The sequence below is a fragment of the Hoplias malabaricus genome, chromosome Y, assembly GCF_029633855.1.
Source record: "Hoplias malabaricus isolate fHopMal1 chromosome Y, fHopMal1.hap1, whole genome shotgun sequence".
NCBI classification, from domain to species: domain Eukaryota; kingdom Metazoa; phylum Chordata; class Actinopteri; order Characiformes; family Erythrinidae; genus Hoplias; species Hoplias malabaricus.
Window position 1 is genome coordinate 49,509,640 of NC_089820.1, and position 72,089 is coordinate 49,581,728.

General features: G+C 37.0%; 4 protein-coding genes and 1 long non-coding RNA gene across 5 annotated transcripts in view; 3 read left to right on the forward strand and 2 right to left on the reverse strand.

Annotated features, from left to right (window-relative positions):
• Nucleotides 1-18,925, forward strand: part of LOC136677785 (11-beta-hydroxysteroid dehydrogenase type 2-like) — a 20,452-nt gene extending 1,527 nt beyond the window's left edge. The window contains exons 2-5 of the mRNA XM_066655417.1: nucleotides 8,088-8,300; nucleotides 13,027-13,212; nucleotides 15,466-15,603; nucleotides 17,157-18,925. Coding sequence (XP_066511514.1) covers nucleotides 8,088-8,300; nucleotides 13,027-13,212; nucleotides 15,466-15,603; nucleotides 17,157-17,569 — 950 coding nt within the window. The 3' untranslated portion in view covers nucleotides 17,570-18,925. The remainder of the gene's footprint in view (nucleotides 1-8,087; nucleotides 8,301-13,026; nucleotides 13,213-15,465; nucleotides 15,604-17,156) is intronic.
• Nucleotides 18,926-31,013: 12,088 nt separating this feature from the next.
• LOC136677872 (uncharacterized) lies at nucleotides 31,014-32,341 on the forward strand. The gene is made up of 3 exons (XR_010796441.1): nucleotides 31,014-31,217; nucleotides 31,759-31,895; nucleotides 32,209-32,341. It is a non-coding gene; the product is annotated as an uncharacterized lncRNA (long non-coding RNA).
• Nucleotides 32,342-40,462: 8,121 nt separating this feature from the next.
• On the reverse strand, nucleotides 40,463-53,025 carry LOC136678747 (V-type proton ATPase subunit d 1). Its single transcript, XM_066656875.1, has 8 exons — nucleotides 52,803-53,025; nucleotides 50,714-50,885; nucleotides 47,758-47,936; nucleotides 47,006-47,085; nucleotides 46,842-46,919; nucleotides 45,259-45,435; nucleotides 43,515-43,592; nucleotides 40,463-41,927 (listed from the first exon to the last, which is right to left on the reverse strand). Exons 1-8 carry the CDS (start codon nucleotides 52,927-52,929, stop codon nucleotides 41,766-41,768), a joined length of 1,053 nt encoding a protein of 350 aa, XP_066512972.1. The 5' UTR covers nucleotides 52,930-53,025; the 3' UTR covers nucleotides 40,463-41,765.
• A 3,311-nt stretch (nucleotides 53,026-56,336) lies between these two features.
• Nucleotides 56,337-59,454, forward strand: LOC136679495 (agouti-related protein-like). The gene is made up of 4 exons (XM_066658039.1): nucleotides 56,337-56,440; nucleotides 56,921-57,089; nucleotides 58,087-58,181; nucleotides 59,165-59,454. Exons 2-4 carry the CDS (start codon nucleotides 56,954-56,956, stop codon nucleotides 59,363-59,365), a joined length of 432 nt encoding a protein of 143 aa, XP_066514136.1. The 5' UTR covers nucleotides 56,337-56,440; nucleotides 56,921-56,953; the 3' UTR covers nucleotides 59,366-59,454.
• Nucleotides 59,455-61,698: 2,244 nt separating this feature from the next.
• LOC136677728 (chymotrypsin A-like) lies at nucleotides 61,699-64,160 on the reverse strand. The gene is made up of 7 exons (XM_066655328.1): nucleotides 64,109-64,160; nucleotides 63,845-63,948; nucleotides 63,338-63,417; nucleotides 63,162-63,240; nucleotides 62,810-62,990; nucleotides 62,163-62,296; nucleotides 61,699-61,860 (listed from the first exon to the last, which is right to left on the reverse strand). The coding sequence occupies exons 1-7, from the start codon at nucleotides 64,158-64,160 to the stop codon at nucleotides 61,699-61,701; spliced, it is 792 nt and encodes a 263-aa protein (XP_066511425.1).
• Between the last annotated feature and the right edge of the window lie 7,929 nt (nucleotides 64,161-72,089).

The following is a 72,089-nucleotide window of genomic DNA, read 5'->3' on the forward strand; positions in this document are numbered from 1 at the left end:
GACACAGAACAGATTGTGCCTTACTGACACTTCCTCCCTCCCTCCCTCCCTCTTTCACTCTCCTTCCCTCCCTCCCTCTCTCCCTCTCTCTCTCTCTCTGCCCTGCTGAAATGATTTAGTACAGAGTGTGCGACACACTCTGATCCTCATTATCTGACTCAAGCAATCAAGGGAAGTGACAGTATCACTGTGTTTACAGTTAAAGGCAAGTCATGTCTGGAATGTAAACAAAACAGCAGTGGCACTAAAACCTGCCTTTAATTCTGGATGAACACATCTGATGTTAAGTATTCTTAAAAGTACACAACTTCTGCATGTTCCTCAAATCCACACGCTTCCACTGTAGCTCTCACATGTTTTGTTATATATTGTTAATTAAGTATTTCTCAGATGTTCCCAGAAAGTGTTAACTGCAACGTGGATATTTAAAATGGATGGGGGTGGGGTGCAGTGTTACATATACCTTTTCTTGGTAAGGCATGCCTCTTGGAAACACTGGGGAAGTCCTGGAGCTCCCAGATTTTGGAGAGCCTTAAATATTCTGTCCAGTCTCCAAGTTCCCCTTGGAGCTTCAGAAAGCTTGCTATCCTTGTAAAGGTTTTGGCTAGGATGGCTTCCCTCTATTCCCCACCTCTATGTTTTATGTGTGTGTGTGTGTGTGTGCGTTTGTTTGTGCATGCGCGTGTGTGTGAGTGGGTAATTTCTTCCAAACCAATCTGATGTCAGTGCAGTGAAAAAAAATCTACAATAAAGTGCTGACTTAAATGTCAGTAAAGACCAAGTGGTTGTTTTTAAACTGGAACAAGAGCAAGTCAAATTAGCATAACTTTTAATATTTATTGCTCAGTTTAGAAAAGGAAAAAAAGAGCCCACTTCCAGCTAATTGCTTGGACAAGAATCAGCTGCCAGGCTGCTTGCAGAGATAAAGCAGAACTGAAAGGTGTTTAATTCTCTGCTCTGTGGCAAGATATCATTATGCAGGTGACTGAAGTGAAAACTGTGCTCCCTAATGAAAATACATAGATTAATACATATTATTCCTCTCTCTCTCTCTCTCTCTCTCTCTCTCTCTCTCTCTCTGTCTCTCTCTCACACACACACATACACACGTTGGCTGTACTGTGTGCTTTACCTAAAGCTACAAATGATATGTTCTAGCTGTGAGTGCCCTTTAATCTCTCATATTACCCTACATTAACATTGTCAAGCAGGAGAAGAAACATTCATTATAAAAGACACCTGACAGAGAACACTTGGTTTCAGATGCCTGGCTGAAGGGCAGAGTCACCTGCAGTGCTGGGGTGTAAGGTCCATATCCCACGGTACACACCCAGGTATCAAATCTACAACCCTTTGCCTTCTAATCAGCAGAGCAAAGAGGAAATATGACCTGAGGGTAAATGTAGGTTACACTATCTGTGCCTGCATAGAACCTTGTTTGTTTTTCCCCTTTTGATGCAGTCTCACAGAAGTAAAAGTTCCTTATCTCCTCCTTACTGCCTGAAACTTACTCTCAATGAAGTACCTTATGAACTTTGTTCACTTCATTCTATAAACTCTGAAAATGAGCAAACTTTGCCAAATAGTGTTTTCACAGAGGAACTCTTTGGTTTCTTAAAGGAACTTTCAAACAAAGTGGTTTCAGTTCAGTTTCACAGAAATGTTCTTTAAGAGTGGAGTTTGATAAAAAAAAAAAAACACTTTCTGGCACTATTTTTATGAGCACTGATGAGGGTGCTACTCAAAATAGTGATTATGGGTTATTAATTACTTCTCTCTAATTGTAATGAAATTGATTTACTTAATCCTTTCTTACAAATTAATGTACTTTATATTCAAGTGTTACATTCTAAAATCCATACACATCTATACTACCTGGAGAGCATAGTAGTCTTTTCAGTACCTTACTAAACCTTACTAGTAATTGAAGTAAACATAAATTAAGTAATATCACACTGCCATGCTGTTAAACTGAATAGCAGCTGCTAAGTGAGTCCTTAAAATAATCCCAGACATGCTAATATTGAGTCACGCCATGACTTTGACTATGACTTTTTGTTTGTGTGTTAACAGTAATTCTGCAAGTGCAATTTATTAGATACCTTTAAATAAGCAACAATAAATCAGAATGTTCATTCATTCATTATCTGTAACTGCTTATCCAGTTCAGGGTCGTGGTAAATCATGATTTGTTTGTTTATATTAATTTCTTTGACTCCACCCCCAAAGAAATGGGTCTGGATTGTTACCAAACAGCACATAAACCTTATCCTGCACACTAGCCTCTACTTTGTGTAGGTCAACATTCATGCAAGCCAGCTACATTCCTAAAATATACATTTTTCATATACAATGACTTGAACCTGACTGAAGCCCAAGGCAGCTTCTCAGGCTGTAGATCATTACAGGAACTAATGGTTCTGAACTGAACACTTTAGTTATTTCCCTTTATTTACTGTTTCTTCGGAACTGTTCATTTTCAAATTTAAAGCTATTTTTCTGTCAAAGACACTAGTAAATTATATCTAAAGATATGCACAAATAATCTACAAATTGAAAATTAAAGATGGAAACGCAATGTCAATAATATTATTTAATAATATTAAAATAATTATAAATAGGAAAAAGGGGCAGAACAACACTACAATGTTCATGTATACAGTCAGTGGTCAGTGAGTATAAAACGAGGTGATAGTAATGTTATGGATGATCAGTGTATGTGAGTACCACAATATCCCAACAATAGTTCGGAGTGTTAATGAGTTACATTATTACTAGGTAAGGCTTAGAGAGAAGTTCAAAGAGTTCACACACATAAACAAACAATTTTGTTTACTCAAACTGCAGCATTATTATTGGATTATTGCTGTTCCAGGAGGAAAAGTATCAAAGTTCCTGTGCTGAGGAAATTGGCAGGTAGCTGTTAAGCTCCAGCACTGGAGTCGTTCTATTACCAAAACCAGTTTGGTCCTGGTCAGATGTTCCAAATGGAGATTATGGCCATGACTTAGGGAAAGGGGGTAAGGGGGTGGGGTTCTGAGAAAGATCTCATTTGGGTTCCTTAAATCCATAAAAAGCTGTCTACTGGCATGGCAACCAGCACAGAATCCCCAGTCACACACCTCAGGATATTTGCCCCCCCCCCCATCCCTTCTTATTTGAGGAATTTGTTGTAGTGTGTCCCAAGCCATGTAGACATGCTCCTACTCATTGTACACTCATGTGTTTATTTGGCATGGATTGAGAACACACACACACACACACACACACACACACATACACACACACACAAGCTGCCAGGAGCTGGTGCCCAGAACCCTGTCCTGGAAAGCCTAAGACTTTGCTGGATTTGGATAGTTCATTTGGCACGTCCTTGTTTATTTAGTGTTTATGACTTATTAGATGGCTCTGCAGATGTGGCCTTCATCCCTTCATTTGTCTTCTCAGGGCTCTATAGAACATAATACATCTTCACTGCTGAATACTGATTGGTTCATTCAGATTTTTTACAGTGCAAATGATAACTTGTATTTTTTAAAATATGTCACAAAATGGATAGATTTTGTTCTTGCAATACGCAAGGAATGGATTTGTCTCTACAGGCTCAGACAGGGTTTAATGCTGTTATGCTGTACACTGAAGTGGTTTAAAGAATGTGCTGTGTTTTAATTAGACATCCGTTCTTGTTAATTGTTTGGGGACATTACCCTTCGTCAGTGAAAATGAAAAAATAAGTTTAACCTCTTATAAATGCAAGTGAATGGCCATTCCACTGAGGCTAGGAGGCTGCTGAAACATCTGGACAGATTTAGTCCCAACTTGCCACACATTTTGCTTGGACACAGACTGACCACAGTCTAGCCAGTGTTCTGCACAAACTGCAGCAAATCTTCCCAACTCTCTCTCCCTCTCTCTTGCTGTCTCTATCTCTCTCACGCACACACACACACACACACACACACATTGGTGTGATTGAAGTCCTCCCTGTCCACTGCACACTACATGGCCAAAAGCAACACTGAAGCCTAAATAAATATCATCCAGTCAGTTACCTATTAGGGTCCAGTCCATGCCGGGAAACAATTATATCATCTGAATATGGATTAATGTCTAATCCTGCTCCAGATATCATCCTTCATCTCTCAGAAGTACTTGCTAAGTTCTGTTTGGCAGCACCTCTTGAGGCTATCCATCACTTCTCTCTCTCTCTCTCTCTCTCTCTCTCTCTCTCTCTCTCTCTCTTCTCTCTCTATCACTCATTCACTCTGGCAAAACTCCATGGCGACCTAAGCCATGATGAACACAAGGTTCTTGTGCCACAGAGGTGTGAATTCCCAATGCCAAACTCACACAAACACACTCACATAAACACAGAGCTTTGTTTCTCACACACTCATCTGTTGGTTCATCGCAAAACATTACATCCGTTCCATGCCACCTCACATATATTCACCCTTTAAAGCATTGCACTATTGCTGAGTTGTTCAAGAGATACAGTTTCATAAGTTGAGCATCTACTGGTGCAAGAGCAGAGATAAAGTCAGAACCTCTTGCAGAAAGTCTTACATCTAAGTATTTACATTTTGCAGAGTCAGGAAAATAAATCAGAAAATGTGATGTTTCAGTTGTCGAATATATATTACACAGTGTTTTATTTGTCCAGTCTTCACTTTAATTACATCTGTTCTTTGTTGGATGCATTTCCTGCTTCTCATGAACAGTCATTGATTTGCGGTATTGGACCTGGCCAGTCCATTGTTCTGGCAACTCCACATCCTCCCATCCTTTCTACAGTTTTTCAGAGATGAAAGCTTTTTGTACTGTTTAGCTGATGGTGGTTTACTTGGTGGTTAAGACTCTCAAATTCTGTATATCTTTCAATAACTTTGGTTTTTATATTTTATGTTCCCTTGATTTTGCCCTTTTTATGGAGGTAGACCACCTAAGGACAGATCTTTTCAAAACATTTTAAATTTAAAATTTTGACTGAAACTCTGATTTTTACACTGTGCATATGTGACAGGAAAACTGAGCCCTAAAAATAAGGGTCTGTAATTGTGTTTACATCTATGGGGATTTCTCTGTCATAATCTCTAATCTCTGTCATAGCAAAATGCTCAACAATTATGAATACAAATACCACAGGAACTGCAACAACTTGCTATCTCTCTCTCTTTCTCTCTCTCTCTCTCTCTCTCTCTCTCTCTCTCTCTCTCTCTGTGTGTGTGTGTGTGTGTGTAGTTGTTGTGTGAGGGTCTATTTGTTTATTTTTCCAAGCCCTATTACTGGTTGCATAAGAGCCAGCCATTCACAGTCATTCTCCTTGATGAAGCTTGTCTTCAAGTGCTGCTGCAGTAATGTTCCAGTGTGTGTGCTGAGAAACAGCAAGTGAGCAATAGAACAATATAATAAAAAAATAAATAAATAAATAAAATAATAATAATAATAATAATAATAATAATAATAATAATAATAATAATAATAAACTCCAACAACGTGATAGGCAGTATGAAAAAGAGTGCATGCTGCAGAAGTGTGTGTATGTGTGTGAGCGTGCTACTCCTCTGCCCTGTTAAACTTCTGGCAGGCCTTTTTCTTTACTCAATGTCCCTGGAGTGAGTCCAGATCTCAGTTCATCCCAGAATGAAGTGATACACTCAACCAGTCACCCAAAATATCTGTGCCACCCCTTATGTAACCCTGCCCCTTGGTCTTCAACACAGGCCACAGCTGTGGGTCACCACCATGTCACTGGCCTGAAGGAATCTAAAGGAGAATTCAAACAAAAAATCATACAACAGCAAGAGCAAGACATGGACAAAGTTTCAACCAACATTTTGGCACTTTAACGTTTTGTTCTTTTTCAAATTTTTGACCTCATTTGAAATCATTACCTGCCATTTACAAACGCTTATATATATCTTCCACATGTACTGTGCATTAGCTCTTTATTATACCAGCACATTATTGGTTTGTCCTTAAAGGTCTCATTTCAAAAAATTGCCTCAGATTCTGATGAGGGCCTTAGAAGTAAGGAGTTAATGAGGCAGACCTGTAGGATAAAATGTGGGGAAAAATTTTTGAGTAAGAATTTTGTGTGAGAAAATGGAGGAGTACATAACTATTTCATAACTAAAGATCACATGCAATGTCTTATTGTCATCATACATCTGAGAACTGTTGTAGAGTCATGCTGCATAAAGCTTAAAGATAATATGTTCTTACCCCCCCACCACCCCACCTCACCCATACACATAAAGGTGCACAAAGTTCCCATCTACTCCAGTACTAAGTGGAATGTGAGGGAGAAGGGTGCGTCTGATTGCACCATGTCCTTAGAATACCTTCAGATATAAAAGTTTGAACTCACGGGAGGTGTGTGTTCTCCTATGATAACAGCAGTGACTCCATGTAAAATATGCTGAGCTTATGCACCTTTATTCACTCCTTCACACACCAAGAGAGCACAGAAAAAGGTCCAGTGCATTGGCCTTTCTGTAATGTGCTTGCTGGAAACCTGTAAAATCCAACAGGAAGCTTTTTATTACAGCTCTTCAGTTCAATTGACTTTTGTTTGCCTGTCAGCTGGGCATTATAAGCTTTGGAGCTCATTCAAATGGAGTGCAAACTTGATAGAAATAGGCTCATATATTTTCAGGGTGACTTCTGGTGTGGAACTTAGTCAGAAAACATGAAGCTTTCAACTGCTTGTTTTGCAATCTCACACTGAGAATATTTTTGAAAACCTTGAACCTACAAACGTTCTGTATGTAAGACGTATATCATATACTGTATATTTTTATAGGAGTATTGTAAGATTATATAACACAATATATACAATATATAACACAACATCATTCTGAAGATTCCTTAGTGACCATTAGTGACCAAATGTTCCCCATTGCTCTTTTGTTAGTTGGCTATCTGTGAAATGATGCTTGTGTATAATGAGGAATGTAAGGGGAAAAGGAACTTTTTTTTCACTGCTCATTGCTCGCTAGCAGTTCAGCACAGTGATGCATACACTTCATAACCCCTTAAAATGCAGCATAACTGCAGTTCTTCATATTAAATACATGAGCATAAAAGTTTAGACTAAGTAGAATAAGTTACATGTATTGCTGTGCTTTCATTATTTAAACTATAAATATTTTACCCAAATTTGTGAACAGTAAGAAATTATTTCCTACTTTGTTTTATTTACTCTTCAATGAAATCCCTTTAATGAAAAAAACTCCATTTGCCAGGGGTTAAAGGTTGTGAAGCTTACTTGTTTATCCACTGGGATATGATGCTTATAAAGCTTGAGTGTTATATTTACTATCATTTGCGTCCTGAACAGCTGACCTGTCACGCACACTTTGCATGTGTGTGGAATTCTTCAAAGCCTTGTTTAATGAGAAATGTTTTATTTTACGAGAGGGCCTGTTTGCCTGTTTTCCTTTCAGTATTTGTTTGTGTGGAACACTTTGCCTCTGTTACCAAAGAAACTGCAATGTTATCAGTGTCCGTATCTCTGCCTTCTGTGAGATAAGGGAACAGTGTTGCTGGCAGGAAACTCGTTCCAGCCTGAGAGCTGACGTGAGTAAAGGATTAATATATAAATGTATTATGGCTGGATGTGCTCTGTTTGGAGACTGGCATGAAAGTTCACTTTAAAATGTGAAAATTTTAATTCCAGTAGGGACCAATATTTAAACATGTAAAATTGTATACATGTTCAAGATGATATGTTTCTGATCATTTATATTTAAGTGTTTGCTTGCATAAAAAGAAAATCAGAAGCAAATAAATATGTTTCAAAAGTTCATATTTAAAATGGTGAACTCTAACCACTGTAAACCCTGTAAACCAAACATAGAAAACAAATCAAGCTTAAAAATTTAATAGAGCTTGAGATTTTAAGAAACTGCAAGAAAATTAAAGTGTTTTCGAAAACTAAATTTTGATTGCAAAAGATAGTGAGATTCAGACTTCTACAAGAGAAAGTTAAGCCTGCTCTGAAAGGTTGGACTGTTATGGGTTGTGAGCATAATTATTCTCTTTTCTTTATTTCTCTCCATTTCTCTTTGCCAATTTCTCTGCAGGGTGTGATACAGGGTTTGGCCATGCCACAGCCAAGCGACTGGACGCTATGGGCTTTGAGGTGTTTGCGACAGTGTTAGATCTGGATGGTCAGGGTGCCAAGCAACTGAGGAGCAGCTGCTCTTCTCGACTGACTCTTCTGCATGTGGACATTACCCAGCCCCAGCAGGTCCAGCAGGCCCTCCTTGACACCAAAGCCAAACTGGGCATGAAAGGTAAATTCATTCACACACAAGCATCATTTCTTAAAACATTTTGTAAACACCCTTGCTGTCCTGTTAAGGCACCATGCTCAGATCCATTCTTCTGTTGCTAGGACAGTGATGTTTTAGAGACCACTAGAAATACACTGTTATATCAGAATATTATGATCACCTTCTAGTTTCTGCACTCATTGTCCATTCTCACAGCTCCAGAGTCCATAGAGGAGCACATTGTAGTTCTACAGTTACAGACTGTACCATGTGTGGCTCTGTATAAATTGTTTGCCCCCTTTCACCATGTCCTTTATTGGTCGGTACCCCCACAGGACCACCAGAGGGTAGGTATATTTTGTGGGGAATCATTCTCAGTGCTTCAGTGACATTGACATGGTGGTGGTGTGTTAGTGTTTGTTATTATATTATGAGTGAATCAGGCACAGCAGTGCTACTGGAGTGTACTAGTAGGGAGTAGACCTGAGAGAAAGGACAGGGAATATAGAAACAAGAAAGTCATTATAATATTCTCATATGACTGTGTAGCAGTACACATTATATTAAGGTTGTTATATACCAGTTCCTTAGATTTTCTGATTTGATAAGTCTTAACGAGCAGGAGTACTACACTAATACATGAGATGAACATATACACCTTGTCGTCCCAAACAGAATTACCTTTCACAAGCATACAAATGAATAATCACTTAAAATAAACATCCATCCATTATCTGTAACCGCTTATTCAATTCAGGGTCACAGCCTACCTGGAATCATTGGGCGCAAGGCGGGAATACAACCTGGAGGGAACACCAGTCCTTCACAGGGCAACACACACACTCACGGTCACGGTCACTTTTGGGTTGCCAATCAACCTACCAACGTGTGCTTTTGGACTGTGGGAGGAAACCCACACGGACACAGGGAGAACACACCAACTCCTCACAGACAGTCACCCGGAGCGGGAATCGAACCCACAACCTCCAGGTCCCTGGAGCTGTGTGACTGCGACGCTACCTTCTGCACCACCGTGCCGCCCTTAAATAAACATCTTACACTAATTCATAAGAGATACTTATGAATTAGTGTAATACTAAAATGATACTAATAAAAGAGATACTAAAATGTATTGTTATTGTTATCATTGTAAATTCTAATTAGATACTAACTAGAGTGGACTTGGCATTAGGCAAGGTGAAATAAAGTTAAAGTCTTGCTACTCCAGTGCCAGTTTTAAATATTATAAAGGGGTCATGTTCTATATTCTGGATGTTTAGTGTAGATATTTAATGAATGTACACAGTACACATCTGTACTGCACGTACACGCGGCTGAGTAACAATATACATATCTATTTGCACTTTTCTGACTTTCTCCTTTTCTTTTCTTTGGGAGAGTCATCAGCTTATAAATTACACATTAAACACAAGCCATAGAACGGCAATGTCCCTTGTAATGCGAAGATATATTTACTCTATTTGGGTGGTTTCCTCTACCATTGTTGACAGTGTGGGAGTCAGTTGAGGACAGCATATGCGTGTGCATGTTTGTAATCGTAGAGTTTCAAAAGGTCAGCGACACATGCTAACGCGGCTCTTTCTTGCAGAGCTGTGTTTCTACTAGCAGCATATCAAGGGCTCGCTTTATTTTCAAACACAAGCAAAGTGCAAGTTGCTTAATAGACCAATCATAAAACTGTTTTCTCCTTTTTGGGGTCTAGAAATAATGTGTCCATGTTCTGTAGTCTTCTTGTGTTTTTCTTTTTTTTAATTGAATTTAATTTATTAATTTATGTTATTTTATAATATTAATATTAATAATAATTATTATTTTTATTATTGTTGTTATTTATTTATTTGTTTATTTGCATTTTCATTGTGTTTTCCTTGTCCCCCCAAAATCCACTAATGCTGTTTATTAGGGTTTATGTAAGACAAAACAATTATAATTAAAATCATAACTAACAACCATTAAATTTTTTGCCTGAGAATAAAGTGACTGGTTTAGTTATGCTAGTTTTAAGACTAATCTGTTTTTTTATCTTAATTATGTAAATAATAAATAAATAAATAAAAACAGTCTGAGCTGAAACATTTCCCATAAACGCCAGTGTGCATATGTGGGTTTTAAGCACTATAGGCTGAATACAATATAATCAAAGCAAAGGGGTGTCTGCTAACTGCTAATTTTATTTTTCATGGAAGTTAATATAACAAGAAAATATCTACAGCAACTAAAGTTCTAATTAGGAATAAAAGTTAAAGATGACAAACAATTTAGGTTCATATCATAAATCAGTATTTGTGATATAATAGAAAGAAGCCATTCGAGTCTATTTTTGAAATTTCTATATATGCATTATATAAACAAACACTATATGAAACACTGTATGCTTAATTTTTCTTTAACTTAAAAATAAAAGTTGTCTTTCCCAATCAGAAGGTATTTTAGCATATTTACTGTTGTCAAAGTAAAGAAGAAAAGAATGGTTCAGAATTTAATGTACCCATGTCTCTTTGCATATTTCCAGAAAAGAATGTGAGAGACTAAAAAAGCATGACTTGTTCCTTTCATTCTCTCATCACTCATCTGTTACAGTGATTTAAGGACATTTGCACATTCAGTCCAAAGGACATGTGCTTTCTTGTAGGTGAAGTTCACGCTCACAGCAAACGAGGCATCACTCACACAAACATGCTGTGGCTTCGCACGCTGTTAAAAAGCACATTTGGTAACACTTTCTATGAATCTGGCATTCATAATGCTTTACAAGTGCATTCATAAGCTGTTGCATGGCATATGCTGTATCTTACAATGCTTGGTGTAAGCATAAACTAAAGGCATGCTATTAAACAATTTTTTTTCAGACAGTCATAAGATTTAGTTTAAACTATACTTAATAATCTTATTATCTGTTTTGGACCACATGCTTTATGGTGTGTTATGCATGTAAGTGTAACTGCTTCCCAACCATTATGCCATATATTTTAAACATTATATATATCATGAATGCAATTATAAAACCTTATTAATATAGGACTTATTGGAAAAATTACCATACTCAGCATTTTTTAAATGTAATTTCACACACAAATTCTTACAATGGCAGGGCCTTTATAAGAAATATCCAATTCTCATGAATGTAAGTAATAATACTTAATCTCTGTCATAGCAAAATGCACAATTCTGAATACAAATACCACAGGAACTGCAACAACTTGCTATCTCTCTCTCTCTCTCTCTCTCTCTCTCTCTCTCTCTCTCTCTGTCTGTCTTGTTCTTGCTCTTTTCTCTCCCTTTCACACTCTTCCTTCCAATTCTCTCACATTCTTGCCCTCTCTCTCTCTCTTTCTGTAAATCTAAATCATAGTAATAATCCTGAAGCTGCACAAATGCTGGGGATAATTTGTTTTTTTTAGTTTGATACTAAATGTACTGGTTAAAGAGATCATTATATATGATGTAACCATTGTCTTGCAAAGCTGGCTCTGAAACAGCAATGAAGGGGGTATTACAGAGAGTACAGATCACAGAGCCAGCATTCACCAGCCATCTGACACAGTCACAGCTACCACTAATCAAACATACATTGGTTTCCTGGTAGCTCTCAATTCTCCTTTCCTGTCTCATATTTCTCCAACTCTCCAGATGTTCTTAAATGATGTGGTCAAAGGACGAACATGTACAATAAATTACACTCTGTGTGTGTGTGTGTGTGTGTGTGTGTGTGTTTGAGGCACAGGGAGCTCATCCCAAAGCAATAAATGAAACAGCTGCTCTGTATGTCCTGCATGAACTTTTGCAGCCTATTCCTTCCCACTGCCTATTCAGCATTAAAACTGAAACATGATGTTATTTGAGTCCGCCTGGAGCCTGTTCAAAACTCAGTCTGAAGCCTGAAATGATCCAATAGCCTTTGATTCCTCCAGAGGAAACAGTAACCCATTGTGGGTACTCTAAGAAATCAGGTCTGGTTGAACCTGGAAAACTCAAGATTAGTTGCTAAACAATAAGGTTGGATATTAATGGGTTAATCTATTTCTGCATGTCCTCTAGAGGCCATTATGTTGTCTTTGTGAAATGCTGTGTCTCTATGTTGGGAAACTGTGTTCTGTGCCTGAAACACAAGCACAAATTTGTTGCAACAGAGGCACGTGTCACATTAATGTTCCTTTTTAATTTAACTTCATAGTCATCTGAGAACTGGGGACACTAATAATTACAGTTTCACTAGGGGAATGTTTGCATATTCTTGTGAGATTCAAGAGTTCGGCTCATCAACAGTCCGTAGTTGTCTTTCCCACTTTTCTTTTCATGATGCAGTATAGGGGGCAGATTCTGACTGAAGACAGGCCAGTGAAACACACACACTCTGTCTACTAAGCTATTGTTAGTGTTGTAGCATTTTTAAAATGAGGCCTGGTGATTTTTGCTGAAATAACCATGGACTTACCAGGAAAAGACATAGTAGCATATGTCTCTCTAAAATCCCAAAAGTGTATTTTATTTTGTGGGTTAAATAATGTTCTTGATTATTTATTGGGTTGTTTTTTTGTTTTGTTTTGTTTTGTTTTTTTTGGAAAAGTTTTTTTTTTAAATAATGTTGACTAATTATTGGCTTAAGTCAGTACACGTAATTTCTTTTTGTTTTATAACACACTTTTCCATTGATATATATCACATCAGAATTATAGTAGGAAAAAACTATTTACAGTATATTCAAATGTCTTCACTGTTCTTTCAGGTCTGTGGGCTTTGGTAAACAATGCTGGAGTTTGTGTCAACTTTGGAGATGCTGAGCTGTCCCTCATGTCCAACTACAAAGGCTGCATGGAAGTGAACTTCTTTGGAACAGTCTCCATCACTAAGGCCTTTCTCCCTCTCCTGAGACAGAACAAAGGCAGAATAGTGACAATCTCCAGTCCCTCAGGTACATATACATACATTGGTTGCGCACAATATGCATTGCATAATGTAGCTGAATAAAAAATGATTAATGCCCCTCTGGGCTACTGCTGACCAGCCAGTGAACTATTGCTAACAATTATAATTTTAGAGTCATCAACACTGAGCCAATATTTTGGGTTGGCTGGGAAAGATATGATTGTATACACATATATTTGCTGTATAATTACCATTCAAAGTCTGAATTTTAAAAGGAATGATACCCACAAGTGGTTCTGCAAATGCCGCTGTACCCCATGTCCCAATGATAGCAACAACCTATCAACCACCCGGGATACCATGGGAAAAATGTGAATTGTAAATCAATGACTAGTTAACTTTTTGAAAATGTAGTGAAATCTACCTAGGTTAATCAGTGCATTGCCTGTGACACACACACACACACTTGTACTGCAACCACATGCTGTGTCAACAAGGCCAACTTTTCTTCTGTTAGTAATAAAGGCTCGGAAAACACACACGCACAAGCCAACACATGCACCATATCACTTAATCAGCCTACGTTTTACGCTAATGAAAATGTTATCACATCTAATTTTAGATTCTGGAATCCTGACAAACATCAGGAACATAAACATCTGAAACTCAAAACAGTGAAATAAATAGAAATGGCTGACATTCCAGCAAACCCTCATCTAAGGCTTAGATGCATGCTTGATATCGCTTGAACTTATGTGGGCTCTGTGATTACCTCCCCTGAGAACAGATATCTTTTTGCTCACAGATTGGTACTTTGACAGATAGGTTGAGTGAGATGTATACAGCATGTTCTACCTTCCCTCTGCCCTGTGGATTTTATCTCAGTCTGGTTACTGATCTTGTGCCAAGTTGAGTAACGGCCTAGTAATGTTTTTTCGGAGTGCCTGCTAAAGTGCTGGCACTGGGCCTTGTTCAACAAGAAAGATGCCTCTATCATAGTGATGTTGATGGGACAGAAGGCTCTTTTTTCATCTGCACTTTTCAAGAACAATGTACCCTACTGTCAGAACCAGTCCCTGTCCAATAATCCTACATCCATGTGGGCCACATCTTTCAATGTGTATTTTCAAATGTGACACAGATTTTTTCATAACCTAATTTGGCGTGATTCAGACACAAACCCTTTTTTATTCTCTCCTGCCACAGGGAAAACCACATGTTTATATAAAAGCACCACAACCTGCAATTAACCTTCAGCACGCCGCTGCTTTGCCTGCACTTTCTCTCTGATCCCTCTCTGCCCCACTACTGTCTTTATTGCCCTATAAATGCTCGCCTTTCAATTTAACAATGGCAGCATTATGCCACTGGATCAACTGTTATCAACCCTGTAATTGTGTGCCAGGAACTCAAATACTCTGCTAAGATTTACCATCAAATACTTGGAGCTTCATACTCTTAGTGTACAGACTTAATATTTATTTATTTATTTAGGGTGCATAGCCATAATTTACTTGCCTGTACTCATAAAGCAAATATCTACTTTGACGTCTGTACAAAAGAGCAAATATTTTTATATTTAATGATGGTTAACCATATAATTTGTCACTGTCTAACTGTTAATAGCATTTGTTTTCAATTTGGTAACACTTTGTACTCAACTGAACTCCACCAAGTAATGCAATGGCCAGTTTTATCAGGAAGGTATTACTAAGAGCAAATAATAGAAGCAAATATTTTTACTCTTTATAATAGCTGATTATTTAATATATATTTATTGTGCTATTAGTAATGGAAAGATGAAGCAATGAAAGTTTTGTGTGTGATCTTTCAGCAACCTTTCATACTCAGTTATCTGCATTTACCCACAATGCATGTGTGTATTTGAACATGATCAATGACCAATTGATATATTTTTATTTCATAATAGTTTGTTATGTATCTGCTGTGTTGTTAATTATAAACTTTGAATGAAAATTCTTAATGGCTTTGTTAATAGCTTTGAAACTTCAGGAATATCATTAAGCTGTTTATATTAAGATGAGTTATGCTGTATGTTCAGTAAATATTATGTCTCAGTAACAGTGAATAATTCTGCAGCTACTTAGGAAACACTGTGTGAAAGAAATACACTGTATATTCTATACTATTCTCTATCTTTTATTTACTATATTTTTTAATTAATACATGTCTTATTTGTTTTTGGGTCCATACAGGTTATGGTAGTTGGAGGTTTTAAAGACTTTACAACATGTTAATATACTGCTATCATTCATGCACTTTTTTTTTTTGTCTGTAGGCGAGCAGCCCTTCCCGTGTTTGGCTTCCTATGGTGCATCGAAGGCAGCACTAAATCTCTTCATTAACACACTTCGTCATGAACTGGAGCCATGGGGAGTCAAAGTGTCCACCATCTTACCCTCAGCATTTAAGACCGGTGAGAAAACTCTGAAAATCTGAATAGTTCTACAGTATAAAGTACAAGATTTTTATTATTAACTTTTGTCCTTAACACCGTATGTCAATTTATTTGTTCACATAAAATGTTTCCAACTAATTTGTCTCATTCACTTTAAGTCCTGTCATGATTGGTTAATTTTGTCTTATAACATTGGTTCATCTGAAAATTTAGACCCTTAATTCAGCTCCAAAGTCCTAATCAACAATCAAGCTTAGCTTTAACTGTATCAATACCACGTAGAAAATTAATTAATTAAATCATTCTTGTGGTGGAACAAGAATTTAAAACTTGTACCTGCAGATTTAATCAGAAAGGCCAGGGTTTATATAGCATCAGAAGTAGAACTTACACTGAGAAATGCCCATGTAGTTTCATGATATACAGGTTAAAGTACATATAGTTATGGAAGCCTTCAGTGAACTGCCTCTGTGCTCATTTCAGTAATGCCTGATACTCCTTTAAAAAGTCCCATTCACTGCCAAGTACAAATACTGTTTTTGTGGTTCCAGTATGATGCATTACATTTGGATTACGTCTTAAAATAAAACAGACATTTCAGTTCTGCTCTGTTAATTGCGATGCTCACAAGCATTCCATTGTCTCATGGCTGTTGCATACGGTTGTTACTAAAAATGTTAGGCATTATTGAAGCACTAATTTAGTTGGCTTTGCTGTCAATTGAAGTTCTGGAGGTTTACTAGAGAAATGACAGGATAAAGTGTATTCACAACCTGTTTACATTCCTCTGATGCATCTCAGATCCTTCCACTCAATCACCTTCCCACCATTAGGCTGGCACACAGTCCACTAGTCCTTGCCAGTTCATCTAAAACATGGCACAATAGCAGATGTTCTGCCTGACGTTGAGGAAGCAAAATTTATTCTTATGAGAGAAACAGACATGGCCAAGTGCATGTAACCTTCAAATACATTAACTGTCTGCCACTCACATCAGTTTGAAACAATAACTGTTCTAGGTGTTTTCATTTTGAGTAGATGGGGAGATATTAAATTATAGTTGAGCTTGAAACATAGTAATGCTTATCTGCATGCCTATCATTCCTGCCTGTTTAGTATGAATAGAAAATGCTAATTGAAAGTGAATACAATAACTAATTGGAATAATCATGTCAAATTTTGCAATTAAGTAACTGTTTATGTTTGTAATAATGTCACAACATATAGTTACTGCCAGATCAAATTCGTATATCTCCAGTTTTGTGTGTGTTTTTGTATTTTACTTAATTTTTATATTTACATTCAGTGAAACTATCACAATGACAGGATTATAGAATATTTGGATTTATTTTTAAATGAAATACCATTATTAGTTTAAAATGTTTTACTTTTTCCTGTAAAACAGTACACAATGTTTCATAAAATTGATGACTTTAAAAATATCCGTTTAGACATTTAATATCCAATAGGTATTTAAAGCTTAAAAATAGTTCACGATATTAAACTCTGACCTTTTGCCGCAACACAGCATGAAAAGCCTGTACTGAAAAAACAACTTTTGCCGTTCCCAGGTCAGAGCAGTAACACTGAGTACTGGGAGAAGCAGCACCAGCAACTGCTCCAGAACTTGTCCCCATCCCTTTTAGAAGATTATGGTGAGGAATACATACAAGAGACCAAGGACCTCTTCCAGTGCCATGCCAAGATGGCCAACGAGGACTTGAGCCCAGTCATCAACACTATTGTTGAGGCTCTGCTATCTCCAAAGCCTAGTGTCCGCTACTATGCGGGACCAGGGGTGGGCCTCATGTACTTCATTCACAGCTACTTTCCCATGAGCATTAGCGACAGGTTCCTCCAGAAACTCTTCTTGAAAAAGAAGGTGATTCCTTTTGCACTCAGGAAACAGAGCAACATGAGCCTACTCAACCACAACAACAACAACATCAGCAGCAACAACAACAACATCACCAAGCCAGAGTAACTTCAGTAGAGCTCACTGTACATAGAAATGCTATAGGACCACTGATGTAATCCACTCATAGTGACATGATGGCAATGTGTGTAGTTGTTCTTGTATTGATTTTTTGTTTTATATACTGTACATGTTTTTTTGAAGGGATCGTTTTTGCAGTGATGCTTTGTATATTTTTTGAGAAATCATTAGTTTGGCAGTCCCATTTTCAACTGGGCCAGTGCACTACAAACATTTTGCTATGGTTCACAAAAAACAAACAAACAAACAAAAAAATTAAATTTGTACAGATTTCTTTTTTTTTCTAGATTATTTTCTTGATGTGCCTTGGTAATAAGTACACTCCCTATATCACACTTTATGGACTTTGGCCACAAATTCAAACACCATGGCCAGGGTTTATGTTCCCCTGATCTGAGCTACATTCACAAAGCTCACCATTCCCTGCTTGCTGCTAGTGTGAGAGCCATTCTAAAATGCCCTAGAGACTGGCCCAAGTTGATTTAGATGTCAGGTTCCAGTTCCTTTCAACAGAATGACAAATTTGGATTTTATTGCCTTACCACTTCCAAATAACTTAACTACATTCATGCATCTGTAATTAGTTTTTTTTATATTAAATATATTTGCATGAGTCCTGTCATGTGACAGTCATGTGAAAATCAACCAATAAGCAATATGTCACTCCCTCCCATCAACACTCACAATGGCCACATTTTTGTGAAGAGACCAATAAATATGTTCAGATTCCTAACAGGAATCTAGGACCTTAGAAGTATTTTTTGTTTGTTCTTTTTGTGGTTAGTTGTTGTTTTTCCATATTATTATTATTATTATTATTATTATTGTTATTATTATTATTATTATTATTATTATTGCTGTTGTTGTTGTTATAAATTGGAGTATTTTTCCCAGTTTAAATATGAACCACTTAAACTGTGAATTTTGTACAAAAGTATTAATAAAAAGACGCAGAAAAAAAATCTTGTAAATTGTTCACTTGCTCATTCTTAGACAATAAAATTTTATTTTTAAGTAAATGATTTACAGTCATGTATTTTTATTTTTATTTATTTATTTTTGTAATTTGGGAATGAAATGAACATTGTTCTTTTGTCCATATAGTGGAGTGAGTGCATGAATGTTTGAGTGACTGAGTTACAAGCAAGTTCTAAACCTTGTTAATTAATGCATGATCCACAAAGGCATTTTCATTTTGTAAATATTATTTTCTTTCTTTTTTCATTCTGATTCACCCTAAAGAGAAACCGATGCATACTTTGTTTAGCTTCCAGTTGAAAATGACAGACACTAAACAGGTCTGTATTATTATAATTAACTGCAAACTAACCTTTTTCACAAATAAAAGTAAACAATCTAAATGTTTTGTACTTGCATAGTTTGAGCTACAGTTATCTCATTAGGATAAAAAAAGTTTGCTAAGGTTCTGTAAAAAAATGATTAACCCCCAAAGGAATACATTTGGAGGAACACATTTGTAGGACAAGCATGAAAAGTCAATTAGAAATTGTCTGTATGCACTTTGTTCCATGGTTCCATGGCTCTAACAAAGCCCAGAGTTGGAGCTATCCAGAGTACAAACGAGCCAGAATGTGCAATGATATTTCCCTCAGCTCAGATGCAGCAATTAGAACATTCAGAAACCACAAACATTTACATGGACACATCCCTTACACCCCCTTGCCTGGTCAGATAATAGCACCCTATCCCATTTCTTAAGTCCTGACTGGAGCAAACAGTATCCAGGGTTCTTAGAAATGGCCTTAGATTACCTGGAATGAATGACCAGAATGGAAACATGGAGGACCTGGCTTTCCTTCTCAGATGGGAATTTGGCCTCAGATTTGGGGTTTCGTTGCCAGTGCATTTTACTGTGAAGCATGTTTAGCCCATTAATTACATATCATGCTTTAGGCCTGTGTGCAGCTTCTTAGATAGCCAGGACTTTTGTTCGCACCAAGGCCGAAACGGTCACACGTCACACTGCCCTAGCCTTTGCATTGCGTTGAGTGAATCAGAACCTCAGGTCAATCACTGATGAGCACTTAATACACAATATGAAAAGTCCTGGTTGGTAAACAGAGTGAAAATAACATAGAGCTATACACATCTCTTCTCTGATTTCCTAACACAATGTCATTGTCCATGTCAGTGTCATGCAGACAAATAACAACAACTGGAAAGCTGTAAGCAGTTAAAATATTTACACATTAGTATATTTTCATTAACAGTCAGAAGGCACAGTTTTCTGCAGCAATAAGCATGTGTTCTCTGACTTCTGCACAGTTATGCAAGTAGATAAGATGTTTAATGATGTTTAATTGTGCAAACACATTTTTTCTAAAGCTAAATATAAAATATATATATCAAATATAAAGGCAATTATATATGTAATGATGTATTTATAATATATATTATATTACAAATCTATTAATTATATTATGTAAGCATTAATAATACAACAAACCCAGTAAAAACACTTAAGTTAGAGTTATGAATTTGAAATTTCACTAAGACTTTTCCATATGTTGCCGTCTTTCATATCAGTCAATCAACATTTCGCCATCACTCTTTTTCATATTGTGACATGCCTTGGAAAAATGTGACATTTCTAAGAATCTGCTAATTTAAACCAGGGTATATTTCAGGTTAATGGCTTTAACATTAAGAAAGGCTTTGGCACGCTACTGACTGGATTAGCCTTGTGGAAAGTTTTGGTCTAAGCCTGACTGTTCTGGACAAGGGGCATGTGTCTGATTGTCAAGCCTGCAATCATTTGTTGATATATTCTATTGTATATGATTTCTTCTACCTTAAGTCAATCAATAGCTGGCCAAAGCTGTACCAGTGCACCAACATTAGCATGAGCCAAGGGGACAAGCAATTTACTGTTTACAATTACAAAGGCCCATAGTCTTTGAGAGTGTCTCTGAGAATGTAATCATCCACATGACCTGACCTCTAACTGTGGCACCTTAACAGCGAGATCCATTGACCTGCAGGCCTTCGCAAAGCAAATATCAATCAGGATTCTCTCCCCTCTTATGCCTGGTGGAGCTATAAAAATAATAAATAAATAAATAACCCAACTGTTCCCAAGCATTGAGTAACAGTTTCAACAACAATGTCACTAACAATCCAAAATTAGCCCTAGCTTAGGGTCAGGGATACTAGAGGACATGTTGCTTTAGCTGCATTCCAATCCAACCCACTTGCTGAGTACAAATGTTTCCAATAGAGGTCCAAAAATGTGTAATTTAGGCCCAGCTGCACAGGAGGAGGAACAAGGAACAAACGGGCAGTGCGAGGTTGATTCTGAGAAAGAGGCAAAATTAATGATGCACTTGGTCAACTGAGGTAAATATTTAGCCAATCTTAGCCAAACCACAAGGAGGCGTAACAAAAAAAAGATGTGGAGTAAAGGGCAAGTTATTTCACCATTTAGCAATAGACCAGTAACATACAGCTTAAAAAAAAGTAAACAGAACAGTGTGGTCCAACTTCACCTCATAGGAAGGGTCACCAAGCTGAAAACAATCCAGCTGCTAGCTCTGATTTCTAGCCTAAAACACTTCATTCAAATGTCACGCCCATCACCAGGGGTCTTAGCCCCCTTAGAGCTGCTCCAGAAAGCTCAGTCTCTGTGGGAAAGTCTGAAAAATAATGATGAGTGATGAACTGACCAGGTGGGTGGTTTCAGAAGTGAGAGCAGTTGTCTGGTGGAATATTTTTGTGTCCAAAACCTGGCAGGGTTATTACAGGTTCTCATACATTGCAGCCTTAAGTTCTAGACTTTAGCAGGATATATTAATACAAATGCAGGTCTAAATGTTTTTTTTTTTTTAATATTGACTGTAAGTTGATGTTTCTATATTATATGAAAATAAAAAATATCGAGGCTTTGTTTCAACAGTAATAACTTTAGAACAAATGGCAAAAGGACCTTTGACTGTTTTATGGCATAGTGGATAACAACTCTATACCTCAGGTTTAATTTGACCAAGTCATTGCATTATTCACAATCCCTGGAAGAAATCCATACTCATGTATGAGTTAGCATACCTCATTAATATACTTAACATAACTGTAACATAACTACAGGGTGGGGAATTTATATGGATACACCTTCATAAAATGGGAATGGTTTGTGATATTAACTTCCTGTTTGTGGCACATTAGTATATGGGAGGGGGGAAACTTTTCAAGATGGGTGGTGACCATGGCGGCCATTTTGAAGTCAGACATTTTGGATGCCCACCCTGTATAATCAGCATGAGTCACCAAGTGTAGGGTCTAGGCCAAAAACAGCATTCTGACAAGCTGGGTGATTTCATTTTTGAGGGCAAGTGCTCAAGCCAAATAAAGGGTACAATTATTCTCATATATATATATATATATATATATATATATATATATATATATATAATTTTATTTTATTTTTTTTCTTTTAACCACACACAGTAGTATATTTAATGTATATATTTATTTTTGTTAACACAATCAATACAAATCTAATCAAATATCTCAAAATATTAAATAACATAAATAATAGAAAAACAGGTGAAAACAAGGCCATATTGTACATTTAAGTAATAAGTAAGATTGTAAATTAAACAAAACTAGTGAACATGTCTAGTTTGTAAAACTGCCTTTAAATTATATAGCAGTCTGTCTCATGCAGTTTGTTTCCCTCCCCTTCATTAAACATTACAAACGTCAGGGCTTTAATTTTTCAGCTCTGCTATAATGTTAAATGTTGTGGTTAATTTTGCACCAAACAACGTCAGGAATTGCACAAACACTGTCAGTACCTGTCTGCCTGATGATGCAGGTCAGAGGAGAAGTGTGTGGCAGCGGTTTGGCCTGGTGCTCAGCACTGCATGAGTGCTAACCAGAGGAGGAGGAGGAGGAAAGAGGGGCAAGACGGGAACTTGTGAGCACCGCGGATCAGATTGGGGCAGAATTCTCAGAATATCTCAAATAAATGACTGTCAGATCTCAAAACTCTTTTGGGAGGAATTGATGACAGAGAGGGTAATTTTTTATTTTTAAATATTGATGAATTAAGTAAAAAATTGGGCTCAGCAGAAAGGGTACTTTTCTCATTCAGGGCAAAAGGGCAGGTGCTTGAGAACTAGTAGAGGTCTATCTGTGTACGTGCCTGTGTGTGCAGTTGTCTGCTGAGGTGCCTAAGGGTGTCCAAACACTTGCAGGTGTGGCTCTCCTGGGGCTTCTACAGCGATTTAAGGCATGAGGTCCTGCACATTGTCACAGTGTAGCAAATTTTGGGAACCCAACACTGGGCCTTCTGCTACATCAACACACTCAGGAGTAATCTAAACCTGTGACGTTTCTAAACACCAAGGAGCCCTGGAGTTGATGGAAAAATAGTTACCCAAGCATCTGTCATACTCACTTCAGTGGGACTGATCCAAGACCGCAAAAAGGAAGGTTTTCCAGGAACAGCACATCACCAAGTACAGCATGTCCCAGTGATTTACGTGCTTTATTTCTTTGATCTTGCAAACGTAGCAGAAACCTTTGAGCGACTGAAATTAAAATTCTCAGTTCCTAGTGATTTACATTATCTTTGATGTTTCTTGCTTTTTATTGCTTCTTCTTGCAAACATGCATCACTTTGCTGTGGGTTGGATAAAAGTACACGTGAGTGAGATGACCTGAAAAAATATGTTCCAGTCTGCTGTAAATGGGACACCAATCTCTTTTTCAGCCTCAGTGATTCAATTGACAACTTACTTTCAAACTAACTTGGCATGTCATTTGTCTTTTAAACAGTAAAAATTCAGGGTCAAGTTGAAGGTTATAACTGTAACACACAACCTTTCTCTTACCTGCCAGAACAGGTCATTTAAAATCTAACCTATCACACCAAAATGCAAATTCAGTATGTGAGTGTTCCACATTGCATTATACACAACTGAATAATATACTGTAAATAAAACACTATCACTAAAACCTTTTAATACTGTAGTCTTTGTTGATGTATTTAAGTGACAGATCATGCAGCAAGCATTCTCAATGTTTTTAAAATGTTGTTCAAGGAATAGCAAGGTAAATGGATACTTTTACACTGAAACATTTGTACACAACAATGAAACACTTGCACACACTACACTGAAACACTTGCACACTACGCCTGTATATCTCACTGTAACAGGAAGGTGGTTTCTGAAGAAGTGAGCATGCTCAGTAGCACAGAGGGAAATGATGTTTGATAAATTCCTGAGCTTTGACTTTTTTAAGAAACGAACAAAGATTTCCCCCTCTCAGGTTTTATTGGTCTTTGCAGGTGACAGAGCGGGTGCTGAAACACTGATCTAAAGTGAATTAGAGACTGAATCTATGAATACAGGAGACCCAGTAAACTAGGGTGACCATTTTGTTTTAAAAAAAGAGGACACATGGGGCAGGTTGGCAGCACAAATGCTTCCATAACTATGCAACTCTGCTGCTGAAATGTAATACATAAACAGATACTGGTTAACAAGATAAAAAACAAATGCCTTTTCGGACAGACTCCTTTCCATTTAACATTTGGCCCTAAGCTAAAATAATAAAATAATATTTTAGTCATTTCTTGACAGTCTGTTATCATTGAAACCTGTTAAATTTTGTTCATAACAATCTACAAAACTGAAGCCCTGTTTTAAAGTGACGTGTTTACACCAGAAATTTTTATTTTTTACCAGATTTTAATTTTTAATTGCGTTTTTTAAAAGTCACTAAAAACAAGCACCACATTTTATCAGCCAGAAGTAATACAGACTTGATAAATGATCAGAACATTGCTGGGATCCAGACATTATGTAAAAATACACATTTCATATTTCATAAGGTCTGGCTGATAAAACGTGCTTTATGTGATAGCTTTAATTCAGTCTCTCTCCTGTTTCAGCTTTATTGAGTTGGTCTGTTTTCTTCTAAAGTTAATATTAAACAGAAAAACTGCGCAGATGTAAAAAAAAGTCAGTAGCGTTCAGGTGTGTCCATGTATTTGTGTCGTTATAGGGACACCCTATACGCACCTTTTACTCACCTACAACAACGTCATCATATGTCATCGAAGTGCACACGTCAAGAAAGGTATTAGGGCTTTTTGTAAGAATTGGGACAGGGGGAAGACTGTGGACTTCAAAATCCCGGACAGCTTTGGAATCCCCGGCCGGACGCATTTTTTTTAGGTCCAGAAAAGGGGTCATGTCCAGCGAAAAAAGGACGTCTGGTCACCCTACAGTAAACACACAGCAGTGCACATGACTGTGAACTGCGACCAAGTGAGTGCTGTCGCCGCAGGCTGCTGTGAGTTTACTGCGGTCTCCTGTAAAACCAAGGGGAGTAAACGTTTATTCATTTCTTAAAAAACAAATCTCAAAGCCCACATATCTAAAATCTAGTTATTAGCAAATATAATTTTCCTCTGTGCTACTGAGTCAGCATACAATACTCAGTGTGTTGTGCAAGTGTTTCAGTCTAATGTGCGCTAATGTTTCAAAGAGTGTGCAAGTGTTTCAGTGTGTTGTGCAAGTGTTACAGTGTATTTTGCCCTAGATGGCCTCCAATACAAGTTTTTAATGTTTGATATTTTCATCAATGACATTATACCAGTATGTTTCAAAAAGATGGATCCAGTTTCAAAGCAGTATATTTAAGTTACACAAAATATTTCAAATGTACTAATTAATTTTACTAAACATTTAATAAATGTTATGTTATTATATGCATTAATAATGGGTGGTTTTTAGTTTCAAATATGTAATTTTAAACCGGTTCCTTTTGTAGAGGCTAGATGCAGTCTTACTACTGCAACATTAGCTATAGACGTTAAGCTCTTTTTTATTGTCACTGAGTGTTGTGAAGTACTTGTATCATGAATTTTGTTATTGACTCTCTGATTAATAAAGTTTATCCAGTAAACTCTATCACTAAACTTAAACATGTATTTTTGCCAGACCGCCTACCGGGCCGGCCTAGAACAGGCATTTTCGCTGACTGATTCCTAATGTTGAAATGCACGAGTAGGAACTCATTCATTCATTCATTCATTCATTATCTGTAACCCTTATCCAGTTCAGGGTCGCGGTGGGTCTAGAGCCTACCTGGAATCATTGGGAACAAGGCGGGAATACACCCTGGAGGGGGCGCCAGTCCTTCACAGGGCAACACACACACACACTCACACTCTCACACCTACGGACACTTTTGAGGCACCAATCCAGCTACCAACGTGTGTTTTTGGACTGTGGGAGGAAACTGGAGCACCTGGAAGAAACCCACACGGACACAGGGAGAACACACGAGTAGGAACTTTTAGATCATATTTATTTCACAGAGAGAACTTAAGGTGGCGCTAATAATAATAATAATTCTGTTGTTAGTTCAGCCATATTTCACATTGCAGTTTGTGAACTAAATTTGAAAAAAATAGAACAATACTTGGGCTGAGATTGATGACATTTCCCAAGAACTCAAGAACACAAGTACAGACAAGTTGAGAAACAGCTTCGGCGTGGCGTTAGTTATTTCACAAGGTCAGCAGGACGGCTCAGAAATCGGCAACATTTACACACGTATTATATCTCACAGACAGAAGAGGACTGCTGAATTTGTCTTATTTTATGTGAGTGTGTTTTTGTCTGAAATATGGTAAAGGGAAGTGGAGGGGAGACATTTTGTGGCATTAGTGTGTTTATAAAGCTCCATATAGCTGCGCACAGCCTCCGTTGACTTCACATGCTTTATCCTGTTACATTGAATAAATAGGCAACTGTAATTCTTAAAATCAACAAAATGTTCTTGGTCTTCTTTTTTTTTTTTTGTGGTAGATCATCTAGCATTTATTTTTAAATAAAATGCATGTCGCCACAATTCACATGTTATTCCAGTTTAGTGATTCCATTTCAAAATGAGCTAAATTATACCTAAATCTCTTTGATTAAGAATTTTGGTTGAGATAATCAATATGGTTTATTCTTCATAAACCAACAAAGTCAAAATATTCAAGCGTAATAAAGAATTCAGGGGCGGCACAGTGGCGCAGCAGGGAGTGTCACACAGCTCTAGGGACCTGGAAGTTGTGTGTTCGATTCCTGCTCCGGGTGACTGTCTGTGAGGAGTTGGTGTGTTCTCCCTGTGTCTGTGTGGGTTTCCTCTGGGTGCTCTGGTTTCCTCCCACAGTTCAAAAACACACGTTGGTAGGTGGTTTGGTGACTCAAAAGTGTCCGTAGGTGTGAGTGTGTGTGTCTGTGTTGCCCTGTGAAGGACTGGCGCCCTCTCCAGGGTGTATTCCTGCCTTGTGCCCAATGATTCCAGGTAGGCTCTGGACCCACCGCGACCCTGAATTGGATAAGCGGTTACAGATAATGAATGAATAAAGAATTCAGAACAAGAATTGAGTTTTGTGGGTCAAAATGTTAGTCTAACCACCCTGAATTATGGTTATCACACTACTTGGCATAGCATGCACAGAAACAGTAAATGTATTTATTGGCAGTAAATGTGAAAAAACATTTAATCTGTTATTTAATATGTTCTTCACAAGGGCAGCGCGGTGGCGCAGCAGGTCGTGTCGCAGTCACACAGCTCCAGGGACCTGGAGGTTGTGGGTTCAAGTCCCACTCCAGGTGACTGCCTATGAGGAGCTTACTGTGTTATCCCTGTGTCGTCCAGGTGCTCCGGATTACCTCCCACAGTCCAAAAACACACGTTAGGTGGATTGGTGATTCAAAATGTGCCCAAAGGTATGTGTGTGTCACCCTGTGAAGGATTGGCACCCCCTCCAGGATGTGTTCCTGTCTTGTGTCCAGGGATTCTGGGTAGGCTCCAGACCCACCACAACCCTGAACTGGATAAGCAGACAATGAATGTTCTTCACAAGCTTTTGTTCACTTACAAACACCAAAAGTATTCAAAGTCAGAATAGATGTTAACATAGATTTTCAAATGTTTTTGATATACTGAAGAATGAAGTTTTGATTGCAACTTATTAGTAGTTTATTAGCAAATTATATTTTAAATATCTATTATTATATTGGATTAGTCACATATTTGTGTTGAACTGTCACAGGATGGATGAGCTGTGTGATTTTTTAAGGTCTTGGAATGTATCGGAGTATAAGTTAGTGAGCTTGTAATAGGAATGACTGCAATTGATTGATACTTTACCTCTGTCTCAACAGTCATCTTGTCTCTTCTTCTCATAGTTATCTTACAGGAATCCATTGTTCACATAGAAAGAATGAAAGACTCTCATTCTTTATTGTGGGCAGATCCTTAAAGAACTAATATCACTTTTTTGTAATGAAAGTATCATGCTGGCAGATATATCTATCCAAGTGATACTTACTTTTAGAAGGTTGCAAAGGACAGCTGATGAAGGTAGTGTTTTTTCCCACTTTGAGGAATGATTTTAAGGTGCCTTACTTACACCATGATTTTGGTCAACAGCAGTGGGAGAGTATAGGTGGAATAATTGCATTTGGCTGGCAGAAAGATAAGTACAGAGTCAGATCGTGATATCTTTGAATCATGTCGTTTAGATTTTGAAGCTGTGGACTAGGTTGAATTGCTGGAAGTAATGGATCTTCATAGCTGTCGAAGAGTTCCTACAACTGATAGTATTGAAAAACTCTTGGAGGATTTTGCGCACCAGAAGCTGATTCAGGTATGGGAGAGGGGTAAGTTTAGTTGAGGAATTAAAATGTGCAATGGTGAGTCGTGAGATTTTGTCTGGATCAAAACATGAAGTAGTAAAAGCAACAGAGCCAGTCACAAAAGCAGGAAGGAAGGAAGGAATTTCATAGAGTTAACCGTTCCATTTGAGGATGAAGCATTTGAAAGGAAGAAGCTGAAGTACGCGGACTTGGCCGCTAAGGTGAAGGAACGTGGGTGGCAGGCACATGTAAGACCGGTGGAGATAGGTGTTAGGGGATTTGAAGCCAATTTGGCCAAATCCCTGCTTGTGCAGTTCGGCATCAGGGGTTGAAAGGTCTAGTCATTTGTTATGAATAAGATGAGCACAGATTATTTGGGAACATGCACTGTAGAGATGCTATTGTGGTTGTTGGAGATGTAGCAGGTAAAGTTCACATGGAACTGGTGGCACTAAGCATGCATTAATGGTGCAACTGTGGCTAGGTACAACCTTAATCACCAGGGAGGCCAGTGCGGATTTACGGTTGTTGATGGTAAAGGAAACGGTAGGACTGTAAAGCTGGCTTGGAGGGGGGAGGGTCTGGGACGTCAGACTCCACTGTTGAGCCATCTGGAGGTGTTGTGGCCTTAATTCAGTGAAACACCAATGAGAGGAGGTGCCTACCTGATGACCCCTGTGAAGAGATATCCTATCTGTTTCAGGTTGATCCTCTTGAAAGTGCAAAAATCTTTGCATTTCATCAACATGAACATTTTCTATTCCTAAATCCAACTTCAGTCATTCAGGGCAACCCCCAGCTTTGATTACTTCATTCATAAAACAGCCAGCAATTACCATTGGGTCATTTGTTTTGTATGCTTCAAGCCATATAATGCTCCTGGAAAAGTCATAAAAAACATACTACTTATTCCCATTCCCATCAATACGCCAAAGGTACTTAAGACCATGGCTATGATAAACTTGCCTCCACAACCAAATACTTGACAGATCATCTCAGATCAACTCCTTCACCATCTAGTAGCCGCAGCAGAAGTCGAACTCTTTTCCTGTCAGTTACAGTACCACTGAGCCAACATTTTTGGTGCATCCCTCCATGGCACTGAACAAAGGTTTGCAGTTGCTGTTGAATGAATGCTGCCATCTCAGCCACATCAGTTTTGTTCTTCCCATGCCAAAGCTGCTTCTTGCTTAAAAGACTTTCAAGGGTGCGTTTGCTTAAAAAAATCCCATGCAATCCAGCAACAAAACTAGGATTTTATCATTTATTCTTCAATGTGTTTATAATCCATTTAACAGGCAATCTCTTCTGATTTTGTGATTAAAAATAATTAAATATAGAAATTTATTTCAAAGTTTCTGATGACTTACTATCTCATAATTATGACTTAATATCTAAATATTATGACATAGTATCTTAATAATATCACATAGTATCTCATAATTATGACTTAGCATCTCATAATTACGACTTAGTATCTCATTATTATAACTTAGAACCTCATAATTATTACTTAGTATCTCATTATTATAACTTAACATCTCATAATTATGACGTAGTATCTAGTTATGACTTAGCATATGGCCTCTTTTTTTAAGTGGCAGAAACAGGCTTCCATACAGGCTCCATACTGTGCATTAAATTTTTCTGAAGATGTCTGTGTGTTTACTGTTGTTTTTCCCCCTCAGTATTTAATGACAAGTTTACTTCAGAGATACTGTTATAGGAACTGCAAGCATTGTTCATCTCTCTCTTTTTTTTATTTTATTTTTTTATTTCAACAGCTGACAGCAGCTAGGTGAAACACCTGTCTATTTCTCTGTTCCTCCAGAGCTAAAGATGATTAAAATCACCATAAATAATGCAGATACAGAATCTATGGTGCTATATTCCAAGGTGAATCTGAGAGCTGAGGGGAGCGAATTCCAGTCTCATGAAGTGAGGTGAACATGCAGTGACAGCATTTTAGGGCCTATGTAATCTTCTGTCCAATGGTGTCTGTTGGAATGTTGACTAATTACACAGCTGCCTAGGTATACATTGCTAAATAAAACACATTAGTGTATATTAAATATTAATGGTATAAAATGGACTGTAGCTTGTATAGCATAATGGATGTACTCCATTATATACATTACATACATGGCTGTACTCTACTAAGCAAACACATAATTCTACATGCTTGAGAAGACTTCCAATGCTGCATTTGCTTACCTCTGTACCATGATTGCGCTTGGAAAAATGTGGATGGATTAACATTGGGATCAAATTTCTTAACGTATATGTTTCAATATTTTCACCTCTAAGTCTCGTCTCATCACCACCACAAGTTTAAAGTCTTCATTTTGACTACATAGCCCTTTAACAAGTCTTTAGCAATTAGCAAAATTAGCTAGCGGAGTGCAGAACTGGAACAAATTGTTCTTCTACCTAAAGATATCAAAGCTCTCACAGTGAGCTGATTACAGTTGGTATAGAGAAGCACTGGGAAACAATGTTCTGCTCTGTGTCCTATGTCCTGGTTTATTATTATTGCTCTTTATCTTTTACCAGATCCTCATTGTTGATGCTTCAATGTCCTAGTGGATAAACGCAGAACATCCACACTCTTTTGTTTATGTGGCCATCAACATCACTTTCTGTGATGAAACTGAGTGTAATACGCAGTGGAAAATCAGACCCAACATGGCCCCATCTCCCTTTTACCCAACAAGCATAGGTTTCCAAAGCCATTGTCCAGTTGTTTGTTTTCTTCTGTGTGGTGGTTTTGTTCTGTGTTTCATCTAACTCAAGTGAGGTCATATGGGGTTACTAAGGATCAGGACATCTATAGGCATTGAGTTTGGTCATTGACCTTCCTTAGGGAAAGTCACAACACAGTGCATGGAGCATTTGCCAAGGAAACCAATGAACCAGAAGACAAGAGGGCAGAGGAATGTTGCGTGGATCATGGCCCAGCACCCTTTGTGAGTACCTGATTAACACTGGCACCAGATTTTGGGTGTGTTAATTACCAGCCAATGGTTAGAGACAGCAATGATTCAATAGCATTGATGTCATCTATCAGCAAAAATGTAATAGAATATGAACAGGGGAATTAGAGTGATAATTTAACTCATAACTTTTGTAATGATCTCCATCTACCTCCTTTTGTCTGTTTGTTGGATATATCTTCATAAGATGCTGCATTGTATAATTGGACATTACATCAAAAGTATATTATCTGGCATCTGATAGATGTTTGGATTACATTGCATAAGCATTTGTGTTTTGCCGGGTCAGTGTATGTACTGTAAGGCGACATCAGTTTTCAGATGAAATTTTTTTTTTCTGTTTTAGGCCTCAGAGCTGCAGAGTTTACAGCACCTCACTGGCCACACATATATTGTTTAACGTTTCCTTCCATCAAATGTGCAACTGCTGTGCTGTTGCTCTCTGCCTTTGCATGTATATGTCATAGTCACTGAGTGAAAAATAATACTGTATATGTTCTTACATTCACCAAAGGACACAGTGGCTTTGATCTGAACCCAAATACAGCTCGAGACCATTCTCTGGCCCGACCATCAGCTATGACCCAAACAACAGCCACAATTTGTGAATCTGAACAGGAAATTAACCTTGAGCCCAAACCTGATTGCCACGTAAGTCCTTAAAATCAAGCAAAGTCTATAAAAAAATATCACAGCAAATCCCAGCATAAATCAAATTTATATAATGCACGGTTGCCACACAGACCAATAGAACCTTGGGTGACTCCACTAGGAAGAACTTTATTTAAAGTAAAATAAAAAAAAAAATGGAGACAGGGAAACAAATATAAGAGTAAATACAGGTCATAAATAAGTTGAGGCCAGGCTATGACAAAGTGTGAAGGTAAATTCTTAACTTAAATGATGATGACAAGATATGTGAAACATTGTTAATTTTTTAATTCATTCATTCATTCATTGTCAGAAACCACTAATCCAGGGTCGCGGTGGGGCCGGAGCCTACCTGGAATCACTGGGTGTACCCTGGAGGGGACGCCAGTCCTTCACAGTGCGACACACACGGAAACCGGAGCACCTGGAGGAAACCCACGCGGACACGGGGAGAACACACCAAACCCCTCACAGACGGTCACCTGGAGAAATACCCTGACTCACACAATGCATTTGCAGACTGTGAGTGCACTCTTAAAAACATATACCAACTAAAGTAAACCTAATCTCATTTTTCAAAACAAATCTAAATCATTTTCCATAACTCATTGCCATATGCCATTAATGAGAGTGGCCAAGCTGAAATTCATGTGTCTTTTCTGAACCTGCATGAAATAATATTTGGCAGCATCTCCTAACAGCACCTTTGGCAACATTGATATTCATATCAATTCAACTCAGTTTTATTTATTTATTTGTTTTTACAACTGGCAGAGTCACAAATCAAGTTTACAGAATTCCAGATTCTAGCTTTAATTGAGGAAAACAATTCAACAGTGTCAGGAACTCCACGCCCATCCATTATTGAGCTGGATGGGAACCTACAACTCATTTGAGGGAACATTTGTTTACATTGATGACAGTTACCATGCAGATATGAACATATCTATTACATCTAAATGTAGTCTTACAGTGCAATTTTCTAATGGTAGTGTATAGATATGTTGTTCATTTTGTTTATTGTTCTGAAGTATCATCAGATTTAAGAAAAGTGCTATATGAAAGATGTTTATGATGTTCTGTGTCCTGAAATGTTTGGCTGTGACATCGGATGGTGTTGTGCCCGATTGGAACACCTGCATCCTGTGATGCTCAAATCCCTGTGCACACTTTGGCTATGTATTCATTCTTGCCAGACAGACTTCTTTCCTCGGGAGAACCTTTTCTCCCAATGCCCCAAATGGCACATGCCTTGTTTCCAGGTAATGAGTGAAATGTACACTCCATAAATACCAAAGAAATGCCCAGGGCCCATTTAGAACTAGGTCATGACTTTGTTTACTGTATAGCAGTGTGCAGTATATGGCCAAAAGTTTGTCATCATTTAACAAGGGAGTTAAAGATGCACCTGTTGTTGACACAGGTTTTCAGCTGTAGATATACACAGAAAAGCACTAACAATAGAGTGTGACATTGTAGCACCCCACTCCCAAACCACAACTAATGGGGTCAGAGTCTTTGGGAGCAATGCAACTGTCTTCTCTGAGAGTTGGAGCATTACCTCTGAGACAAGGAGTATGACTTGTGACCCAGAACAATTTAACCAACATTACACCTCACTAAATTGTATGAGAGACAATAAATTCAAATTCTAAATTAAAATTCAAAACTGATTTCAGAGGAAACACTGGGGGAGCAGTTTTACTATTATGCCATTTGAGCAGTGCTGTCTGGGACAGTTAAATCCTTTACCCAAGGACACAACCAAGAACAGTCCCAATCAGTTAGGTGATAAAAACCCACAGCCTTCAGGTTGCAGGGGAAGATGCACATATCAATTTACAAATGTTTCAACTTTGTAAAAAATGAAGTTCAGCTGTGAGCAAAGTGTATCTTGGTTGTGTCTGCATATGAGTCTCTGGGAAGATCTGCAATGCACTACAATGCCATGTGTTCTGCTGTTTGTGTTTCATCCTCTGTCTCAATACAGTTTGTTGCCAGAGGCTTTTCTAAATTTGTAGTTGACATGCAGGTGCTCACTTGCCTACTTTACAATGGTTACTACCATATTTCAACCTTGTCCACTCATACTTAAAATATAATCTTTTTATGAGCAGCTAATTAGAGAGTTCCAGAGACATTTCCAAAGTGGGTAACTGCGGGAGCACTGAGTTCTCACATGGAAACATGAGAACTGGGGTTGCCAGAATCAGCAAAAAAACCAAAGGCATCTTTGTGAGTCATCCTCACATCCTTGCCCCACCACTAATTATGGGGATGTTTAATCCAGGGGGTGAAAGGAATGCCATTGTGCTGAATTGCAGGAAGTCTAAATCCAATTAGAGAACAGCAAATGTACCCTTAAAAATTCAGTTCAGGGGAAATCAGCCAGTTGCAAATCTATAGATGATTAGATTCAGTGTTGAAAGGAGGAAACTCATCCATACTCCAACTCATCCTAAAATATATTGGATGCAGCTCCATCAATCCAGAGAAGTAAGCTCTAGTCTAAACTTGGCATTGAGCATGGTGATTTTAAGTTCATGTTTGGCTACTGAAACACATTTCATTCTATTAGTCAGTGCTTTTCAATGGAAGTGATGCTGGTGTGCGAGTACAAAATTGAACCCACTGAACTGATGTCTATTAACTGGACATCCTAACACTTTTTTTGTTCTACACACCTACTGTTCTTTTTAATCATGCATTGCCAAGGCTTGGTGCTAAATTCTACTTGGGGGCTGTGTTATATTTTAATAAAGATATGTCACATAACACATTTAAGACAAATCAAAATATATCAGCCATTTGCAATTGAAATAAACAGTTTGAAAGATAACGTATTCTAAAGAAATACTTTAGAGATTGCTTTACTGAATGTAATTTCAGGTTTAAAAAAAACACACATGGTACTTTGTTGCAAGGGCTCATTTGTTCTTTACAAATTTACAATAAGTACATTAATGCGAAACATATTTTTTTCAATGTACACTTGAATATTTTTCCTACAAAATTTGGCCTTGTTACAGTTCTTTGTTCATTGGTCTTTTTTCATCATTTATATTCTCATGCACTAATAAAGGGATATCTTTCTGATGCCCAAGTTAGGATAATCAGGATTTAGTTCAACAAGAACAAAATCTATATTATTGTTGCTATGGTAACACTCTGTTTCAGGCCATTTCTGTTTTAATATCATAGTCTTATTATATCAGCTATTCCTTTCAAATGAATGATGATTTCACAATGAATAAACCAATAGAAATTCTCCATTTGTAATAAAACATTGTTACATTAATATTCATAATAGGTTATGTATGTCTTTATGTATTCACTGGAAAACTAATAATTTTGGAGCTTTTGGTTTGACAGTGTCACTTTGTTTCTGTATTATGCAGATTCTTTTTTTTCCCCCCTAAATATAATAACAGCCCATGTCCTTCTCCATTACGCCCTTTCAAAAATGAATGATGTTCTGTTTCGTACATTCCCTGGCCAGCTAACAATTCATTTAGGGTTGCACTTGCGTAACAGTTTTCCCATGTCAAGTTTCCATTGCTTTCTCTTTCTTACTTAACGGCCAAAATGGCATTTGTAAATACAACCCATTCCTGTTTTTAGGCACTGTGTTGCCTCCTGGGATGAAAGAGAGTGAGATAAGGTTTCCAGTGATGGCAGAGGAATGTGAGATGAGAGAGTGACATGGGTTCAACCCTCTGTGCTCCTCTCTTGGCTACAGAGCTCACGGCTGCTAAGATAATTTACTGTCATTACATTCATTACAGTTTATGCCATTTTCTGTCTTCCTATCAGTCATACACCCAGCACATTGTGAAGCTAAAAAGGCCATGATTGTTCGGGGTAATTGAAAGAGTTTTTTTAATGAGCTCCAATCCTTAGTGATTTTGCACACCGGAAGAGGGGTCACCAAGGGTTCAGGGAGTGAATGGGAAAAAAGAATCAAAAGTGCCTGCTGACCAAATCTCATTTAAAAAGAAATATGACACACAGTATGGGAGTTACAGCGTAGGTCTCTACTCTCTGTGACCATTTCATTTCCAAAGAATGGGCTGCAAATGTGGGCTGGAACTTGATCTTTTACACAATTGGAAGACCATCTAATCACTCCCAGATCTTAATCTCAAAGACCCCACACTGAGGAAATTTCTTATTCCTAGTAATTTGGTGATTTAGTGTATAAACAACATTTATAAATGTGCCATATCAGCACAGTCTATACATGGAAAATAAACTATTTAAACAGCTTGTCTGAATCCACAGTTTGTGAAACAGCATAATTTTATTGGCACCTTCTCATTTAATATTTTTTCAGAAATGAATGCTATCAATTGCCTTTTTATCCTACTTTGCTGTGTTTGTTGGCATTTGGCCATAAGAGCATTAGTACTGTCAGGTTCAGATGTTGGATGATTAGTTCTGGATCACAAATTGCTCAACTCATCAAAAGTACAGGAAGAGGCTTGAACACTCTAGAGATTGATGTTCTGCTGATCCAGAGCCCATTGCCTTGGGTGGGTGGGAGGTGGGGAGGTTACACATCTAATCATACATGGGATTGAGCTTGGTCGTTTTAAACTAATGTGTAGCTGATCATAAATATCCAGTTTCATTTCATGCATTTCTACTGAATTTATACAAACTATGACTGCCAAAGCTGAATGTACTAATTATAAGGGATTCATGCTTATAATTGTTCTAGCCGAGACAAAGACACATTATAGGGCAGCCAATTGGAAATAGAGTTATTTAACATGTATCAGTTTAAAGGCACACTAATAAAAAACAACAAATTGTTTAATCTTTAATTCTAAAGGATAAAGAGGGACTGAAATAAGTTCAGGTAAAAAGAATATGAACATTCTGGATATATATATATATATAAAACTACATAAATATAATAATCAAAATGCAAAACAGGTTTCTAAAACCAGTGTCAAATATATGAATATTCATTTCATTAGAATGGTCTTTTACCGTGAAATATTAATTGAAATATAAATTCCAAATAGTATAAATTCCAAGTTGGCAGCGTAAAGTGAAACTGTTTACATAATTATGGTAATGCAGTGTTGTGGAAGAAATGAGAGATGAGATAAAGTGCCAAAACTTATGTAAACAACTTTCTTTTTATTTAATCTGACATTACCCTGCTCTCATCCAGCTGGCACACTGCAAGTCTCACCCACACAACCTGCAGCTGAGGCCTGCCAACTCAAAAGGTACAATACAAAAGAATATGAAGACACACACAAAATAAAAAAATATTTTGTTTCTAAATCACACACTGCTGGCTCACTGCTAGACACCAGTGTAGGAAGTTCTAATACAAACCTCAGACCAAAAAGCTGGGACAGAATGTGCTAACAAAAAATAGTTAAATAAACAAATAGATACAACCACAATCAAACAAGCACCACCAAAAAAACAAAAAAAAACAAAAGGAAAACAGGTAAAGAAACACTTAATCCATTAATTTGACTGGCAAATTAACACCTATAAAGAAAGACTCTAGGTTTGAATTTTATGGTAACATCTTTGTGTTCTGGTAACAACAAAAGAGTTCATCTTCTTTGGCATGAATAAATGACAACCATCCATTAATCCATTCATTGTTTCAGCTTCTGTAACCACTACTAAAAATAGTTCTAGAGGCAGCGCTGTCTTGGAGGAAGAAGGAATGTAAATGGTTACCAGCCAACAGGCAAGGCTCAATATAATTGATTAAAACAGATTTCTAATACAGAGCCATAAATCAATAAAACCCCACCTAGACCCTTGTGGTTTTCCTGCTCTGACTGCTGCCAGAAATGACTGCAATATACTGTACACTTAGTTCTTTGTTCATAATTTGTTAGAAGTGGTGCTTGAATGGAGGATAATGAAACACTCTGCCTCTGAGGAAGCTACAAAATGTTATAGTACTCTGCTGCTTATGAGACTGATTATGAAGACTTACTTTCCTGCACATTAGAGTTATGACTGCTACCTCAGAGGAAGCTGCAATAAAATTCTGCAGCCTATGAAGCAGATTATAAAGAAGTACATTTTGCACACTTGATTTAGGATTGCAGCCTCTGAAGAAGCTCCAGAGTGAAACAGTAATGCTCTGCTTACTCAGAGGCGGCAGAGCATTACTTTATAACGTTCTGTAGCTGCTTCAGAGACAGCAGTCATAACTTAAATGTGCAGGAAAGTACAGCAGGGCATTATAACATTCTGCAGCTTCCTCTGAGGCGAGTTACATTATCATCCATTCAAGTAAAAGAAAATACAGACATTTATGTAGCACTTCCAACAAAATATGTAAAGGAATTAAGGCTACAGTAACAAAAATGAATTTTTTTGTTAAAAATGTAATGTAAAAAATTACATGAATATGAAAATTATAGGGCAGCACAGTTTCCTCCCACAGTCCAAAAACGCACGTTGGTAGGTGGATTGGCGACTCAAAAGTGTCCGTAGGTGTGAGTGAATGTGTGAGTGTGTGTTGACTTGTGAAGGACTGGCGCCCCCTCCAAGGTGTATTCCTGCCTTGCACCCAATGATTCCAGGTAGGCTCTGGACCCACCGCGACCCTGAACTGGATAAGCGATTACCGATAATGAATGGATGAATGAAATTATATTTCACATTCATTCTTCTTGAGTTATTCACCAATGCATGCTTCAATGCGTCATTCCATTTCAGATGACGTACAGAGAAGTTGGCAGCATTTCTTTAAATTGTTGACATATGGCTCTCAATGTGCACAGTACTGTCTAAAACAAATGCCATCTAACCCTTTGTGGATTTAGTGATGTACAATATTTATTGACATTGACTATTCAAAAGTATTTCAGCGCATGTGGTAATATCCAACCAGTTTTGAATTAAGTAGCGCCTGAAGGATTGAAGGTCACTGCAATCAGTGATTTTTTGGCCTTACCCTTTATACAAATACTCCCTTTATCTTTTGATGATATTATACAATATGGAGAGTGAGATGCTTAAAAATCAGAATCATTCATGGCAGCTGTGACAGAAACCAGATGTTCAAGATGTGAAGATTCTAATGACTATAAAAGTTCTTTTGCAGAAAGCTATTGCAATATTTTCCAGATACTTTCATTGCTTAATGCTTAAATGTTTTACAACAATTCAAAGACAATGTAATTTGTTCATGTAGCAGAGGGACATGCATGACACAGACAAAACGGTCCCTGAAGAAAACCTTATCTTACATTTAGCATTATTATATTTTAAAAACTTAGAATACATAAGTAGGCCACCAAATCATGTTGGACACTAAGGAATTGGAATTTGTTTGAAGCTGGAGTTGTGATTATCACAAACCACGGTCCTTCTCCTACTGCTACCACTTCACATTAAACCTCTCTAAAAAACAGTGTACCTCCAGTGATGGCTGATGATGAATAGCTAAGGTGGCTGATTCCATGTGTGAATTAAGAGCTAGCATCTAGACAATTGGCACATTGCACACCACATGCAGCAGTACCACAAGTATTAAGTATTCTCTAAAATAGTGCACTATATAGGACCATAATGAACACATCTCAGGTTACATATGATGAAAGCACATTAGGGCTATATATGGGAGCCTATCAGAGGTAATTTCCAACCATTTAAAAATTACCCAAAGAAATGGTACTGTACAGAAAACAACTTGACACCAACTATGATCATGATATTCAGAGGTAGGACAAATCTTCTAGGACACACATCATTAGTGTAACACGTGGTCGAATGTAATAATAAAGATTTCATCTCTTTCCCTTTTAGTGGCACGTCACCTGATGACCAAATCTCCCATGCTTACATTTTAACCATAAGAACATTCAGTAAAAAATTATCTATTAGGTGCTAGGTCTATTTTGAAGTACTTTGGTCTAAAATAAATATTTGAAGATAAATTAAATTGTAATGAATAACAATTAGGCAGCACGGTGGTGCAGAAGGTAGTTGCAGTCACACAGTTCCAGGGACCTGAAGGTTGAGGGTTCAACTGTCTGTGAGGAGTTTGGTGTTTCTTCCGGGTGCTCTGGCTTCCTCCCACGGTCCAAAAATAATTAAATAAAATAAAACCCACATGTTGGTAGGTGGATTGGTGACTCCAAAGTGTCTGTAAGTGTGAGTGAATGTATGAGTGTGTTTCATCCTGTGAAGGACTGCCACCCCCTCCAGGATGTGTTACTGCCTTGTGCCCAGTGATTCTGGGTGGGCTTCGGACCGACCCACCACGACCCTGAACTGGATAAGCAGTTAGACGATGAATGAATGAATAACAATTGTACTTAAGTACATAACAGTAAATGTTACTAATCGCCATTTACTATTTGGGAACTGTTGTGCTTGTTATTGGCAAGAGATGAACATTTTATTTTTACAACTTTTTAAAGATAAAGGGATTTTTTCCATAAATTATATAATGAATAAGATTTTGCAACCTCCAGGAAGCAACAATTTAAAACCTACTATTGTGTTTTGGCTCCCTCTGCAGGTAACAGTCAAAACTAATTCTCTATTCACAAACATAGATCAATATATTTAAAATTCATTATTAGGCTGAATAATATGATATAGTGACTAGTCAAAAGGCTTGTTAAAGTTAAAATGCAGATGCACATATCAAGACAGAAATGTTAAACATAATGCAGACTATAAACACATATTCCTTATAATATACTGTATATATATTTTGCATTTATAACACAAAACACAAGCAAGATGGTTACAGCAATACAACATTTTTACAGCATGAGATGCCTGAATGCAAGGTTCTTTTTAATCTAGTTATATTCATCTATAGGTCAGAACTGTCACACAAGGCATTCCTCATTCATAAAATTTGATCTACACCATAAGTTACTGTTGCACTATTTCAACACTAATTTACAAAAAAAAAAAAAAAAAAAAAAAAAGGAAAACAAAAAAGCACAGTTCACATTGATTTCAGTTTCAAATACACAGAATCAGGTGTTCATACATTATGAAGAGCAACATTTTAACAGAAACGTTTGCTTCTCATCTGATATTTGCTTCATTGCATTGTAAAAGATAAACACACAGTACAGTGGGATAACGAACATTACAAATGACCAAGGAATCATATGCTTTACAAAAGGGACAGCGCTATGTTTTTAAAACAAGTTTAGAATTGGAAAATGTTCTGAAATTAAAAGGATTTAATTAGGAAGCTGTGCACAGACAAGTTAAAATAGTGGAATGTTTTAATCAGTAGATCATGCAAGCCTCTGTGTCTTATTCATTTTTACTTTTATTCAATTTTTCGGGCTTGATTTCTCCATCATGGAGAGGTTCTATTGAATTATAGGAGCTTGTGAAGATGCAGCATCTCAGTAAACCTATAGAACTTATCTGTATAATAAAATACGAAAGGCCAAACTGTAAATCTGCTCTTCTGCTATGAAAGACCTGATATGTGGCAATGGCCTCTTGTTGAGAGAGCAGCTGGTCTATTTGCAACCACACGTTTAAATGTGGCAAAAATGAGGGCTTAATTTTCGGTAGACAGAGCAGATGCATTGTACGTTCTGATGAAATAGTAAGCTTCCAAAAGTGTCTCTATACCACACTGGTCAGACTGTACTCTGACAAATTAATGCTTCATCTTCAGGGATCAAGAAGAGGAATGCATGATTTTATCCAAGATGGGTCAGAGAACTGTAAGCAAGGTAAAACCTCAATCAAAGGAAGCTGCTTCCATAGATAAGGGACCATAGAGAGACAAGTAACACATTACAGAAAAATAAATCATCAAATGTACAGTACTTATAAATAAGAGGCAATGCATGACATTTGGGAGGAGGGAATTAATAGGCGAGTCTGCCATTAGAAAATAGGGATGTAATTGTCAATCTTAGCACGGTGCCTCTGTGCGATGCACTCTGCAATCCACACAATGTTCCGGCATTCCTGCTCCTTCAGCTTCACATAAGCATAGAACACACTGAAGTGGAATTGGTTAAGGAAAGCCAGTTTATTCAGCTTCACCTGCAGGTAAATAAAACAGAGATAATTAAATACTGGACATAATTTAATGTGTGAAGAACAACCAAAGTCAGACCACTAAGCAAGGTGTGTGACCATTGGTCATAAGAGGACATACACAACCCCTGTTAATGCATGGCAATACCACCTGCCACAAATTTTCTGTAACCAGCACTCTTTTGGTGCTCGGAGTACGATAAATTCCGCAGCACACCCACTAGCTAAAGAAACCCTATTGTTAGCTAACGATGTTTTCCTCTGCAAATGTATTGTTTATTTTTACTGAATGTAACTGCTCTCAAACACACAATCATGTTTTAGGTGCACATTTCAGTTATGCTGAGCTTTGTTCCACCCATAGGCTAAATCAGGGATGTCAAACTCATTTTCACAGAGGGCCACATCAGCATAATGGTTGCCCACAAAGGGCCAGATTTAACTATAAGACAGTGTAAAAGTTACTAAATGTAACCAAATGTAATGTAGAACAAATGTAAGTACTCTTTAATGTTAAATAACTCTGAACGTATTACTTATTCAACTTATAAATATTTGAATATATGTAAAAATACGTTTGCTTGTTGCTCTGTTAACAACATAAATCCTGTTAATTTGTCGGGTTAGTTGCGCATCTCTGCGGCCAGCTGTGTTGCCAGGTTTTCTGAGAGTTCCTTAATTTGGTCGTGACATTTTTAAATGTCTGTATCCGGTCGGGAGACACCTGCTCACAGACCTTCAGCATACACTGCTTCAAAAATGCACCCTCTGAAAACGTGAGCAATTTCTTCCGCTACAATAAAGCTAGCTTTCACAGCTGCGTCGTTTTGGGCTGTAGCTCTTGTGAATATATTTTGCTGCGAACATTTTGGGATCAATATTTGTAGCTATTTCTTAATTCCACTTGTTGGAGGAAAAAAAAAAAAAATCAAAAAAAAAAAAAAAATCACATTGAAGAGGATACACTGCAATCTAATGGTGGAATACCATCACTTAGCGGGCAACATAATCGGCATGCATTGTGGGAAATGTAGTTTAAGGTCAATGCATGCTTTAGAATTAGTGGCGGAATAATTAATAATTAAGTCTAAAAGCGTGCATTGATCATAAACGCCATATCCAACAATTCATGCCGATTATGTTACCCGTGAAGCGACGGCCACTAGCTTGCAGTCAATCGGATCTTTTAAGCTCTTGCGGGTCACATCAAATGGCACGGCGGGCCTTGAGTTTGACACATGTGGGCTAAATGAATGACGTTTTGACTTCTGGAAAATGCTGATTAGGACACCATCATCCCCTACTTTCAATCTTTATAAAGCATTGGAAACGTTTAAATACTACCTCCATCTTTGTAAATACTGGAAAGTGATGATGAACACATACACTTACAGAATATTTCTCTCCGTGTTGTTTCCTTAGTTAAGGCAATTCAGTTTGAGGATTCCAAATACATGCTTCAATTGCAATTTTATGCCAAAGGCAAATAATAATGCTTGAATTTTTGGAGCTGCCAGACTGCTCCTCTAACCTCACTAACCTCATTGTCCTCCCCTGTTCTGCCTCCCTCCCACCACCCTCATTTATGCTCACCTCGTGCTCAAAGAAGCGATCCTCCAGCGTTTTGTCTCCTGGGTTGCTGCCAGCACCCTCAAACAGGAGTTTGTATTCCTGGTAATAAAAAACAGCAGAGTATATCCTACAGTCTGTGATAAAAATCTTGTCGCTTATCCAAGTTGTAGGAACAACAAATAATAACTTGAATTGTAGTTGGATCAAATGAAATCAGAAATGGCTTATATGAAAGGCAAAGCCCTCTAGAATATGCTTATTATACCAAATGAGTTTCGTTTAATTCATCGAGTTTTATCATTTAATTAAAAGAGAAAGGTCAGATTTTGCTTAGACATAAGTCTTGTAGCATACACCAATAATGTTGAAATTACACATTCTTTATTTTGAATACACATACATGCTATAATAACATGACAACATCATTTATGGTGCCTTGGAAATAATAATTAATATCATGTATGACTTCCATGAGCTTGGAGGACTGCATCCATACGTCTTGGCAATGACTCAAATAATTTGTAAGTCATCTGGATTGGTAAAGAAAGCAGTCTTGCAGGACTCCCAGGGTTCATCAAGATTTTTTTGGTTTCATCTTCCAAGCCTCCTCTTTACCCCAGACATGCTCAATATGTCCATGTCTGGTGACTGGGCTGGCCAATCCTGGAGCACCTTGATCTTCTTTGCTGTCAGGAACTTTGATGTGGATGCTGAAGTATGAGTGCCACCCTGCTGCAGAATTTGCCCTCTCTTATGGTTTGAAATGCAATGAACAGCAAGAATGTCTTGATGCTTCAGGTTGATGTTGCCATCCACTCTGCAGAGCTCTCGGACAACCCCATACTGGCTGTAACCCTAAACCGTGATTTTCTCCTCCACCAAACTTGACTGTTTTCTGGCTGAATCTTTGCGGTTTCCAACAGGTCTTCTGCTGTATTTGCAGCAATTGGGATGCAGTTCAATGGATGATTCATCAGAAAAATCAACCTTCTGCCACTTTTCCACCATCCATGCTTTCTGTAAGCTGTTGGCACTGGCAAATGCAACATGATTTTTTTGTTGTCTTCTGTTTAATGCTGGTTTCTGAGCACTAATTTGGCCATGGAGACCACTGCGTCAAAGAATTCGACAAACTGTTCTTGTAGATACAGCGTTTTCTCATGACAAATTTTTCATGCACCTCCACTGCAGTTGAAAACGGGCTCGCCCTACACTGTCGAAACAACAAACGGCCTCTTGAACAGTTTGGATCTGTCTGACCTGGGCGCGTAATGAACGTCACTGGTTTCTTGAAATCTTTTTCTTATCCTCTCCACTTGGAAACATTAAAGATGTCTGCCACCTCAGCAGCAGACCTGGTCTTCAAGGTCTTGATTATCTGCACTTTGGTTTGTGGTTGAATTTCTGGCATGTTGTCAGAGGTCAGGTTGCACTTAACATGAAAGTCTGGTGTGCTGGGGTTCTTTTTATATACACCTGGGAATGTGTTAATTACATTATATGTCCCAGGTGAAGCTCTAACTTGTGAATGGTTGAATAATTTAAAGACAAATGTTTAGTTTCCACAATGAATTCAAAAGTAGAAATTGCTTAATTTATAACTCAAATGGATTTAATTCAAGAATGATCTGAAACAGCATCTAAGAATATATGCCTTATGGTTTTATAGAAGTGTTTCCAAAAATGAACAATAAATCATTAGTTTGAAGGCCTGTCTGTTTTGTTTTTGGGATATTCAGAAATATGCCTACCAATGGGTACTTACAGGGTAATAGTCAGCCACAGCTTTGACCTGTTCATAGTCATCAGCACGTGCTAGCTGGGCCAGTCCCTCTGGATAGAGCTTTCCACAGTGTGGGAAGAGTTTTGCACGGTCCTCCTTCGACAACTCTGTTCCAAAGGAGTTGATGGTAATGATAAATGCCCTCCTGTCTGCTTCAAACTAAACAAGGACAATGGGGAAGAGTTGTTAAAGAACAAAGTTGTTTGAAGAACTAAAACAGTACATTTTCACACATATACTTTCAATGGATGAGGAACATTGTGCATGCTGTTCTTAAAGGTTACCTAAACTTTACCACCATTTAAGGTTTTTAGTTTACATTCACCTGATTTATTTAATCATTATTTCAAAGTGCATTTTAAATATTTTTTAGTTGTATTTGTTAAATCATTTAATTAATTATTTAACTATTTATATATTTATTTCATGTGCTTTTCAGCCTTGCACTATGAAATAAATAAATCTGTCATCCGTCAGAGGATGGGCCTAACTCTGATCCAGTCAGATTGATTGACTAGATTGCGCAGTAAGGCAAGAGATTGATTACGTATGTAAGATTCATTTTTCCGTCTACTAACGTTTTAAGAGGGCAAAATGAACTCATAAGGGAGGCTGCAAATTTAAGAGGCTTTAAAATACACCCCTGCAGTTCCTTTATCTTACACTTCATCAGGTTCCACCCCAGCACCCGACAGTCTGTAGTTAATGCTAGCTAGGTAGAAAAAGATCCTTGTTTTAGCCAACAGCAGGCTATCAATTGGACTCGATCAGGGTTAGGCCCGTCCACTTGCAGATGATGGGTGATGTTGACAGATTTAATTATTTCACGGTGCAAGGTTGCATGATATAAATATATAAATAATTAAGTAATTAACTGATTTAAATAATAATAATAATAATAATAATAATAAAGATTATATAAATAACAAAATTATGTAAGCTATTATTTCAAAATGTAATTATTAAATGAAGCATTTAATTAATTAATTTTCATTTTAATATATTATGTCTTTATTCATTTAATTCTATAAGTTTTTTTTCACAAAAAATCCTCAATATTTTTCTGAGACAAAGCTGAATTGTTCAATGTCTGAAACCTTACACTGTTCTTTAAGAATATCCTAAAATATTCACTGTATCCTACATACAACACAGAGAGCAATTAGTGTTGCTCAAATCTGCATTAACAGAGCTCTCTCAGTTATGCTCACAATAAACATAGGTGACTGGACTGCACAGAAGATGCAGCAAAGCAAAGTAGTCACAGGTATAAACATCATGATCTTCTATAAGGTGTAAAGTATTCTGAGGTAAAATTTAAGGGGGCAAATTCCCTGTCCCATATTGCAGTAACAGGCTTTACAGAGTTTTCAGTTAAATTATGATACATCCTAGTTACACATCCGCTAGAGGGCATATGTGGTTGTATCCAGTCCATCATTGGATGAACAGCTATACAAGAGCCCCTTGGAGCACAGATCTTAATTGCAAGTACAATTTAAGCTATTTGAGTAAATTCTCACAAACAATGTTGTATAAGGCCTTGAAGCAAATAATCAACTCACCTCCAGAATAGGGCACATTGTATCTGCTGTTGTCCCACCTAGGTTGGTACAGAATTTATAGAAAGCTTCAAGATAAGCCTGGAAAACCAAAAAGAGGATATATGGCTCATTCACAGTTTTAATACACATTACATATGTGAAAATGTGAATATAAGCTGTATAACCTTATAGAGGGTGTTACGAATAATCTCAATATTCATCTCATCTAAATCCTGCTCTGAGATGCAATCTTGGAAGAAAGCAGCTGAAATAAAAAGCAGATAATTGATAATCATTTAGAAGGCGCAGACCAATTATTACTAACAGCCTTAAGATTAAAAAAAAAATAATAATAATTTAAAAAAAGGATTTAAGGAAGAGTTGGAGGGCATGCACCCCACACCCGGCCCCATTCAAATCACATACAATGGTTAAAATGGTAACACCTGCACGTAAGTGAACATGGAAAAATATATATATAAAATTGCATACAACTAAGAGGAGCTGGTTCATATAAACCTAAGCCCCTTTCACACATGCACAGCAACCCAGAATTTTTCTGCACTTTACCCAGATGAGCTGCATGTGTAATCTTTTGATGCGTTATACTGAATTGTTTATTCTAATGTATATTCCTGTCCTAATTTGACAGTACATTAAACGGAAAAAGATATAATAACGTAGATTGCAGAAGGCATCTGTGATTCAATGAGTTGGTGCTTAAGGTCTAGATAAAATGACATGTTGGACTGCTGTCTCGTTTCCAAGGCTGCCTAAAACTGTGTTCAACAAGATGTTTCATGCCAGGCAGTCCCTTTCCACATCATGAAAAAATACAATGTGTGTTTATTTAGCAGTTTACTACAAAGACAAAAAGAAATCTTATAAATTGCTGTGATTGTCTTTTAATAACTCATATTTTGAGATGAATTCTCACCTAGAGGTGTATCAACCAGGATTGCATTGTAGAGTTCAGCAGGGGTCTGAGCAATGTTAACCGCCTCCATTTGCTCAAAGCTGCCAAGTGGATGGCATTTGGGTACCAACTCTGAGATGGCTCTCTGGTGTAGAGTGCCCGTGATGAGGAGAATGACATTATCTATCATATAGCTGTAACTGCAGTACAAATTAAAAAACAATGTTAGTCATAATATTCTAGCTGTTTTCATCAGTTGAAGCACAAGAGAAAGAAAAAAATGAGAATTTCACCACACATACACATACATACATATATATATATACACACACACACACACACACACACACACATATATATATTACACACACATATATTTAGATGGGCATTTTGTGAAAGGTTCAGCAAAGTTGAAATAAAAAAAACACAAAACAGAAAAATGATAAACCTCTCCTCACATATGACCAAAATACACTCCTCAGAGCTGTCTGAGAATGGTGTGGGTGTGGTCCAATACTAATGACAGTGAGTGACTGACAGCTCTCTATCACTGGAGAACAGAATGCTGTTTACGTTACCATAGCAACACACAGCCACAAGACAGAGTGGTAGCAGGTTTTTTTCCCTAGGTTTTTACTCTGAACTGCGATTGTCATTTTACACAAGATACACAATTAAAAGGCACATGCACGTAGAATTGGCATTATACAGTCATACATGTACAAACATAAGGATGAGGAGTTCAAAGATGATTTAGAAGTTCTGGGAACAATCATTTGCGCTCATGGTTGGCAATGGACTGTGTAATGATACCTTAAAGATGGTCAGGGGCCGGTTGCAAAAAAACCCCTTAAGTTTTCCCCCTTAAGTATGACTCTAAAGGCTTAATTTCTCCTTAGCTGAGGGATTTACTTAAGGGTGTTGCAGAGTATCCCTTAAAGGTTTCTCTACATAAGGAAATGTGTTAAGATGTTTACTGCACTAACAGATTTTTTATGGGAGTAAAATTCTATTGTTTCCATAGAAACCGGTGTTTACATGCACTCACTGTGATACCTGTTATTTCCTCTCCTGTACCAGCTCACAAATTTCAGCAGACAGACAAGGGCGAATGATGCGGCACACTGTTGGCTTATGAGCATGAAATACCTCGTCTATTACTGACTGGAAGGATTCCGTAGCATAAAATCAGAGAGCAGTCAGAGGTACCTTAAGTGATTTAGCTTAATTGGGTTGCTAAGGTGTTTTGTGCAGACTTTAAGGATTCCTTAAAGGATAAGACAAAGGTAAGGAGAAAAAAAAAAAAACTTAAATACATAAGTGAGCTTTTAAGGAAACATTGTGGAAAGGACTTAGGGTTTTTTGTGCAACCAATTGTATTTTTAATGAAACCTTAACTTTGACTTTAAGGAAAATCTTAACACGAGGTGTTTTGTGCACCCAGCCCGAGGTCTTTATCCTGTTTACTGCTGGATGGGCAGCCAGCAAAGCCACACATGAAACGCTGGCTTCTAAGCTTTAGCTCACCGGTCTCATCAGCTCAGAGAGGAGGCGGGGCTATAGTAGCCTTGTGATTGGTCATGGTAAGCAGTTTCCCACTTTTAGGACTGCCCATTCTACATTGAGAGGAGAGCCGTGCTGGTAATTTTTGAGGAGAGATTTATCATATTTCTATTCTGTTTAGAGGGTTCCCAGGGACTTTTTTGTAATTGTACATTTTTGAGTAAATTTAATTCACAGTAGTTTATTTTACTTAAGTTATATTTTGATTAATTATTTTTATATTTAGTTTACTTTAATTGCAATAATAGAGAAAAATCTAGTGAGCATCTTAGCTTGTAAAGCAATTTAAATAAAGCTCTGTCGGAATAGAAAAGATTCACTCCTGAAAGGCAGTGAATGCACAACAGCAGGCGATGTAGCTCAGTCCTGGTGTAATTATGCTCAGAAACATCAAAATAAGCAGTAACAGAGAGAATACACTGGCAACTTGTCTATTTGTTTTTTTTTAGTTTTGAAGCAAATTAAAGAAAAATTATAAGCAGCTAATCACACCTCTGATTTTCACAAACCAGGGGAAGAACACAGCTGTTAGCTGGACAGCTGATTAATCTCAACTAAATAAGTATTGTGCTTTTACACATTTGATGTTTTCTAAACTGTTTTTATGCTCTATCAAGAGTGCTTGTTAGCTAGGCAATTAAGCATATGTACACAAATACTGAGGATGTGTTAAAGAATAGTAGGACTGTCACTAAAAATACATTATTAATTGAATCCTTTACTTACTATATGGTTCAGTAAATATTTCATCTTAAAGCCACTGAATGCCATTCATATCTATACTGTTTGTTAGTGCAAACAGAATCTGATTTGTGAATTCTCTGCTCTTCTATACTAAATGCTTTTTAACAAACTATCAACTTTTAGGGAAAACATTAGAACAAAATTTTCATACATTAGAAAAAACTTTTCTAACATGTTAGGAATGTACCCTTTTTGTTATTGTGTTCATTTAGCTGCAAAATACAAGCTTCTATGAAAAAGTAAATAAATAATTAAATTTTGTTTTATTTTTAACAGCTAATTTAAATAAGGCTTAATGCCAAATGGGAAACAAAAAAAGGTGAACAAAATTCTTAATAAAGTATAGGTATAAATAGGAAAAGAAGACTTAATACCTTTATTTGCACCCAAGTAAATAACTTTATAAACATTTACAGCATTTAGTAGATGCTCTTATCCAATCAAATAACATACACCATCAAATGCAAAATGCAGCTGGTAATGTAGCACAACTAACTCATGTATAAGGTTAATATAACTTTGCTATAATATTTAGGTGTTGCAGAAGCATTCATATACAACACTTAACTTATTCACATTAGGTAAATCATAAAAGGCAACACAAAACAAGGACAAAAACAGCAACTGAGACTGTATGATTAACTAACATTTTAACTTGCATATTACTCACGTGATGAAATCCATGAAACTGGCTAGTGGCTCATATGACTGGTTCCTCATGTGGCGGAACTCAACCACCATTTTCTCCTTCAACTTATCATCTATCACCGATACAGTGAGAGGAGAAGCCTCATTAGCTAGAAAGCTTCCATAGTCGGTGCTCTGCAGGTGCAGCTTCAAATCTGAGAACACCAGAAAGCCATAAAAAATTATAATAATTAATAAAAACGAACAAAAAAACAAACAAAAAACCAAGACTAGTCCAAAAAGGACATGGGTTAAAGGCTAAGCACCAGCTATATGAAAGTGTCAAATAAATAAATACAGTGGAATTTGAGTTCCTAACTTTTGTTTATTGATAGTCAGAAAACATGTTATTTCTTACTAATTCAAGAAATAAGGTTTAAAAGACTGTTTGGGGGTGTTAAAACTTACTTCGCCTGTTTTAGTTGGTGTTAGTTAATGTTAGCTTGACTTGCTAAACTCGGGGGCTCAGATTATACTCGGCTATGTAGCTGCATTACGGAGGTTTATAGTGTCGGATGAATTCGAGTTCGATTTCGATCACATTTACAAGAATAACGGTACCTCTACATTTGAGTTTAGCTTATTGCTAGACTATTGTCATGAATAATGTTGGTTATTTAGCTAGATACTGTCATAACAGTCAGTCATAACGGTGTTTTACCGCGGCGTTGTTCAGCTGTTGTCCACCAGTGACGTCACGGTTGCGTTCAAGAATTTCCGTAGCGAGCTCTGGTTTTTCCGTCAATTGAATAAAATTGTCAGTTTTAAAGAAAATTAAGCTGCTATTTTCATTTTAATTCATACTTATATATGTCAGTAACTAAAATAATGTGAAATATTCATGGAGGTCCATTAAGTGGTGCTTAGCCTTTAAAAATTCTAATCAAATCAGCATATCAGATTTCTAGGCAATTATAAAATGTCAGTGTTGAGTTGGGAGATGTTGAAAGAGTTGATTTTTGTCTGAGAAAAAGAAAGATGTATATGCTTTTTCCAAAGTTGTGATATAACTGTTTCCAGTTCCTCAAAGTGATGACTAGAAAAAGGTTCCAGTGATTCAGAAAGAAGCAGGGTAGGCTGCTGCTTTAAAGGGTCATTATCGGAATGACATGTCTATGTTTTCTTGAAATAAGAGTTTGATTAATCATTAAACAATTCCAAAATAATAATTTGCTTCCCAGTCAACATATGGAAACTAATCTGCACAAAGTCATGTTTTAACTATTTACTGTGATATTAATATATTTAACACATTTAAATAAATATACATATATAAAATCTTAATTTCTGCTGAGATTAAAGCCGTCTTCGGTCTTGATTATTTGAATGAGGTTCAATACAAGGATTTACATCCATTTGGCTGACATTTTACAGTATGGAACATGACTGTGGAGCCATGTCCCATATCACATGACCAGTTAGCATGCTACACGAAAAGCTTGGAAAACGACTGATAAACTGAAATAAACACTCGTTTGTTTGCTTATTTATACCTGCCACAATAAAAAATATTATTTTTAATAGCTGTCAAATTAGGGCTACAGAGCATACCTGCTGAATCTGTCACAGCTAGCGCTTTAGCTCTGCAAATCAGTAGCTAAACCTTACATATTTGGTTAACATTATGCTTCAAGACACTCAACTATACAAACAAAAAAAATTAACCTTTGGAAGCAAAACAGACGCCAGGTACATGAATCCCCATCTTAAGCGACATTAAGACGTCAACGAGGAAACCACATTATGGTTATCTTAAAATTTTACATCTTATTGGAATTTTTATTTCCACCTTAAATGTCTCTGCAGAGCCTCGGGCCTTAAGCTTCAGAATTGGACTGCGGCACCATTTAAGGTGGAATGAAAAATTCTGCTAGCAAGCTAACGTTTGAACCTCGAAGCTGAGCTAGAAATGTAGATGAAAGGTAAAATGTTTACGTCTGGAACCGACCTTTATAATTTAATTGAGAAAACAAACTATAGTAAGACGATTATGGAAGGAATCTTTCCCTCATAATGTTAGCGTTAAGGCCCTATTACTGTTAAAGTTAACTGGCTAATGAGCAGATTCTCACCTTCCAGCGTTTCACACTGAACGAGGTTGAGATAATCTCCCTGAGAGAGAATACCGGCTTTAAATCCTCTCACCAGCCCCTCCAAATAGCCATTATCCACGTTAAAATACAACTCCGAGAAAGGCATATTGGAGGATGAACAGGGTGGATTTATGCCTGAAAAACAGAGCCCGAGTCTTCGCGGCGCTGAGGTGAATACAGCTGAAAAACCCAGTCATGTGACGGACCAACCATCTGACCACAGTGACGTACGAGACCTCAGGTTACTTACGATAGAAGGCTTTCTTTCTAAAGTTTTTTTTATGTTAAATGTTGTTGAGAGGTGGTTGTACACATAAGACTTTTCCCCTATTCTTTTTTTTCTCGCAAAAGAACAACATGGGAATACAATAAAGTTAGAATTAAATTCCTTTCTGTGGTATACAATCCAGCAAATTCTCTAATTGTTTAGGATTTCTGAACTCAAGGCCTACGGTTTCCACAAACTGGGGAGATTAAGTAATCCACATGCACGCGAAATTATAAATGTAGATGTGATGTATTGGCTTTGTGATCCTGTTATTCTAAAGAAAATAAATGGAAACGGTGCTAGAATAAGAAAAAAAGTTAAAACAAGCATAAATGCAAATACAACGTAAACATCAGAAGACTCCAGTAAAATAAAACACATCAAAAATAAAGGAAATCAAAATAAGTATAATAGTATGTAATAATAGTAATACATTTTAGTAATAATAATAAATGTTAAATATATATCTATAATAATTGATATAATAAAAAGATCACAATACCATAAACAAGGTAAGGAGCACTGGTTTTACAGGATTTTTCTTTCCTGTTGTGCATGCTTTTGTGTTCATAAAGTTTCAGTAAGAGTCCCTTTTTAATATTACCTTTTATTTGTTTATTGTTTACAAACATTAAAAGCATATAGCTTAAATAAATCAAACAAGTATAGGAAATGATTGTGATGCTATTGCTGTTTGCTAAATGCACTATACCAAGAAATGATATTGACTTGCTGTTCCACCAAAATAACCGTAAGTGCAGAAATTCAAGTTACTCATTTTTTCTTTGAACAAGAAATTAAGTGAAATCATCTTAATGTAGTCTCAGTAAAAGCTTGCTCTATTTAAACACAGAAGCATGCAGTCCCTGGTAATTGTCCATATCATGGTTATCAAGCTTCAGTATTATATAATTACAAGTAAAGAACACAATTTGTAGCCAGTAAAATCCTTTTATTTTCAGAAAAGAAACTTTACACAGGTAAGATATAAATAACAAAACAAAACAAAATTCCGTTTCAGTTAATGTAAAAAGATTTTACTTGAAGTAATTTTGAATGATGATAATGATTTGGATGATGATAACAATAATAATAAATATGATAGTATAATTATATATGCAAATAGATTAAATTATTTATTTTGTTAATTTCTAACTGAAAGTTATCACACCCTTTATAGAGTAAATATTTAAAAATGTAATCTTCCAGCAAGGTTTAATTTATATGTTGAGTTTAATATAACAAATACTGGAAAAGAAAAAAAAAAACACAAAACATAGAATATAAACTTTTGCACCGGATATATTATGTTTTATTCTTGTTTGCAGTATAATTTTAGCAAACAGCAATTGTCCATAAATGAGCTGGACTGTGTTCTCTGTAGAGGATTTATACTTACATTTACTTTGAAAATTGACCAAACAAGTCACTTGACCAGACACACCAAATATTCACATACAACAGAACAGAGCATGACAAACATGGGGGCTTGTGTTGACTGGGACACAATGTTTTAAGCATCTTAATTCAATCCTACTTAGTGCTCACATCATATATTACTCATCAATATCTATTTCCCCATATTTCCTTTCCATTACCCCAATTCTGATTAAAACAAGCATTATGGAGCAGGACTGATTGAAGTTGATGTGCAGACCCATGGAAATTTATTGCTTGTTCCCTGTATTTGCAGAGCTTGGATGCTTTACTGCGTCACTGATTTAAAAAGACCTACCAGAGTCACCAGCTCATGGAGGATGTATTAACTTCAATGCTTCTTCTACTGCAGTGTTTACCAAGCAGCAATAAACGGAAGTGTAGAAATTAAATGGTCATTTTGTTCTCTGAGAGGTCTACACACACACACACACACACACACATTGTTTTCTGGATTCTTAAAAGGGGCATTGGAAAGATGAAAATAATAATAATAACAATGAAAATTTTAAAAAGCAACCATTCCTGTCCTGACCTCACTAATGTCAACATGGCAGAAGCAGATCTTCATAGAAATGTTCCATCATCTAGTCCAAAGCCATCTTAGATTAGTGTAAATTGCTCCTGCAGCCAAGAGAGACAAACTACATATTATAATCTTCAGGAGCAATGTTTGATGTGGTGTCCACAAACGTTTGGCAATATGGAGTATGCAAAATAGGAAGGGGCAAATATTTTTTCATATCACCATACAAAAGGGGCAAATTGTGAAAATTTGATTCTATACTAAATCTGTATTAAACATCCACCTAAGCATAAAATGGTTAATTATGAGACTAACAAATGGTAACTTTCATAAGTATTGTTTGCTAAAGTTATATATTATATTATATCTTTAAAGGATTAGTTTTGTGGTATTTTGCTTGTCTATGAATTACAACCATATTTTCAGAAAATCAAGAAAACCATAAATCACTGATGTGTCAGTTCTCTAGGAGCTTATTTAGCTGACAAATGTACAAAGCAATGTTTCCTATGATTTCACTGATGAACTTATAAAATATATTCATTTAAAACTCACTCCAAAAAAGTTGCAACAGGGGAATGTTCATTTTACCAAGGTGTCATATTACTTTCCATTTAGTTGCCTTTTTTAATGATTTGGGAACTGAGGATACTAATTGTTGCTGTTTTAAAATTGGAATTATTACATATTTTTGTGTAATACAAGACTCCAGCTGCTCAAATGTCTCTGGTCATTGTTTTCTCTCTTCTCTTCTTGATGACACATCTGGACTCCAGGCATTCATTCATTCATTCTCTGGAATCGTTTATTCAGTTTAGAGTCACTGTGGGTCCAGAGCCTACCCAGAATCACTGGGTACAATTTGGGAACACACCCTGGAGGGGGTGCCCATCCTTCACAAGGCAACCAACCTGTACCAAGCCCAGTTCTCAGAGCTTGGGTTTAAAGAACTTCCCATGGTGCTTCTGCAAAGAATTGATATATGCCTTTCTCCTTGAAGTCACATAGAATGATGCTGTTACAGACTGTGCTAATTTTTCCTGAATCCACGTAGCTGTATTTGTCACAGTAGCATTACATTTTCTCATGCATCTGAACTTGAGAATGAATACATCACAGATTCTTGTTTTTATTGCAGTTTACAAAACACCCCAACTTTTTTTAGCTGAATTTGCTGTAGATGTTAACTGAACTGAGCATATAGCCAACATCAGGAAAGTAATACCAATATAGGTAGTTTGTTTGTGTGTGTGTGTCTGAAAACAGGCATTAGAGACCACACCCCCCCTCCCCTGATTAGGATCATGTGGCCCTCCTCCAAACTCTGAGACTTTTATAAAGCTGAGAGTTGCACACACCCTTAACAAAGGATCAGGAATACTGCAGGTATGAGACATACACATATGGAGAGACAAAAGGCATGCCTACATAAATACATGCACATATACTTATGCTTCTGAGTAAACATGTTATTGTGTGCTTCAGTCAGCTTTAAGCCTCATATAAGAGGTTTCTTGGGCTAAATCCCAGACTCATGTTCATTGTTTGTGGCTTTTCTTGTATTTTTGTTAATTTGTTCATGATTTAGAACTTCTTCTAATCTGCTTCTGGGAAACCAGCATTATACAAACGGCTTGGCTTTTGGCTGCAGGGGGCTTTATGAATATGAATCTTTATACCATGCTTTATGCTTAGGAATAACTGGGCCCATTTAAATCAGTGTATTTTTATGTGACCTATTAACTGTTGAATCAAATGACTTCTATGTTGATGGCTGATTATTTTTGTCAGACCATATTTTCTAGAGTCTAGATATTTTAATGCAGTGTCATGAAGTGTAGTTTGTAGTTGCTTTTATTTTAAAAGGTTGTGAAAGTGAAGGACACTGGATCTTTGACAATGCTGAGTCTTGCAATCTACTGCTGGATAAGTCTGAGCATGGTGAATGTGGCGTCCAGCCTCATCCGGACTACCCGCATGGAGGACACGCGTCCAACTATGAAGAGAACAGACAGTTCCTATTTCTCAGACATTAGTAAGTGATGTGTATTTAGACCAAATATGATTGTAGAAAGCATGGGAAATAAAAAAATCTACATTCTTTTCTTGCTGCTAGTGATGTATTCAGACTTCTGTTATTATTCTGAAGTAATTTTTCAAGCTCATAAAAAGTTAATAGAACTGCCACTTTGTACAAGCCATTCTCTTTTACGTATGATGTAAACAGTTGCAGTGTCTCCAAGTAAATATATTCATTTGCTATCTAAACAATCAGGGTGGTATTCTACAATGCAGGATTTTTCAGTTGAGCCAGATGACATAAACCTGATGTCAAGCTTGTCTAATAGGAAATGAGATGAGGAGCACTCCTATTGGACAACTCTCAACATTGGGTTTAACCTTTCTGGCTAAATGAGATTCACTTACTGGTGAATAAAACCCTACATGTCACCCACATGTCTTCTCAGTTTTAAGTGTATGTTTAATGATGATAATTTGGAAGTCTGTGAACAAATCATTCAGTATGTTTTTCTCTCTATAAATGGACTGGTTTAAATTGTAATTTTGTTAATTTTAGAGGCAGGTTCATTTTAATAACTTCTTAGTGTGTTGGATGATAGTGGTGCAGCAGGTAATGTTGCAATCACACAGCTCCAGGTTATGAGTTCAAGTTCTGCTCCGGGTGACTGTCTGTGAGGAGATTGTGTTCTCCCTGTGTCTGTGTGGGTTTCCTCCAGGTGCTCTGTTTTCCTCCTGCGGTCCAAAAAGCACACATTTGGTAGGTGGATTGGCGATTCAAGTGTCCATAGGTGTCCCTCTTTGAAGGACTGGTGCCCTCTCCAGGGTGTGTTCCCACCTTGCCCCCAATGATTCTGGGTAGCCTCTGGACCCACCGAAACCCTGAACTGGATGAGCGGTTTCAGATGAATGGATGGCATTGGATTATCTTATTAGTTACATGATGTTTAATGCATGATCATGATTTAAACTTTAAACTGAAATGTTCAAATATTGTTTTGACTGTTTTGTAGCTGTTCAAGACTCTGTTCCTGGCGTGGAACCTGTACGACCAAGAATTGACTCACAGGAAGAACAACTGCTAATGGATTCTGGTTCCTATGATGAAGTAGGATTTACTCCCATTTAAAACTAGCCATGCTCCTTTTTGCATAATGCATTATACTCTGTTTAATTTTAGGGCAGATAAACATGCTTGTCTGAGGGGGTGGGGTGGAAAGTTTATTTTTTGTACCAAGGATCCATTCATAACTTGCTATGTAGACACCTTATTGTTTAAGTTGAACTCATTCTGGTGCTATTTTAAAAAACATGTCCTATAAATTCTTTATGGGGCGTTCAAATGGTTGGCTTAATGGTCTAGGCTTTATATATAGATTACTATCCAGAATTTCTAGTGATAAAAATAACACCTGTACATGCTGCACACCGCTGAATGTTAAATGTTTACTGACCTCAGGAACAAAATTTACCCCTTCATCTAGGGAATTAGTAATGATGCCCCAGGAGTGGATAGAGTGAGAATGGCAGAGTGGCCATTAATAAAATCCTAAAAGCGGTATTATAATATTTGGTGCAATGCATTTAGTGAAATGACTGACCATTTTAAAAAAATTAACTGTAGTCTGTATTCTGCTATATCCACACTTCCTGTAAAACAGGTACTCATTATCTCAGTACTGGAGATCTCATACTTCCCTTTGCCCATTTGACCCAGAACATAAGATTGTATATTAGCTGATGAGTTTGAAATAAATTATGAAAGAGATTGGTCAGATACGGCTCATCCAAAATTTCTTGAATCAAAAATAACAGGAAGGCTTTGTTAGATGTTGGGGCATTGCTATGAAGATTTGATGGCAATCGGCTATCAAGTAATGAGGTCACAAATCATCCCTGAAAATGCTCTATAGCCTTATGTGCTTGTATACTCCTTTAGGTGAAACTTGGAATTGATCTTAAAGTTTTTAGGCTCAGTTGCTGCTTCTAAAGAGTTTCCCATTGTACTTTCCTATGGAAATTATGCAGCTGTACAGTATTCACTAAATGTGTATGTATAACATGTATATTGTCTGTGCTGTTTTTATCCAGTACCCACAGGAGGTTGCTTACACAGTACAGTTGCAGAGAAGAGGGACCCGCTCTCCTGGACGCTGTATTCCACACCAGCAGTCCTGCCTTGGACACCAGCTTCCCTGCTGCGACTCCTGTGACACCTGCTACTGCCGCTTCTTCAAAGCCTTCTGCTACTGCCGCAGTATGGACCACAGTTGTAAGCATGGACGAGCCTAGCATTTACCAGCAAAGGGGCCAGTGGCTGGGAACCTGCACAATGTAGTCAAACTCGCGCATACACACACACACACGGAAAACGTGCAAGATGCACCTTTTTTTTTTTTTTTTTTTTTTTTTTTTTTTTTTTTTTTTATTAAAAGTTTTTAACCACGGTACCACATTCAGTATCGTATCTCAGTATTATTTGACTTTTGTATTTTTTATGCATACATGTAGTTCTACTATGCTTTACATAGTTGTTAAAACGATACCCATAGCAAATTATGTACTACTGTATCAGAGTTTTGTAAATTTAAAGTTGAATGAGAAATGCTTTAGAATTTTAATGTAACTTAATAAAACATTTAAAAGCAGTTTAAACCATTTCTACTTTCCGTACATCACGCATTTTTACACAAAGAAAAGCATTTTCAAAAAGTGTTCTAATAGTGACTAGATTTGTAATAACATCAAAAATTGTCCTTTACAGAGATAGGAAAATGAATCCCTTGCAAAGGTTGTTTAATAAACATTACGGGTAAAAATATTTTGTTTTAAATGTGGCCTTAATGCAACTGCTGTACACAATTTCAAGAGTTCTGGTGTAAGCTTTTTTCTCTTTTCATTTAAAGGTCCTAAAATGTTTGAGCTTAGTATTGCCCTGGATTCAGATATAAACAACATTCCTGTCCATGTAATATCCCAGTGCCATTTACTGTTAATTCTGCTTCAGCTTTTGTACAGATTTCATGCGAACTTTGTCTGAAAATGTGTTGCATCAATAAACGGTGAGCAAAGCAAGAAGCCGTGTTTGTTTTGTATGGTTGATTAGTTTATTAGCATTTGTTTCTGTCCTAATCTTTGAAATGGAAACAGGAGGACTGTGGATCGTTTAAAACAATGTTGCTTAACTCAGTTCTAAGTCAAAACTATTAGAATTATGAATATTTTGTATTGGAGAATATTACAACTACTATTGCTGAAGGTGAACGTTATCAGTTAAATAGGTTTTCTTTAATTTGAAATGAAAAAATGTTTTTCACTTGTGCATTATTTACTAAAAATCTATCTAAATATAAAACAATATTAGCATTGATAACATCTGTCTAGTTTAGCTCTTATAGACATCCAAAGATATTCAGAAACATGCACACACACAAATACACACGCAGACATTCATCTTCAAAGTACGCAGCCAATTCACGTGTCTATGAGCATGAAGAAATATAAAGTGTCTCTTTGTGGATCTTTCTGACCCTAGGCTCAGCAAAGGACAGAGACAGCTGACTTATTCCCCCTCATCAGTTTTGCTCATATTTCCATGTAATGTGTCCCGAGATTTTCCAGTAGGGTAAACCCCTTCTCAGGATAACACTTCACTGGCGCACTCAAATACATGCCTGTATGTATTTCAGAAATGTATCATGAGTCAGTAAGCAGTCAACACCATAGCTTAGCATTTCCTCCAAAGACTGTGTCAAAGGCAGGTGTGGCGAGTGTATATGGAGTTAGAGGCAGGGCTGATATATTCATACACATGCATATTCATACATCAGCGTGTACAGAGTTAATTAAGGAATTATAATTAAAAATTTAAAGATACTAATTCAGTTAATAAATTGACTGAAACAGTAAAGGAGAGAAATAATGTAGTTCAGATTCCCTGTAGGCTCCGGACCCACCACAACCCTGAATTTGATAAGTGGTTACAGACAATGAATGAACAATACAGTTAATTTTTTTAATTTCTTGACAGGAATGGGCTTCTATAGGTTTCTCTGATGTAGAAGTAATGGTAGTTTAATGTCTACTAATGCATGTGAGTTATTTTCAAAATCATAACTGCAAAAACTGTACTTTTTCTCTTTTTATTTGAGGTCTTTTTATTTTCAGCAGCATTTCATCTTGTCTGAGTATTTCATGAGGAATGATCCAATTAGAAATGTTACAAAATTGAGTGGGATAAAATATCTTTGCATTAATATAATCTTTCACTTCGTTTTTAAAACTAACATTAATAAGTGATGTGGTTTCAGAAACAGCCATATTCAGGATTATAGAAGTATACCCGCCAGAGCTGCATAGACACTGAATTGACTTATTTTGACTCAGCTTATAACTGGTCTTAATCCCATATTAACAGCCTACATTATTATTAAGTGAAAAATTCTTTCCCTTTTAGAGCAGTATTAAAGCCAGCATTGAGCTATGAATTAGTATTTGATTGTTTTGATTTGTGTTTGTAGCATTAAAAGCTCTTTTCTGATTTGCAAAATACAAGAAAATAGTAGAATGGATATTAAGATATCAAGGCATTTTATTGATGTTGAATGGACATGAGTTAAGATGCCTTAATTAGCAGCAATGGTCTGGTCCATCCAGGCACGGAGTTCAGTGACCCGAGCATACACTCCAGGTGTGGTAGGGGTGCATGTGCCACTGCCCCAAGAAACGATACCAACCAAGGTCCAAGCTCCTGCCTTCTGACACACCAGAGGACCACCTGAGTCACCCTGAATAACACATAGAAATGTCTTTTCAGTCAGATCTAAGCAGAAAATGATAACTTGTAAACATGAGTGTAAGACTTGTCAGAACGAGACTTGTAAGAGCAGAATGCAATAATCTTCCTTAAAGATGACCCTGCTCACACCCCAGTAAAAAGCTATTAGAATTCTTTAATAGTGCCACAGCAGGGAAATTAACGTTGTTACAGCAGCATAGGTATAGCAAGGACCACGAAAGCCTTCTAGTTCATGCTAAAATCTAATTTAAGGTTGTTTTGATTTGTATTTTTCTAGATCTGATGGCCTACCATGCATGACGAAGCTCCAGATGCTCCAGCACAGATCATCAAGTCAGAGATCTTAGAGCCCCAGTAACGCTTGCAGTCGTCATTTGTCAGCAGAGGCAGAGTGGCCTGCTGGAGCAGGGCGGGGGTGTCAGGAGCTGGTACACAGTACAGAAAAACAGCCATTTAAATGACAGGATTTGAGTGCATTTTATTCCTAACCAAACAAATGTTCGATTTAGTCAGGTACCACAACTTCCTATTTACTGGAAAAGCAAGTGTCTGCAAACTTTTCCATACAATGTATTTTCTGAGGGAAACTGTAATAGGAAATATTAGCTGTTAATTTTAATGTTTATAATAAGAAAATCTAATCTGATCAGACAATGTGTATTTGAATTCTTGTTATTTTTTGTTTTGAAGCTACAGTGCTAATGTTATTACAAAATAAGTTTTTTTTTCACCAATAAGATTCCTATAAATGAAATACATTCCTAAATCATCACCAATATGCTCAGCATCAGAAAAACTGACATGACATATAAATAATATTTTTGCAGCCATCTTGAAACTTCAATTGTTTTCATTTGTGTAGCTGTTAATCATAATTCCTTAGCCTTATAGCTCTAGTGCAAAAGTAAATGGATGCCAAAGAAAGTGTAGAATGGTACCATTGTATCTGGTCAGGCCCCATCCAGAGGTCACACACTTCATGCCACCGGGGAAGTTGTCAGTGGTCTCAGCCACACAAACAGGGGACACACGAGGATTCAGCTGAGCAGGGGAGGCCAGCTTGATCAGGAGGATGTCATTGTTGATAGTGAAACTATTGTACTTGGGGTGCTTGAAAACCTGATGTGGAATTTAAATAGAGTTTTATTAAGTTAATTAAACCAGGCAAAAATTAATACACAACAATATACAAAAATATATATTTGTATCTATCTATAATTAAATTTAAAATATTATTAATTTCCCCAATGCTATAATTCAAATAATTCCGTCAACATTTGTAATTCATACTCTGCCAACTGTCATGGTCTGAATGGGTTCAGCATTGGATGAACGGTCATGCTCTCCCAGGATCACACGGTGGGAAGTTCTGTAAGACATTAAAGTTAGTTGGTACATTATATCAACATAAAAATATTAGGTTCTCTTACTGAACAGGTTTGGGAGCAAAAAATGTTTAGACTCACTTCACATTGCAGTGGGCAGCAGTCACAACCCACCACTCATTGACCAGGGAGCCACCACAGAAGTGGAAGCCAGTGTAGTCCTGTAAAATGTAAAGATTTTTTGTACACTTAAATTGCAAAATTCTACTACACAACTCTCCAAGTAATGAATGTTTGGATAGTACAAGCCTCTGATTATATTCATCCTTTAGTGCTGTTGTCCATGTATTTATTAAATCATGCAAACACTCTGCTTTTAGAAATTAAGGCTCCTAAATTTTAATTGGATTGATCTCATGATCTTAGGGAATGTGTTAATAGTAATTAGTATAGAACTAGAGGTATTTTTAAAATTAATTTTTAAAATGTCATACGTGTAAAGACAACCTAGGGAACCACAGTTGGTTCTTCAAAACCTTTTTGGACCTTCGTGTTTAAAGGATCAGTAGAATGGTGCTTATCTTCACAGAAAGGAACGGTCTATTCAATTTTATGTTTAAATATATGTGACTCAATATTGATTCATACCTGCAGAGACACCTGCCAGGGCCAGGAGTGGGGCACTGCCTCCTCACCATTCACAATCCTGGAGTAGCCAGAGATGATTGGAGGGATTGCAGGAACTCCACAGCCTGTGAGAAATATACACCTCAGTCAGTAAATAAATGTTGACCAGTTTCTACCAAGTGAAACATTTAAATTGTGCCACTGAACAGTATTTTGGAATAAACATCTCTATTATAAAATCCACATAATCTTTTAGCAACATTAGAATATCTCTCAAGTTCTTACCATAGGCTGTGCCGATGAAGGCAAGGCAGGAGAGGATCCAGAGGAAGGCCATGTTTTCAACTGAATGACTGTCCTGACTCTGAGGGCATTATATACCTACCACCAGTCCCTAGCCCTCATATCTTATCTCCAGCCTGTGGGATAGTGTACACCTTGCAAAAGAGTGAGCACATTTTTCCCCCACAAGATATAAAAAAAAATCCACTGGCACTGAATTGAAACTTTCCATTCTTCATAGACCCAACCTACTTTACCTGCTTTAGCTTTCACCTACAGAGCACAGTTTAACCATACACTTTATAAGTAAAGATCAATGAGATGATATGTCAATAAGTTGCAATTTGTTTTTTGATCATCTTCTCGTGTTATTGATAAAATCGAAGATTATTATTGTCATATAATGTCATATTAATGTCATAATGTAATGTAAAAAGTCATTCAATGAAATGTGTCCAAGCATTTATTCTGGTTTTCAAACGTCTATGAAAAATGTATCTTTTTTAATATTTGTATTATAAAGAGCAGCCTGGCTCCCAGTGTTTCTGGGTAGGCTCCAACCCACCCACCAACTGGATAAGCAGTTACAGACAATGAATGAATGAATGAATGAATTATAAAGAGCATGATGCAAACATTTATGTAGCATTAGGCGTCTTGCCGAGTGACTCCTGTAAAGCATGGTGTTCCAGCCCAAGCAGGACCCTTGAACTCTTAATCCAGTGCTCCAGACCACTGCAAGGACAGTGATGTTTTCTTCTACACCACTTCACTTATCAATATTAATTACTTTTTAAACCTTTTTTAAGGAATTGTTGCATCTTTCTATGTTTGTTTGAATGTTAAAAGAGAATGTTTGCTCCTGGGGCTTCCCTTATTGTAATTCCTATACTTTTGTAGCTGTCTAAGAATAAAAGAGTGTACAAAAATGGTGACCAACAATTTTCAAGTCTAGTTAAACTTTCTCTGGAGTGAATTTCTGTGGGCTAACCCTACCCTCACATCAGTGGGCAATTAAAGTGCATATTGTTCTACAGATCTGTTGCTTGCAGCATAAGTATGTTTTACTTTTGGAGGCACCAGACTTAAGGAAAGGTCATTGTGATGAAATACGTGATTCCATGCATTCAGCAGAAACCTTGACTTGGGCTGCTCATCTGGCAGTCTTTCCCAGTACACACCTGCAGTTTTCTCATGCATATTGAGGCAGCTGGCCAGATCGCAAGGACTTAAAATACTAGGGTGTGAGTTAAGGTTCCTGAGCGGGCTACAGCCAATGAGCACTGCTGAATTTGCAGGTTTAGCATGTGGATGTTTGGGAGCTGTACAATAAGCATGGTTCATGTTAGATCGTTATGTTGGTTGGTGTGTGTGTGTGTGTGTGTGTGTGTGTGTGTGTTCACCCTAGAGTAGAAGGCAGGTGACAATGGTAGCATGGATGCTGTTGCAGCTATTGAGTAGCCAATAAAGGGGTTCATTTAAGCCTCAAGCTCTACTTTCTTTTCTGTTAAGCTTTATTTCTAAGAATGAAAGTAGAAATGTTTCCAAGAGCCTCTTCCTTGATTATGTTGATGAAATATAACATACAAATTATACCACACACACACACACACACACACACACACATACATATATATATATATATATATATATATATAGAGCCACATTTTTTGTTTTATTTATAAAAAATAAAGTAATACTAGATTATTATAGATTTTTAATTTTGTTTCTGTTGTCTATGAAGGAACCCTATTCATACTGGTTTTTTTTATTTTGCATTTGGCATTTCGTTTCCTTTTGCAAAAGGAGTAGTTTCTCTTCATCTTTTTAGAAGTCTTTATTTAAAAAAAACTTTCCACAAATATATGAAGGCATTGTGTGTGTTTGGAGCTATATGTTAAGAAGTTCAAGCTGTATTTACTGTGTTAAGAAAATAAAAAGTATCTCTGCCAGAAAGACAAACCTCACTTGAACCGGCTTCTTCAGCCATTAATAAGCTCATTACTGCAATCGAAGCACACAGGGAAAGAGATGTATCTTACTGCAGACTGTGTCAATAAAGGCAAAGCAAGACCAGAGGAGAGGAGTTTGATCATACTTAATCACATCCCTCAGAGTTTCCATGTATTTACTTAGTATCGTCATCGAAAACCATGACACAAAACTGGCCACTCTGGAGCATCTTCTCATGAGCCTAAAAACACTGTGCCCAAGGCCAAAAGACTGCAAGTAGGGCATCAATCCTGCAAACCATGGACTGGTAAGTAATGTTACTGTGTTCTCTGGAGCCATGCAATTCCTTTCAGTACCTTTGGAATGAGTTGGAATTGAGGTGTGATCCAGAACTAACCATCCAATTTTAGTACCTGACAATTATTCAGAGCAATGTTCTAAAATCTAGTCTATAGTCTTGTCAGAGTTCTAAAAGTCTAAACTACATGTTGGGACATGCATTAAAACATATATAGACAGTACATTTGTGCTAGAACATAAAATATAGATTTTTATAGTTATGTATGTGTTCCTTTTGTGCCTAGGAAGTGAAATATTCTCTCTCTCTCTCTCTCTCTCTCTCTCTCTCTCTCTGTCTCTCTCACTCTCACACGCACTTTTTTTAGCATAGAATCTAGAAATTGATTTAATATGCAAATTTTAATTTAAGCATGTCATTGCTTTTTGAATTTGGAGATATTCTTAAATCCACCATGATGAATACAAAACCTGTGTTCGCATTTTCAACTACGCCGCCTAATTCTTGGTATCCTTACACACAGTAAATTCACCCGTGTTAAATCAAGACTATTAGTGTTAAATTAACACTGTTAGTGTAATATTTTAACACTCCCAGTGTTAAGTTAACTAATAGTGTTGATTTAACATGGGTGAATTTACAGTAACTGTATTGCAAGAGCAGGTTAGTTGTCTTGGGCATCCAAGAATCCAAAATGAAGCACTATACATTTGTAATATCCAGGGATTGGGGAAAAGTGGTAAAAGTGTGATAGCATTCATTTTTTGTGACTTTACCTCTGTCAATACAATTAGAGGGTTTTGGATTTTTTTTAAACCGATGACTAATTTTGCATAAGTGATTCTTAATAAAACAGTGACATTTGTAATGGCAGCACCCCAAATACATCCTAAAACTGTGTGATTCTTTGATCACATCATTTCTCTTACGCTATATCATACAGCCATGGGCTGTAAGAAAAACATCCAACTCAGAAATATGGTGATAATAGAAGAGTCATCAAAGTCAGTTAAAAGAAAGCTGTGGGTGTTCTTTCATATTTATGAGACTAAGCTATATAGACAACTCCTGAAGCAGTGAGGAGTGTTGGATGGAGATGTAGGAAGTGACTGATTCAGCTCACTGAGTTGGAAAGAACTACTGGGATAAAAGTTGTGCTGTACCAAATGTAACAAATTTAATTATGTTAGAATTATTAAGTCAAAAATTTAACAGATTTTACTGACAAAGTGTTACCTCTGAGTACAGCTCACAAAAGAGTGACAAAATGGGCTAGAAATACATTTAGCGTAGGAAAATGTGTGGGACGAAAGACTTTGCAATGTCCATGTGGATGGCTCTTTGTAGAAGTAGGTCAGGAAGAAGCAAGCATTTAATTTGCTTATATAGAAAATGTTATATGAAGGTGGAGCCATTGATGAGTGTAGGCTCAAAAGGCTGAGAATGGGAGCACGGTGGGATGTTAGACACTAAGGTCTAAATGTACTAAATCTTCTGGAGCAGTTTTAATATAAATCAGACTTTTGTGCCCATATATTATGCAAAAAATATGCATAAGGTCCAAAACGATAGGTTTAAAGGCAATGCATGGAAATATATGGAAATTGGAGCAAAACATTGGAGCAAATCTTAGGAGGATAACACTGAAAACAGGTGGACATAGTCTGAGCAATTATCTTCGAACAGATAACAGTGGATGGGTTTTCAATTCCACATTGTTAGAGTATTGAAATGTTGGTTTTTGATAGACTTCTTTTAACAATGGCAGAGAACAGAGAGGTTAGATAGAGACAAAGTCATTGAACACATTCTAAAAGTATATTTACCATGAGAATAAGTGTTGAAACTCCCAAGACCAGATGGATGTGCATGAGAAGCATAAAGAATTGCTGTGATGCATTTTCAAAAACTCTCAGCAGGGATAGGATAACATTCCTACATAATGGAATTCAATTGGAAAGAATGATGTAACGGTGTAAAGAAAGTTTTCTTAAAAAGTCTTGGACAAATTGGTTTAGTACCTTTAGATAATAGGGTACTTCTAATCAGTACAAATTTAATAAAACAGATCCATATTACACTAGGATAGAATACATCTCATCCCAGTTGTGTCCAACAAATTAGACAATGTTCTCCAGCACCATCTTCATCCAAACACCAGATCTCTAAGGCTAGATCTTTTCATTTTTCCTTTAAACTGTCAATAAGATGAACAATAAAGAATGAATACACTCTGTCACTGTGATGGTACCTTCTAGTTATAGTACATAATTGTACCACATTCTTTATTACTTGTAAATTTTAAAGCTGTGATAATTTCTTATGCCCAGTTTCATTCGGGACTTTTATTTTACACAGTTCTATAATAAAAGCGTACAAATATTCACCTGTCCTTCTGGATTCACGTTCATGATTTTAATTAAAACAAGACTTTTTATAAAATTCTGAGGATGTTTCCTCTCCATTTGCTAGATCTCCAGTCTGTTTATGTGCTATAAACTGGTCTAATATGTTTACACATGTTTAACAGTGTCTGTAAATTGGTAGAAAACTAAGGACCTTAGTCCGGTATGCTAGGCTTTCTCTCTCTGCCCACAGCAGAGAAACAGCATCTGAAGATTTTTAAGACCTTCAAATGTTGAAAACCATAAACTGAGGTTAGGGTATTGCTCTATACCTGCTCCATAGGAGGGTAAGATTGGCTTATTTTTGCTGTAGATGGATTGAACTCTAAATTTGGCAGACAAGTTAAACTTCAGCCATGTACAAACATATCATTCCACCTTAAAAGACACAGAGCTTCTGAACATAAACAAACGAGAGAACAGTGTTTTCCCACTGAAAACATTGCCTTGAAAGTTCCATCAATACTGTCTGTATCTTTAGTGACGATAATGTAACTCTACTGTACCTTTTTATCTGAGAGTGTAAAAATAAATAAATAAAATGTGCTGAATTTATTTTAATTTTTTAAATTATATGCATACTTGCATATATGGCCAAACGTTGCAGTATATGGGCAAAGGGAGAGTTGATCCTCCAATATGTCTTGTGAAGCAGCTATTTTTAGGTAAACTCTCCCTGTTTTCAATTTACTTTAGTCTTATAGACCAGATGTAGATGCATTCAACCATGACAATATTTGTATGGCATGTTTGGATGACTAATTGGATGATTCATCACTGCAGAAAAGGCAGTTCCACTATTCTATAGCCCATTGCTAAGGGTCTTAATACCCTCTATCTGGTGCATTTCATTGTGCATGGGGACCTTAAGCTCATGTGCAGCTGCTCCAGAGAACCGAATTCCCAAATGCCTATCGATTGTGATTATTCAAGGTGTACACAATTTAATGCCCCTGCTCATTATCAGTACACCTTGAAAGAGAATTCACTCAGTTTAAGGGGCATCAAAAATATTTGCTCATATACCACATTTGCAAATGCAAAATTACCCATCATAGCTCATATCTGGGTGTATTAATCCTCTCACTGTATTATTTGTCAGATTGTCTCATAAATTATATCTGAAATACATTTTTTCTTTTAAACTATCTGAGCTTGTGTCTGTGAGTTGGGTTCCTTTTATTACAGCACACCTACGCCTCATATATTTGACCTTATGATGTGGAAATTTTGCTCTGAATTGATTAGTAGGGCTTTTACTGAAAATAATCATTCATTTAGGTGATATAATTGTTGTGAAGTCTTTCAGATTCATTAGTTCTACACCTCTCTCAACAATAGGGAAAAGACTAAGCTTAATCTAAATATACCACAGCTAATGCCACTTCTAAAATGTAGCAATATACAATACATTGAATGCAGTTATGTTTGCGGTCAAGAGAAAAACCTGCCAAAATGAAAAAAAAAAAGGGTAGGAGATAATGGATTAGGTTTCAAATGATTTTGGGACCATTTCATTCAGTCATTCATTATCTTTAACCACTTATCCAGTTCAGGGTCGCGGTGGGTCCAGAGCCTACCTGGAATCATTGGGTGCAAGGCAGGAATACACCCTGGAGGGGGCGCCGGTCCTTCACAGGGCAACACAGACACACACACACACACACTCACACATTCACTCACACACTCACACCTACGGACACTTTTGAGTCGCCAATCCACCTACCAACGTGTGTTTTTGGACTGTGGGAGGAAACTGGAGCACCCGGAGGAAACCCATGCGGACACAGGGAGAACACATCAACTCCTCACAGACAGTCACCCGGAGCGGGAAACGAACCCACAACCTCCAAGCTCCTGAAGCTGTGTGACTGTGACACTACCTGCTGCGCCATCGAGCCGCCCCGGGACCATTTCTATTAGTACATAAAAAAATAGTCAACACAAAATGAAAATCCAAAATCCAGCTTTAGGTAGAAGCAATGCTTTGGTAGTGGGATTGGCTACTCAAATGTGTCCATAGGTGTGAGTGTATGTCACCCTGCGAAGGACTGGTGGCCCCTCAAGGGTGTGTTCCCGCATTGTGCCCAATGTATCTGGGTAGGCTTCGGACCTACCGCGACCCTGAACTGAATAAGCGGTTACAGACACTGAATGAGTAGTGAACCGCTCAGAATCTGAGAAAGTAACTTTACAAACTCTACTTAAAAGATTTCTTCATTATCTATGCATCAGAAAGACTCCAGACATTAAAGGTATCTGGTGTTTGTCTGTTCTTTAAAGTTAGGTAAAGATTATTTTTTTTACCATAGACTGTTAATGAAGGCAAGGCACCCAGAGGACAGGTGTGACTCAAGCAGAAGTAAATCACCAACATCTGGATATTTTTATACTGCAATATTATCATTATATGTGTTAATCACAGCGTATGTGCATCTCTATTTATATCTTTCTGTCTTTCTCTCACTCTCTCTATGTCTATGTGTGTGTGTGTAGGTGTGTGTATTTTCTAGATTTTATGGAAAAATCACAGCAAATCACTGTATAAAAAGAACAACAGATATAATGAGGTTAAGATTTATGTTGAATTATCACACACACACACACACACACACACACACACACACACACACACACACACATATATACCAAACTCTAGCCAACTTTTAATCCTTTGGACTGTGGAAGTCCACTCCACTGAGCAGGACATTCCCGTAGGAATTTTAAATATTGACAGTACTTTTATTTCAGTGTGCTGGAATTCAAGATAAATCCTTTCATGAAAAAGGGAAAATGTCTTGATGCTGATAATATTTATTAAAATACCAGTCCCAGAGTCAATATATGTAATGACTGTGATAGGATTATTTAAAATATAAATCCAACTCTGTAATTAACTTTGCTGAATTATAAGTTGTTATAATGTTATCATTGAAAATTAGTAGCTTGTTAAAGTGCATGTATTTTTTTTTATTTAGATCAGTCTCAGCCTAAACACTTTTAGCATTGTGACCGGAAACAATGCTTTAAGACAACAGAAAATTTCCCCCCTACACTAAATGCAGATTTGAAGTTCACGTTCCAAATAGTGCCACCTAGTGTTTCGTGTCAGTGTCTACTGGTCATCACTAAATGGTTCCATATAAACCCAAAGCAGAATCTATACTGAACAGACATTCAGAAATTAAAGTGTCACGTCTTTAGATGAAGAGTTACATCCTATGTGATGAAAATTGTATAGATAGTACATATGCTGATTTTTTATATTTTAATGTTGATTATTATTATAAAAGTTAGGATAAGAATACACTTTCATGTTTTTAAATAC

Bases quoted from the DNA above. Each gene is read 5' to 3' on its own strand.
- LOC136678747 (XM_066656875.1), bottom strand. From the start codon at position 52,929: ATGCCTTTCTCGGAGTTGTATTTTAACGTGGATAATGGCTATTTGGAG. The intron at 46,920-47,005 runs GTTATACAGCTT...TTGGTTTTCCAG, and splicing joins TTCGTAACACCCTCTATAAG to GCTTATCTTGAAGCTTTCTA. The intron at 43,593-45,258 runs GTAAGTACCCAT...TTTTATTACCAG, and splicing joins CTGTGGCTGACTATTACCCT to GAATACAAACTCCTGTTTGA.
- LOC136679495 (XM_066658039.1), top strand. From the start codon at position 56,954: ATGCTGAGTCTTGCAATCTACTGCTGGATAAGTCTGAGCATGGTGAAT. The intron at 57,090-58,086 runs GTAAGTGATGTG...ACTGTTTTGTAG, and splicing joins TTCCTATTTCTCAGACATTA to CTGTTCAAGACTCTGTTCCT. The intron at 58,182-59,164 runs GTAGGATTTACT...GTTTTTATCCAG, and splicing joins ATTCTGGTTCCTATGATGAA to TACCCACAGGAGGTTGCTTA.
- LOC136677728 (XM_066655328.1), bottom strand. From the start codon at position 64,160: ATGGCCTTCCTCTGGATCCTCTCCTGCCTTGCCTTCATCGGCACAGCC. The intron at 62,991-63,161 runs GTATGAATTACA...ATTCCACATCAG, and splicing joins AGACCATGACAGTTGGCAGA to GTTTTCAAGCACCCCAAGTA. The intron at 62,297-62,809 runs GTACCATTCTAC...ACTGTGTACCAG, and splicing joins GGGCCTGACCAGATACAATG to CTCCTGACACCCCCGCCCTG.